The sequence below is a fragment of the Schistocerca piceifrons genome, chromosome 7 (genome assembly GCF_021461385.2).
Source record: "Schistocerca piceifrons isolate TAMUIC-IGC-003096 chromosome 7, iqSchPice1.1, whole genome shotgun sequence".
In the NCBI taxonomy this organism is placed as follows: Eukaryota; Metazoa; Arthropoda; class Insecta; order Orthoptera; family Acrididae; genus Schistocerca; species Schistocerca piceifrons.
In genome coordinates this window covers 102,092,986-102,165,074 of record NC_060144.1, presented here as the reverse complement: position 1 = coordinate 102,165,074, position 72,089 = coordinate 102,092,986, and the positions used below count along the sequence as shown (strand labels likewise).

Below are 72,089 nucleotides of genomic sequence, written 5' to 3'. Positions count from 1 at the left end.
TGCTTTGAGATAAACAACTTTGTTTGAAGGGACATATGGAAATATTTATCTCAAAATTGTGACCAGGGATTGAATAGGGTAAACAAGTTGAAATGAAATGGATGTAGGTTGTAGTAGCTATGCAGGAGATGAGGCCTGCATAGAAAAGACTGGTGTGAAAAACTGCATCAAACCAATTTTCAGGTTGAAGACTGTAACTAAAAGCAAATCATTTCTAAGCCAGTGACATTAAAACTTTGTGATATTTTATCATGACACCTTTACATTTTGCTCACAGAAGAAAATTATAACTATATTTCTTTCAAACTATAAAAGGGCGTGTTAAGCTAGTTGTTAAGACAGAATGGGTTAATGATCAAATCAGAAAGTCTACTTTATTGTCATGTCAGAGTTCCAGGCCATCACATTTCGTAGATCGTTTATTAAGAAGACGTTTTAGTTTGGAAAGTATTGTATAAAGCACAGTTCAGTCTTGAACATTGTCCATATATCAGTAACCTACCATGAAGATACCTTAAAGCCTTCAACTGCTACTTTATCATTCCCTTCAATAGGCCATTGTGCGCATTTTTTGCAAACTCTACCTATCCTAAGTACTCCCAGGAATCTTGATCCCTTTTTTCTGGTTCATCTTTGTTCTTCAAATTCGCCAGGTGTGAACAATGTATGGGTGATATAAATCATTTCAAATCTTGTAAGTTCTTCCATTTAGCATATGTAGTCAGTATTGGATATTTGTTACAATTGATTCAACTGAAGGGGAGGAAGACAGAGGTAGTTAACGCAAGTTGAAGATGAGTTAAAGCCATAACACTTCCTTGCATAAAATAACATTATTTAAGTATGTGGTTGCTGCAATTTTTTTTTTATTTTTTTTTTTATTTTTAGTCCACTATATGGAGTGCTTCCACTGCCATTAGGAATAAACTGAACTTATGAGATATGGTGAATTGAATCAGTGGTGTTTCTTATATCGAATGCTTGACACTCAAGTTCTGGCTAAAACAAGACAGTATGAGTAATGATTTCATGTACTTGGCATGCTCGCATTCCTCAGTTATATATTGACCTTCCTGTACTTCAAATTATGGATACCACAGTAGTAGGTCTATCATTACTGACAAAGATAACAAAATTTGCTTGTGGAAAGCTAAAACTCGTGCAGAGTCTCTTGTAGGTCGAAATGCACTGTCACATTACTTTGATTTGATGGCCACACACTGTCTGCCCTTTTGTTTTGTTTTGTCTTGTGAACTCTGCTCTTTAATGGTAAAGCAATGTTCCTATTTAGTTTCATCAGAGCTATGCAACAGATTGTTGTATTTGTGACACGTGTCACAACTGTGGTGATGAAAACTCTGATTGTGGTATGTCAAGTCCTGCCTACAGGCCCATCCCTTCATAAGAAACTAATTTTTTCATCACAGAGTTGTGAGAAGTTGGTACTAATGAGTGTTCAGGCTGCCGAGCAGGTCCTTCTTGAAACTTCCTGGCAGATTAAAACTGTGTGCCGGACCGAGACTCGAACTCACGCCCCGTCCTCACAGCTTCACTTCCGCCAGTACCTTGTCTCCTACCTTCCAAACTTTACAGAAGCTCTCCTGCGAACCTTGCAGGACTAGCACTCCTGAAAGAAAGGATATTGCGGAGACATGGCTTAGCCACAGCCTGGGCGATGTTTCCAGAATGAGATTTTCACTCTGCAGTGTAGTGTGTGCTGATATGAAACTTCCTGGCAGATTAAAACTGTGTGAGGTCCGGGCGTGAGTCGTGCTTGGGTAGCTCAGATGGTAAGAGCACTTACCTGTGAAAGGCAAAGGTCCCGAGTTCGAGTCTCGGTCCGGCACACAGTATTAATCTGCCAGGAAGTTTCGTATCAGTATACACACCGCTGCAGAGTGAAAATCTCATACAGGTACTTCTTATCTGAATTTTGAAGTTTGCTGTAATTTGAGGTATACATGGGAACTTCTTCCAAAAGTTCATTCATGTTCAGGGTTTTGTTATATTATTTTTGTATCTTAAACTAGTCTATAGGTGATGCTCCACTGCGAAGAGAAATTGCTTATTACCCTAGTGAAAAGGAATTTATAGACATCTTATAGTTTCAGCATGAAAATCTTTGCGGATTCTAATGCTGTTTAGTTTTATTATCTTGTTGTGTTTTCTTGGTGTTGTAATTCCTTTTCTACATCACAAGTTGCCAGAGAACTGTCTACTGCCATTGTGCTTCAGAAACATTTGTCATTACACTTATATCTAGAGCTGTGAATGAGTCTTAAAACAGCTAGAGGGCTTTCCTTTCACTTTTGAGTTTTCATGAAAAACTGAAACATCATTAGTTGACTTATCGCTACACTTACATGAGGAAGATTTTGCCAGTGCAGAGTAAACATCAAAAACTGGAGAGCCAGTGTTCAGGTAATTATTTACCATCATTCTAGCCAGTGTCAATCTGAAATGAAGTCAAGGAAACAGTAACTAATGCTTTTCTGCTACCCTGTCCTTTTATTAGATTTTTTCTTTCCCTATCCAAAGTTCCCTGGAGGTAACTATGTACATAAGTGTGAAATTAGAGTTTGCATTCTGATGTAAGTTCATATATATGCTGTTCGCTAGCTTGTAGCCACAGCCTGATAAAATAAAAGCTGCGGTCCTGAATAGTGACAATCACAACCTTGATTTAGTGAAGGACCATTTAATAACTTCAAATACACCACTCTGTCGCTTTATAACTGTATATCCATCTGGAATCTAACTATTATTTACTGTTTTTATGCATATCCAGCTGCTTAGCTTTATCAGCCTTGACAACAAAATTAACAATCCTCAGGAAGAGGTTTACACATCATCAACAATTAACTTCTGTTAGTTTAGATCTCTGTACAAACTACAGATATCAAGTAGAGCAAGAGTTCAGTCAGCAGAAAGCAGTATCAGCAGGCAGAGCTGCATCTGTATTACTTTTTTGTGTGCAGAGTTGAAATGGACAGCATATTTGTGTATTTATCTCAATTTTTTCAAAAAGTCATTCGTATCTCTTTCTTTTCAGCCTCTCATGTGTCCACTATTGGTTTCTCACTTGATTTTATACAAGGAAACAGAAATTAACAGACTGTCTGTTTAATTTAAGGTGAAGTTGTCTTCTGATAACTATAAATCCCATTTAAAATATCACAGATCTTTTGTTGAACTTTAACATCACAAGTTACTCATCAAATTTCATCCACTAGGATTGTTTTTCATAACTTTGTGGTTGATTATTGTGTTCATTTATTTAAGCTTCTCCCTTGTGATATGTTGCCACAGTTTCACTCAAAAGTTGTATATCAGTAGAATTATGAGTGTCTACAGTGTGATGGATAATTGGATTGTAGTTGAAAAGTTCTGATTTATGGTTCCTGTCAAGTGTGATTGGAAGTTCAGGGTAATGAAATGATTTTTTACTCTTCTATATTTCATTTATAGGTATTATTGTGTTATGTTCCTGAATTTTTTGTTTATATATTATGTAACAGCCACAATGTAATATAACTTAAAGAAGGTGTGAAGTAAAATGGTAAATGTTGTTCTGACTGCTTGGCCATCAAAGCAGGTGATAAAGTAAACCAGTTGTTTTGATGTTTTAGGTGGTAGGGTAGTCTAGCCGTATGAATGGGAGGATTCAAGTTTGTCATTGCTGTGATACATATTTCTGATTAATATCAATTAATGTGTTTCAATATTTGAATGAATCATTGTATAAGCATTTAATTTAGATCATCACTTTCATTCCTATAACCTCGTCTGTAAATTTTCAAGTGAAATAATTATTTTGTGCTGGTGGGTGAAACAACTCATTCAGATAATGAACGCATTTTGGTCAGCATTTGTACAGAATTCTTTCCCTACTTACAATAGAGCATAGGTCTTGTTATTACACTCTATTCGCACACAGCTATTTGTGATATCATTACCTTTAGTATGGTGACAGGATTTTTATGTAAGACATGGGCAAAGAAAAACAAAGTTTTTAGGTTGTAATATATGAAATACGATGGTTTCTTATTTATATTCCTTGACTAGAGAAGAATGTTATGGTTGAACTGAAATTGTTTAGTATGTTAAGAAATTTATGGGTTGTCTAGACATTAGAAATGGTATTTAAGAAATGCTGTTTAGAAGTATTGCGGAGATGAGAACTATTTTTGATTCATAAATTATTAAATGTGCTAAATGTGTCATTTCAGCATAATACTCATTTATTTGAAAAATCTTCAGAACAAATTGCATCCCAATTAGGTTGTGACATACTTGGGTGAAGTGACTGGTATAGCATAGATAAAAGGCAACAGCAAGGAATTTTGATAACAATTTGTAATTCGTAACTGCTATTTGTATTTACATGTGTGTAATATATATGTGGGTACTGTATTTGTTAAGGCAGGATGATCATTTCTAAATGGCACATTGTGACAACAATGCTTTCATTAATCTGTTTTTGTTTAAAGGAATTTTTTTTCGCTTAGCACATTTTGGTTGCCAAGTGTTCAGTTTAGACACATTACTGAATTTGTGGAATGAAAGAGTAAAAATTAATGTAACATCTGTAGACTGAGAAATATGCCAGAAATGTAATATGTTGAACAAATTGTTCATCTATTACAAAGTGAAAAGTTGTGTATTTGGTTTATCATTATCAAAGGAAGGTAGGTCAGTATCAGAATAGTTCTTATCATAACAATGAATAATTGCACAACAATACAGCATGGTTCCCAAGAATATTTCAGTTATGTATTTTCACAATTATTTGATTAGAAGGTATAAACAAATATGCAAGCGCACAAATGTATGTTAGCTTACTGAACATTTTCAGATATTTTTTTTATAAATACAAACACCTTTTTTCCTGCTGCAGTATAATATTTAATTATAAGGCATGTTTTGCCTTCTATTTCAAAGACTACTCTAGTAGATTATTTTCTGTACTAATACAGTTTTGTTTCTACAAACATTGGCCTGTGATGGTGACTTTTTATATTAAATATTATATTGCATAAAGAAAAATGGTTTTAGTGTTTGTAAAACAAATACTGACTTAGTTAGGCACCCCAGCAAACTTGAACAATTTTCATACGTGTAGCCTCATTAAGTGGTTCAAACTGCCTGCACTTTTGGTAGACACATTGTAAAATGGTAACTACAGATTACCATATAGTTGACAGCACTATTGATTTTGATGTCACTGGTGCCTAGTCCACTGTCAGGTGTGATACTCTTTCTACTTTGTCATCTGTGCTAATCAAGTTGAGTTGGTCATATGTGACATGCACTGGAAACAGTATCACTTTTCTCTGTTGTGAGTAATTTCGTTGTGCTGCAATGATCTGTTATGTGCCATAAGCATATTTAAGCGATAGTAATGCTGCATTCTAAGGTGTCAGCGTTGAGCATTTGTCCGGATTGAACGTTGCTAAAAAGACATTGGCCTAAGGCCTTTCATAAGTTGCAAAAAGCTTTCAACCACACCTGCATGTATGGATTTAACTCATTTTCTTTACAATTGATTAAGTGGGTAGGACATTTGTGTTGTTTTTGGGAATGAATTTGGCATACTAATTAACTTTGCCCAGGAACTACTGTACCTCTTTGAGGTTCTTAGGAGCTAGTAAGATACTGACTACATCTACATCGTCCTCTGTGGACAGGAGTCTTTACTTATGTTCTGTGAGTACAGTTGGCACAAAAACATTGTATTGCGTCAACTATGCATACCATAAGCTTGGATCCACTAAAACATCATCTTTAGCTTTTTGCAATTACTGCTCACTTGAGCAAGTCGTCTGAATAATTAACTCGTTCAGGGATACTGTGGTCGAGTCAGTTATAAAGATATGAGCTGAATGGTGTGTTGATCACTAAAAACTGTTTTGTGTAGTGATCTACAGATAAATGAAATTGGTGTCAGTGATACCTATATTGCAAAAATCATGGTCCCAGCTAATTTTACCAGCAGTTTCTCAGGCCTATGAATTGTATACAGATCCACATTAGCTGAAGTGCTGATTGTAGACTTTAACTGCTGCAAGTTCTTGGCTTCTTTACTATTGTGAGAATATTATGAAAATGATAGATTGCTATTCATTATATAGAAAATAGATTGAGGCACAGACAAGCAAAACGAAAAGATTGCTATACATTAAGCTTTCAGCCAAAAGTCATTCTTCTGAAGCAGAAAAAACATTCACACAAGCCCAACTCTCATACATGCATGACTTTGTCTGTGGCCACTAAGACCAGTGTTTCCTACCCCAGCACTCAAAAAACTGGAAAGCTTAATGTATAGCAGTCTTTCTGTTGTGCTTGTCTGCAACTCAGTGCCTCCACTTTGTGAGAAGTAGGAGTCTAGTATCATTTTCATAATACTGTCGTTATTCCACCATGGATTACCTATAGTTCACTCGTACCGTGGGTGTTCCCCACTGGTTAAATAATACTGGTGATATTTCTCCTGTACTACGTAATATATCTAGTTCCACTTTAAATTGATGACACATAATGAAAGGCACTGGATATACTCTACAAAACTTAAGCACTGATGATTGCTTTAAGGATATGTGGGCTTGAAACCTTGTTGCACAACATAATGTAGGTGAAACAGTTGTTCGTATTGTGGACGCAATGTATCAAGTTCTTTGAATGGAATCCTGGTTGAAACCAGGTTCATTTGGTCTAGTTGGACTATGGTCAAACCCCACAATGGGACTGGCTGCCCATTGTACTTCACCATTCTGCACCGAGGATACTGCAGCTGTGGGGATCCAATGTGCTGGTATATGTTGACATTAATCAGAGACATGGCTGTGCCAGTGCCAAACCGTAATTGTGCCATTACTCCATTAATTTTCAGCTGTAGCACATGCTCTTGCGTCCCATCCGCTGGTGCTGTTGGCACCACAGGATACTGAGCAGCACACTGGCAGCTGTTTTTGTCACTTCCTGTCTAAGGCAGACACTTGTGAGATGCCCTGGTTTGCACCATACAAAACAGGTGACTTCACGGAATGGCCAGTGATGCCATTTGAGGACGATATGGAGGAAACTTTTTTATCAGCTTCCACTTGCTTTGGGATGCTAGAAGCATTATGAAACATAGCATGCATCAATGCTGTTACTTTGTGAGCTTTGGAAATGTTTTGCTTCTTGCTCAGAATGGGATCAAACGATTATAAAGCCTTCACGCTAACTTCTCTGTCAGGAGACAGACATACAGTAGCATCACAGTTTAATGATTCAACATATGATGTTCCACAGTGTTTATGGGGAAAATCACACTGACATGCAAAGCCTAAAAAGTCATCAGCCCATGGTGTGTGGCTTTGATGACTGCAGTATTCATCAAACCACAAATCTCAGAAAAGCTCAAACTTTGAGAGTCCAAAAGTAGGTTGCTTTTGCTTTGCTTCATACAGTTTATTACTAAAAGACAGGAGGAGTGCACTCTGACATTCAAGGTCAGTTATTTGACTTGCCTTGCAGTGAATAACAAACTGACTTAAATCGACCTCCCACTCTCATCTGTGTCATTGCAGCAAGTGAATGATTGAGGCAGAGGCATGATGTTGCTGACTGTTGTTGGTTTTGAAATAATTGTTACAGCAATTCCTGTTCTTGCTGTTGCAGCTATCAAAACTTCATAAACAGAAGATCAGTGTTTCGCATCACTGTGATGCATAGTAAGAAAGTCTTCATTGCCGCTTTTCTGTACTGTTCAGTGTAGTCCGCATCTCGTGGTCGTGCGGTAGCGTTCTCACTTCCCACGCCCGGGTTCGATTCCCGGCGGGGTCAGGGATTTTCTCTGCCTCGTGATGACTGGGTGTTGTGTGATGTCCTTAGGTTAGTTAGGTTTAAGTAGTTCTAAGTTCTAGGGGACTGATGACCATAGATGTTAAGTCCCATAGTGCTCAGAGCCATTTGTTCAGTGTAGGTAGAACACAATGTATGATAACTTACGAGGGTGAGTCAAATGAAAACCTTAAATATTTTTTAAATATTATTTATTGTGCAGAAGTGGTACAAAGCTGTATCAATGCAAGTCCTCCAGCACTTAACAAAGTGCACAAATTCCTTTAAGAAAAAATTCTTATGGTAGTCTGAGCAACCACTCATGTGCCGCGTGGTGTACCTCTTCATCAGAATTTCCTCCCATTGCGTCTTTGAGTGGTCCAAACAACCGGAAATCACTTAGGGTAAGGTCTGGTGAGTATGGTGGATGAGGAAGACACTCAAACTGCAGGTCTGTGATTGTTGCAGCTGTTGTACAGGCAGTGTGGGGCCTTGCATTCTCATGTTGCAAAAGGACACCTGCTGACAGCAATCCACGTCGCTTTGATTTGATTGCAGGCCGCAGATGATTTTTTAGGAGTTCTGTGTATGATCCACTGGTGACAGTGGTCCCTCTAGGCATGTAATGCTCCAAAATGATGCCTTTTTCATCCCAAAAGAGAGTCAGCATAACCTTCCCTGCTGATGGTTCTGTTCGAAACTTCTTTGGTTTTGGTGATGAGGAATGGCGTCATTCCTTGCTCGCTCTCTTCGTTTCCGGTTGGTGGAAGTGAACCTAGGTTTCGCTCCCAGTAACTATTCTTGCAAGGAAGCCATCACCTTCTCGTTCAAATTGCCGATGAAGTTCTTCACAAGCATCAACACGTCGTTCTCTCATTTCAGGAGTCAGCTGCCGTGGCACCCATCTTGCAGACACTTTGTGAAACTGGAGCGCATCATGCACAATGTGATGTGCTGACCCATGACTAATCTGTAAACATGCTACAATGTCATTCAGTGTCACTGTGCGGTTTCCCTTCACTATGGCTTCAACTGCTGCAATGTTCTGTGAAGTCACAACTCATTGTGCCTGACCCGGACGTGGAGCATCTTCCACTGAAGTCACACCATTTGCGAACTTCCTACTCCATTCGTAGACTTGCTGCTGTGACAAATATGCATCACCGTACTTAATCTTCATTCGTCGATGAATTTCAATAGGTTTCTCACCTTCACTATGCAAAAACCGAATAACAGAACACTGTTCTTCCCTGGTGCAAGTCGCCAATGGGGCAGCCAACTTTATACTGATACTGCGACAGTGTGTGTGCACCTGCACTATGCTGCCACCTACATGCCATTCTGCACGCTGTTTGGAGCACGCTTATGAACTTACGGGAAAAAGGTGCTAAATTACGATTTGTTATTACAAATTTAAGATTTTCATTTGACTCGCCCTTGTACAATTGCAGAAACCAAATGAACAAGTGTGTTTCCTGTGGCTGATGACAGTGGAGTTCATGAAGTGAATGGCTAGCCAGAAGCAACGTCCAGTGTGTAGCAAAAGCTGTAATAAACAGTCACATATATTTAGAGTGATCCAAAATGAAAAATCTACTTATGCGAGGTCAGTCACTTTACTATCAATTGCACATGTCGAAGTGTTCAGAGAATGCCTAGAACTACTCGATAAGTTTGTGGCCACAGTATTTAATGGCACTCATGTCGGTAGACAGTCTGCGGCGGCACCCTCTGCAGAAGCAGCATGTACAGTATGTAGTATGAAGCCCGGGTAGCTCTCGACTTTTCTTCAGTATCAATACTTGGGATGAGCAGGGAATCTGAATTGCTGTCAAATACTAAACTTGTAACAAAGGACTATGCACAAGTGACCCCATGACCAGTAGCATCACTGTAGCAGCTCAGTGGTATCTACCTGTGACAAGTACTAAAGGGCGTTGAACAACTTAAAGCGGCTGGAAGCCATAGAAATTTGTATCAAGTGTGTTAGTGCTATTATCGATAAGTATAAAAACAGAGCAAAAACTATATGTTACATGTTATACCATTGTTAGTAATTAAAATTTGTACGTATAGTGCTCAAAATATCACTTTCCTATTTAGTGAAAACACAGTCATAGAATGGCGAGGCTTTGCCATGGCCAGCGGTGTGGTCCTATAGTAGTCAGATTAAAGCTGCTGCTTCTTCTTCTTCTCTCCGTCCCTCCCCCTCTACCTTCCTCTCTCTCTCTCTCTCTCTCTCTCTCTCTCTCTCTCCCGTCCCTTCTCACCCCCTTTCCTCTCCCCTCTCGCCCCCACCCTCCCTTGTAAACAATAGGTTAGATGGATAGAAAATGCGACCTTAAAGGAAACAAAGGTTTGTGTGAGGGTTGTAATGCCTGATATTGTGATGATGTGTTCATGTCAGCAAATGAAATGCAGTCAGTAGTGTGCAGGTAGTATATCGTCATTCACGCCCCCCCCCCCCTTTTTTTATGTAACTTCTCGAGTGTTAGAAGAATCTGCAGAATGTTTGTATTGGTTGTCATTTTAGGTTATTGTGGAGCAGAACAATATGGCAATCACCACCACATTCAGTAGCAATTTACACGAGTCCCCAGCTGCCTGCAGATAACTTTTAATAGCTAGTCTTGTGAATTCAAGAAGTTACTAAATGGATAAGTGAAAGCCCCCTTTTTTCATTTATTGTACCCAAGGGAGAAGTAGTTACAGCCAAAAATTAAATAGTTTGCTAGTTGTCTGCATTTGCATTAATTTCATATGTTTTCTTTCTTAAGTGTTTGGGATATTTTTGGATTTTTGACTGATGTATGCTATAGCAAAACTTGGGAATATGGGCCATAGTGCTAGTTTCTTGTTTTTTTCTGAATTTTAAAAGGATTTTGTGTGATGTTTTTCCTAGTTTCTCTTAAAAGAATTCATAATGTCCAGTGGAATAGTGTTTGTTTTAATAATTTGTGTGTGTTCGGGAGGGGTGTTTATATTCAAAATAGGCACCTGTTGTAGAGGGGGAATATTTGTTCATTATGAAGTTTTCGTATTCTCAAAATTATATTACAGTTACCGTTTAATGTTGGACATAGTTTCTTCATATCCTTTGTAAATGTATGTAAAAATATTGTAGTGCAAGCCTTGGGCAAAAGAGTATACATTAAGTAAAAAAAGACTTTTTTTTTTCCTTTGACACTGCAGGCAAAGTGGGAAATTCACAAAGTAGACAAGCTGCAGCTAGGGACAGCAGAGGATATGGCTAGAAATGTGATAACAAGGGTGGCTCTCAGAAGGGTCAGGAAGGGAGTAGCGCACACTCACACAGCAAAACAGGAGGAGTAGGGTGTCGGGTAAGAATGCTAGTATATAGTAATAATGCTGATCTATTGTGAAAGGATGACAGTAATCCTGGAAAGGAAGAGAACCAAGAGAAATTGTTCAAAAAGAGAAAACCACAAGGCAAGGAGAAGTATAAAATTTGAAGTAGAATGCAAATAGAGATAGGAATGTAAGGATGGCAAGGAACTAAGGGCAGATAAGTGGGCAACAGGAACTAGCAGAGATTGCAACTGAAAGAGTTTAACCTCCACTTTGTGTGTGTTTTCCACTGCAATATCATATCTCTGTACAGTTAGTGGATAGACCTTCCACAAACCATGTTGTTATTGTTGCGATCTTCAATTCAAAGATTACATTGACTATTCCTTGATGCCTCAGGATGTGACCTATCAACCAATCCCTTCTTTTGGTCAAATTGGGCTATAAATTTCTTTCCTCCCCAATTCAGTTCAGTGCCACTTCATTAGTTATTCACTCTTATTTTCAGCATTCTTCTGTAGCACCACGTCCCAAAGTTTCTGTTATCATATTGTCTGAACTGGTTATCATCCATGTTTTGCTTCTGTACAAGGCTACATTCCAGACAAATACCTTCAGAAAAGACTACTTAATATTTGAATTTATGTTGACAATTTATCTGGTAATAAATATGCAGCCAGTCACAACTGGTCGCATATTAATTACCAGATAAATCGACAGTTTAAATAACAGTCACAGTTCGTCATCCGTAATGGATATGCTGAAATTTGAATTTATTTTCAGTGTTAACAAGTTACTCTTTTCCAGTAACGCAGTCAGCAGTTATTTTGCTGCCTAAATAGCAAAACTCATCTTTCAATATGTCAGTTCCTAATCTAATGCTCTCAGCATCACCTGATGTGACAACATTCCATTATCCTTGTTTTGCCTTTGTTAACGTTCATCTTATATTCTTTCAAGACACTGTCCATTGCATTTAATTGCACTTCCAAGTCTTTTGCTGTCTGTGACAATTGCAATGTCACCAGCTAAGTACACCTTTATTTCTTCTCCCTGAACTTTAATTTCCTTTTCAAATTTCTTCTTGATTTCATTCGCAGGTTGTTCATTGCAGAGATTGATCATTGGGGATAAGCAATAATGCTGTTTCCTTTCTCAGCTTCTGCTTCTCTTTTATGTCCTTCTACTCTTACAGCTGCAGTCAGTTTTCTGTACAAGTTGTAAATAACATTTTGCTCCCCGAAGTACACACATTCACATAACGCAATCACAAAGACACCCAAATGCTCACATCCATGGTGAGACTGATGATGGATTATCATTTATTGAGAATAGTTGACTGGGCTGATAGAGGTGGGAAGGGGTTAGGGAAGGATCCATGTGGCAAGGAAAGGGTAGTGGAGTAATGCAAGGCAGGTCTTTTGACAGATTACTTAGCAGTTGCACAGTGAGAAGTTGGCTGTTGGGAGAAAGGAGATACTGTACCCTCTGAATTCATTTTGTCTTTGGCACAGCCATTCAGTCATTTGCTGTAAGACCTGCCTCTCACTAACTTGCTATCCCCTTCTTGTATATCTTCCATCCCCACCAGATAACTGCTCCCAATAATCCATTCCATCACAGCTGTGGGAGTGTGCATTTGAATGTCTATATGTGTGAATGTGTGCACTTTGCTAGAAAAAGGGCAAGAGTTCAAAAGGTAGTAAAAAAACTGTTTTTTGTTAAGTGTATTTATGCACCACACATCAGTCTACCATAGGAGAGTGGTTGCTATTCCGTTATGTTACATATTGTTCCTTCCTAGAATTTCAAATACTGTTATTATGTGCTTCTACAGCAAGTGTCCCACAATTTAGCTTACCTGAGCCACATTGGAAGAAGATATTATATTTGGGGAAAAACATGCCGGACCAATGAGATACTAACAACATGTGGCGGGAGTTTCATATTAAAAATATTCTCTCTCTCTCTCTCTCTCTCTCTCTCTCTCTCTCTCTCTCTCACACACACACACACACACACACACACACACACACACACACACACACACACACACTTGCTCTGGGCGCCACTGTTGACAGCCTTGCATTTGTCATCAAGCTACTCCTGCTTGACCATTTTACTTTTCCTGTTAAATTCGTTTTTTAGACATCTGTATTCCCTTTCTTCCACGTGGTTAATTTGTTGCATTTTTAATTATATTTCCTCCTTTCGTCAAATTCGGTGTGTTCTATGTTATCCAAGGATTTCTACCGTGTGTTCTATGTTATCCAAGGAATTCTACCGTGTGTTCTATGTTATCCAAGGAATTCTACCGTGTGTTCTATGTTATCCAAGGATTTCTACCGTGTGTTCTCTCTTTGTCTATTTGATTCTCTGTTGCCTCCACTATTTTATTTTTCAAGGCTATCCATTCATCTTCTGTTGTTTTCCTTACCCTTGTTTCAGTCAATCATTGCCTAATGCCACCTTTAAAACTCTAAACAACCCCTAGGTCCTTCGGTGCATCAAAAAGCCATCTCCTTGAGCTCTGACTTCTTTGCAATTTCTTCAGTTTCAATCCACAGTTCACCATCAATAAATCGCAGCCGAAGTCTCATATGTCCCTGGAAATGTCTTACAGTTCAAAATTTGATTTTGAAATCTCTGTCTTAACCATTATGTAATCAATCTGTTACCTTCCAGTGTTCCTAGATTTCTTTCATGTATAGAACCTTCTTTCTGTGCAAAATTCTACTTGGCAGCTCCATCCTTTTTCCTTCTTCCCAGGCCATGTTCTTTTCTATTTTTCGGTCTTCACCATTCCAGTCACCCATCACAATAAAATCTTTGCCTTGCTTGACTGTCTGAATGATTTCCTTTATTTCATCATACACTCTTTCAGTCTCTTCATCTGCAAATAGTTGTTGTATAAACTTGTACTACTGTGGTGGGTGTTAGCTTAATGTCTGTTCATAGTAGCATGTGCACACTCCTATTTTCGTATATGTTATTAGGCCTAATTCTGCATTACTCCTACTTGGTTTTGTGTTGATAATCCTGTATTTAAATGACCAAAAGTCCTGTTCCTCTTCCCAGGCCATGTTCTTTTCTATTTTTCCTTCTTCACCATTCCAGTCACCCATCACAATAAAATCTTTGCCTTGCTTGACTGTCTGAATGATTTCCTTTATTTCATCATACACTCTTTCAGTCTTATATATATATATATATAGACACACACACACACACACACACACACACTCCTGGAAATTGAAATAAGAACACCGTGAATTCATTGTCCCAGGAAGGGGAAACTTTATTGACACATTCCTGGGGTCTGATACATCACATGATCACACTGACAGAACCACAGGCACATAGACACAGGCAACAGAGCATGCACAATGTCGGCACTAGTACAGTGTATATCCACCTTTCGCAGCAATGCAGGCTGCTATTCTCCCATGGAGACGATCGTAGAGATGCTGGATGTAGTCCTGTGGAACGGCTTGCCATGCCATTTCCACCTGGCACCTCAGTTGGACCAGCGTTCGTGCTGGACGTGCAGACCGCGTGAGACGACGCTTCATCCAGTCCCAAACATGCTCAATGGGGGACAGATCCGGAGATCTTGCTGGCCAGGGTAGTTGACTTACACCTTCTAGAGCACGTTGGGTGGCACAGGATATATGCGGACGTGCATTGTCATGTTGGAACAGCAAGTTCCCTTGCCGGTCTAGGAATGGTAGAACGATGGGTTCAATGACGGTTTGGATGTACCGTGCACTATTCAGTGTCCCCTTGACGATCACCAGTGGTGTACGGCCAGTCTAGGAGATCGCTCCCCACACCATGATGCCGGGTGTTGGCCCTGTGTGCCTCGGTCGTATGCAGTCCTGATTGTGGCGCTCACCTGCACGGCGCCAAACACACATACGACCATCATTGGCACCAAGGCAGAAGCGACTCTCATCGCTGAAGATGACACGTCTCCATTCGTCCCTCCATTCACGCCTGTCGCGACACCACTGGAGGCGGGCTGCACGATGTTGGTGCGTGAGCGGAAGACGGCCTAATGGTGTGCGGGCCCGTAGCCCAGCTTCATGGAGACGGTTGCGAATGGTCCTCGCCGATACCCCAGGAGCAACAGTGTCCCTAATTTGCTGGGAAGTGGCGGTGCGGTCCCCTACGGCACTGCGTAGGATCCTACGGTCTTGGCGTGCATCCGTGCGTCGCTGCGGTCCGGTCCCAGGTCGACGGGCACGTGCACCTTCCGCCAACCACTGGCGACAACATCGATGTACTGTGGAGACCTCACGCCCCACATGTTGAGCAATTCGGCGGTACGTCCACCCGGTCTCCCGCATGCCCACTATACGCCCTCGCTCAAAGTCCGTCAACTGCACATACGGTTCACGTCCACGCTGTCGCGGCATGCTACCAGTGTTAAAGACTGCGATGGAGCTCCGTATGCCACGGCAAACTGGCTGACACTGACGGCGGCGGTGCACAAATGCTGCGCAGCTAGCGCCATTCGACGGCCAACACCGCGGTTCCTGGTGTGTCCGCTGTGCCGTGTGTGTGATCATTGCTTGTACAGCCCTCTCGCAGTGTCCGGAGCAAGTATGGTGGGTCTGACACACCGGTGTCAATGTGTTCTTTTTTCCATTTCCAGGAGTGTATATATAAAATCATCCTCCTGAATGACAGAAAACGGAGTGGGGGGAATAGTTTTTACTTGCTTTCAGCCATCAGCTTGTACCATATTTGTTCTAAATTTTGGTTTTCCATAGTTGCCACTTCATTAGAGGACCAGTGTACAATTCAGTCATTGGCAGCAAGGAGTAGTTTATCCCCTTTCTGCTGCTCTGGCATTAGATATACCCTGTGCTGTACTCACAGTTCATTCAAAATTATTGCAAGAGGCATTTTTGAGTGACTGGTACTGTAGTGTTTGAATACAGTTGTGTACTCACTTTATAGCAAACACCACACTAAGTCTGACATTATTAACAGCAGCTTAAAAAGCAAACTATCAGTGTCACTTTCAATAGTAAAATAAAAAAAAAATTGTAACGACAGTATTTTCCTGTATTTTCTAAACTTTGTTAAATATGACAAATATAAGAAATCAAATGAATCTAATAAATTCAATTATTAATACTCACATTGGCGTGTGCACAAATACTAGTATGGGAATTAATTACTTCCAGTTACAAGTATGAAATTCAGTGTTAACACTTTATGCATGATTTCTCTTTGATACTTACTGTTACTCTTGTAAATTACATTTCAGGCTTGCCAGAAAGCCTTGGGGAATCTAGAAAAAGATTCTGGATGCACTATTGGAGTTGTCTAAAACTTGTGCTTTACTTGACTACTTTGGTGTGCTAATTGTAACAACTTGGTTCAGAAATTGTGTGTGTGATAATAGGGACCTGTTGAAGCCATTAGTGGGTTGGAAGGATGTGATGCATTATGAAAAGAGAAGCAAATAAGCTTTGTTTCTTTCACATTATGCAGCTCCACAGCACCACTCAAGCATTATTCACGTATATACATTAGGAACAACCGGAGAGACAAAGCATGGGACTGAGGTCTCAAATGTTCCTGCAGGTCTCTTGTAATATCGTTCTGGGATGTAAATGCTTTAATAGCAGAATAGATTTTTGGTGTACTATGAGTGTGGAAGTTATTTATGGCATCATCGAACCTGTGCACCTGGTTATATTTCTCTCAGTACAACACATCAGATATTGTTATCTTGTTGTGAGCTCATACTGAACTTTTTTGTAGTAACTGTTGAATTAGAAAATTAATACTTTTTATGTAGGAAAGAACAAGCTGTACATGTATTCATTGTTAAACTGCTGAGAATAGAGAAGAATCAGTACAAGCATCTTCACAAGTAATGACAGCATAGGAGAGTTACTTCCTGCTCTTTGGATGTGGTGGTGCAGACCTTTCATCTCACTAGTATCTTAGACTGTTCCATTTATTTCTTTTGCAACCCATGTGGATGTCTACAGCTGTGCAAGATACAAAAGATCATCAGCTGGTACCACGATATCATTGTTAATATATACATTTTTTATGTGTTAGTTGTAAATTGTTTTAGTTTTATTCTAATTGATTTTCAGGACTACTTTCCAACTTGCTGTATTAAGTTCTTCCATTAGCTGTTGCTGAAGGGATCACCTGCCGTAGAGGGAAACTGTGTATCATCAGCAAGACGCAAGTGATTAAGGTATGTCCCATTGATGCATATTCGTTCTTCATTTGCTCACTTTATGGATTTGAAAAAATTGTCTGGGACCGTCTCTCTCCTCCTTCAATTCCCAATTTCCCATTATTCTGATGAATGGAAACTGCAGCATTGATATGTGCTTTTTAATTTACTGACATAGGTTAAATCAACACCTTTTTTCTCAAGGGCTGGGTGTTAATATTTTACTGAAACAGTCAACATATTTCTCAAAATCAGCAATCTCCAGAGACAGTGTCAGTTATACTTGCTACTGTGTCCTGTACTGTCATTCATAACATTCAAATGATCCATTTTGCTATGTTACTGTACTCATTTGATGCAGCCCGCCATTATCCTGTGCAGGCCTCGTCTCCTCTGTATAACTATAACAACTTATATCCATTTGAATCTGCTCCTTTTATTTGAGTTGGGGTCTCTTCTACAATTTTTATCCTACGCACCTCCAGTCCCACATTGATAATTCTGTCATGTCCCAGGATGCATCATTTAACCATACCTTTATTTAGTCAGTTGGTGCATTAAATTTATTTTTTCCCCAGTTTGCTTCAGTATCTCCTCATTAGTTAAACAATCCACCCCTGTAATCTTCTGTTCCCTTGTCTGTTATGTTTATCATTCACGTTTCGTTTCTGTACAAGGCTGCCCAATAGCAAAACTCATCTACCCTCTCGTAATCAAATTCCTTTTGGATAGCATGATTTATTTCATCTTTATTCCTTTACATTGTTTTACTTTTGTTGATGTTCATCTTATAACCTCTTTTCAAGAGACTATCCATTCTGTTCAACTGCTTTTCCCAGTTCTTTGTTGTATCTGACTCTATCAGTGTCATCTGCAGACCTCAAAGTTTTTATTCCTTCTCCAAAAACTTCGATTCCTTTTCCAGATTTTTCCTTGGTTGCCTTTACTGCCTGCTCAGTGTACAGATTGAGAATACCACTAAGGATAGGTTACATCTGTATCTCTCTGTTTTTTCAGCTGCTGTTTTCCTGCGGTCTGGTTTCTATAGGTTTCAAATAACCTTTAATTCCCTATGTTGTATTCCTGCTACCTTCAGAATTTCAAGGACTGTTATTCCAGTGAACACCGTAAAAACCTTCTGTAGATGAGTAAATGTTATAAAAGTGGGTTTCCCTTTCTTTTACCTATCTTCTAATGTTAAGTTGTATGGACTGTATTGCTTCTCATGTTTCTACACATCTCTAGAACAAAATCCGGCTTTCCCAGAGCTTGACTTCTACCAGTTTTTCAATTCTTCTGTTGCATTCTTCTTGAACTCTGAGAGTATTTTACATGTCTCATACACCTTGCACACCATGTCGAATAGTTTTTGTCATGGCTGAATCAAGAATATTAATAAGTCTGAAGGAATGGCTTCTATTCCAGATGCCTTGTTTTGGTTTTCGGTGTTTCAGTGCTCCATCAAATTATTCTTTTAGTATCATAGAATCCTTCTCATCTTCATGTACTTCCTCTTCCATGACTGTAATACAGTCATAAAGTTCATTTCACATGTGTAACTTGTATATAACGGGTGGCTATAATGAAACTGATGGTGCTCAGAGTGCTGCAGTGTGGGCTCTATACATCACTGGACACTGAAACAATGTAGATATGTTCATTAATTGGTGGTGCATTCAGGGAGTATGCTGGAAAAAAAAGAAATAAGAAATGTTCTATGTTCTGCCACCTGGTAAACAGCCGAAATGTTGTGTGGCTGCAAGAAAAGGGGTGGAATGATCAAACACATGATAACAGTAGTTCTGGCACGTTTATTAGAACAGGGGTAAAAGTTACACCATGTCTCTGTGCGAGGATCAGAGGAACATAACTCCATTTTAGCTACTTTACCAGAGAGATGAAGAAGAGTATTTTAAGCCCTAAATTTCATGTTTCAGTGGTGTAATAGAAACTTCATTGAAAATTTTCTACACTAAAGAATACACTTAAAAAGCTGTCTGATGGTAATATAGCCCTACTGGTTTGCCATTATTAATTGTTTAATATAGCGCTAAGGAGATACGTAATTATGATTCTAAGTGAATCAGTCTACATAGATGATTTATGTATTGGAGACACGCACTTACTTTGCCAAATGTAATATAAAAAGTTAGTTTACTCATTAAAAAGGGATCAGTTACAGCTTAAATAAAAGCATATTAGTGAATTTTTGTACCAACATCACTAATGAATGTTCACAACCTAGCTAACTTCATCACAGCCATTCCCACCACAGTCTGAAGCTCCAGCTTTCTCTTCTTGAAGACTCTTGTGAAAAGTGTGTTATTGTTCCTTGATAACACTGATGAGGCACAGATCCAGGAGATCTTTTACCTCCTCTTCCCAAAGTTTTAGTGTTCCATGGTATTTCCATCCCAACTGGAAGACTAGCGGAATTACGGGATTTTCCGGAAACTGGCAAACTTTTGAATTGTTGATGAGTGAAATGTTCGAAAAAGATGCGATTTTGAAGTGACATCACTTTAAGCCATTGTACTTAATTTACTTTGCTGTCAGTTTTAGTATTTTTCGACTTTTCCTTCTGCATTGCCCCAGAATCCAGGAAGTCCTTCTGCTTCATTTCAACAGCTTCATACAGTCTTTGTTTTTTAACAGTCTGAACAACATTATACAACCATAAATGATCACAGATATTAACAGTTTTTGCCGCCTTTTCTATACGGGCATGGGATGATTCACACTGCATGAAAGACTAGCCAGGCTCAAAGACGCATTGCTATATTCTTTTGTATGTTTTGTACAAATGTTTCTGATACATTAAAACAGCTAAGGAAAAACCATAGACACATTTGAACTTCATAACCATCTTTCAGTGGAAAGTACTTCTTTGTCACATTTCTTTGAGACTGCATACCTGCAGAATATGACCTTTCTTTAGATACCTCCATAATAAGTGAAGCTAAATACTCTACTGCTTCTCTGTATCTTTCATCATCCAGAATCCTTGGAACATCCCTCTTACTTCAGTCTCACTGATGTTCTCGCTACACTTTCTCGGGCATTTGAAACAATGCTAGTACTTCAATGTTCTGGCTGGCACTTCTTTATTAGCAGTTGATGTGTATGCCTTTCCTGACTGCCTATTCATTTTTCTCATGTTCCTTCTCCATGTAGGTTGCCCAGGTCTTTTATCATTAGACTCAACAGTCACTGGATTTACCTCCCCCTGTCACATGTTCATTAACAGCACAAAACCTTTGTGCAGACAAACTGAAGAATCAGGGATGAATAGCTGATTTGTCGTTGAATGGGGATTTACATAATTTATCCCATTTGTGACATTGCCTGGAAAGGAGAAAATTATATTATTGACATTGTCTTATGTTGTATATTACATTAATCATGTATGAATCGTATACAGTCGCATTGTATTACGAAACTTGTAGTGTGTGGTAATTATGACAGTATCTACCAGTTCACTCAAAGACAAAAAGTGTGGCCTTGGATGTACTGAAATGCACTCGTGTAATTATTTTAGTAACATCTCAGTTAGGAGAAGAAATAAATCAGAATCTAATCCAGAGCCAGTAAGGAAAGGTGTATACACAACCATATTAAAGTGGTAGTCTCAGTATATGTGTTTCGTTTGTTTTTCTTACATTCCTGCAACTACACATTCAAATATTTCATGACTGAGAAAATAGTATTTGAAATATTAAACAAGACCTACAGTGGAAACGGATTATCATTTTACTTACTTAGATTTTATAACATGGTTTCATTGACAGTTGAACTGCACCTCTCCTTTTCTTTGGCCTCAGAGATGGTGATGTTGATGATGAAGAATCTGTGTTGCTATTGGGAATGTAATTATGTGATGAACCGTAATCAAGCACTTTGAATTCATTACAATCTTCTTCACTTAACTCTGGCAGCCGTTCCCATAATGAAACTGTTTTGTATTACAGATGAGGTTTCACCATTCTTTTTTTCTGCTTCTGTAATTTTGAAATATGTAAACAATGACAAGGAAGCAAGCCTGTCAAGCTAATGAACTGTATCTCCACAGATGAATTATCTTGTAGGTAAAATCAGTAGTAATTCATGTTACCTTCATCAGGTGTTTAATTCCTTCCATTGCAGTAATTTTGCATCATTAGCTTAACTATTCTCCTTCCTTGTGAAGTCATTTTTATCTAACAAAGAGCACACACCAATACTAACCCCTTCACAGTGAATAGTTCACAAAGCTAAAGTGTGATGTGGCAATAAAAGCAATGTGACTGCATTGACAGTGCTTACAAAGGGCACTCATAGTTTATCTAGTGTTTCTCTACTTACTGATTCTTGCTGTTTGAAATGTCATACATAAAGTGTTTCAAGAATTCATGGAAAGATGAATGATTCAGCAATGAGATGTGATGCAATGTTTCCTCTTGGCACTGTAAGCTTTGTTATTAGCTGGTAGACAACATATACTTCTTGTTCAGCACATAGGAAAATAGTGCACAAATGCAGCAAAATTAGATTATGCAAAACAATCAGATAATGGTTTCTGCTGAGTTAAAACATATTTCCAATTTTACTTCATGAAGTAAGCAGTCAGAAGAGCAAAATGCCCATACATTTTGCTGATCCGAAAGTTGATATGCACTTACTTGAGACAGAAGAACATAATTGCCAATATGTCTGTTTTAAAATAAGTTAGTTACTTGGAGGTATGCACCACCTTATTCTCGCAGGAGGAAGGAATAGAGATATGCTGTTTTGACACAACAGGGAGCTGATTACCATGAGCACGCACATTAAAAAAACCAAAATCACATTTTAGGAGATTCGTTCCTCTGACTCCCACATGACAGTGTGTGTAATAGTCTCTGGGCTCTGCAACATGCTGCTGTCAAAAAAAGGTGTGGTCAACTGTTGCTTGCAGCATATCCGGTGTAATCAGAGTGACAGGTCAGCTTATGCTATTCTTCTGATCAGGAAGAGTACGGATAGATCTCTGATAGACACCATCTGTCAGATATATTCACAGCCAGTCACATGGATTTAGGTCAAGGGATCTGGAATGACACACATCTTGAAATTTCCTAGAGATGATGCGGTCATTACTGAAGGTTTCTCGAAGCAAATCTTTCACCTGGCAAGTGACGTATCGCTCCATCTTCCATGAAAATAGTGTTATGGACACAGTTGCATTCTTGAAAAGCTGGAATCACGTGTTGCACAAGGAGGTCCTTATAGTGTGTAGGCGTCACAGTACACTTAAACAGGCCAGCGTGGCGTCGTCATCTCACAGGAAAAGGGTCTGAGAATGAAGAGCCTTCTGGAACCACATCACAGAATCTCATAAGCTTAGTGCAATGGATGTCCCAGCACAACATGTGTGCAGTAGAACACCATATTTGACAGTTTCATGCATTCATTGCACCGTGCAGAGTGAAATGTGCCTCATTCATCCAAAGAATATTCCCTAGCCACATGTCGTCCATTTCCATGCACGCCAAAATACTAAACGTGAAGCACAGTGTTGTAACCTGTCTTGGGGATTCATTTTTTTCGCATTCTGAATCTTGTAGGAGCCCGAGTGTAAAAAGCGCTGTAAAATCTTTTGAATAGTTGACCAGGGGAGAGCGGCTCAAGCACTGGCTGGAGAATCAATATAGCTATAGCAGCTTCATCCTCGACTAACGAGGGAATGGACCACCTCCCCTATCTGCTGCACCACCTATTCCACTTGTGTCATCAAATTTCTTGATCATATTCTTTAGCAGATTTATTAATATGAGGCCTGTTCTCAGCTGTTTCTGTTGGCAATATTCTTGCATTGCACCCCTGTTATTGGTGCCATTCTGATCAATCAACTTTACCAACATTGTATGGTTTTTCTTCTCAATAGCAATTGCGTTTCATATGGAAAACGTCAACCTTCTTAACCACAAAATAAATCAACATGCTTCCCCAAGCAAGAAGCAGCATCATCATGTCAAAACAGGAAACATTTTTCATTTGACTGCTTACAGTGCCATATTTTCACCTGGTGACAGAAAGTAGAACTATTTTTTTCCTGTATACTCCATGAGTGCATCAGTTAACAAACATACTTAAAATGTTTCAGTGTCCTGCATTCAGAACATCATCAGTTAATTATAACCACACAGTATGTATTCATTCGACCTTTCAATTGTCCCTCCTTTGGTTGTTACTGGCTTGTCCCTATTTTCTTTTTCTGAAAGTTATCTTTAATTTTCAAATATGCTTATCTATCTTTCCCCTAATCTTGCACATTTCTACAGCCTTGTGTTTGTCCTCTTGCCATTCCTGCTTTGCCATTGTGTGCTTTCTGTCAGTCTCATTTTTTAGATGCCTGCATTTCCTTTCATTTGCTACGTTTGTATATTTTCTTATTTTGTCATTTATATTCAATATCTCCTGTATTATCCAGGGCTTTCAAATAGAGCTTGACTTTTATGTATGTGATCCTCTGCTCTGCCTTCCTCGTATCATCTATCACAACTACCAGCTTGTCATCTCTTGTATTCCTTTCACCCGTTTCAGTCAGTTGTTGCCTAATGATCCCTTCGAGACTCTCAACAACCTGTGGTTGTTTCAACATACCTAGGTCCCATCTCCTTAAATTTCTTACTCTCTGCAATTTCTTCATAATTTGTGAGTCACCAACAACAGATTAAAATTGGCCAAAGTCCACATCTGCTTCTGAAAGTATCGTGCAGTTTAAATTCTGATTTTGAAATCTATCTCTTACAAATGTATAATTTGTCTGAAACTGTCTGAAAAGATCTTCCAAGTATATAGCCTACTTACATGATTGTTAAAACAAGTATTTGGAATGCAAATTATACCAGATCACTATCCATTCCATTACTTTTCTCCAGTCCGCATTGTCCTACTAATTTTCTTTCTCTTTATTTGCCTACTACCACTTCCAGTCTGACCTTACTATTTGAGTAATTCCTTTTTGTTAGAGATAGTTGGCATATAAAGTTCTACTATGGTGAGTGTTGACTTTGTGTCTTACCTCAGCTATAATAAAGTGTTCAGTATACTGTTCATTGTGTGTCACCTGCATTCCCATATTCTTTTTATGCTTGCTTTCTATTTGATTTTGTGTTGATAACACTTTATTCACCTGACCAGATGCACTAATCTTCCTGCCAACAGTCTCCACCGATTCCCAGTATATGTAACTTCAACATGTCTATTTCCCTTTGTAAGTTCTCTGACCTATAGTACCTATCTGATTAAAGGATGTTAACATTCCACACTCAGCCCTGTGGAAGAACTGTTTTGTTCTTTTTAGTGTCGTCCTCCTGAACAGTCCCCACCTGGATAGCCAAATGGATGACTTATTCTACCTCCAGAATATCTTACCAAAGAGGATGCCATTGTCATTAAGCCGTACAGTAGAGCTACATGCCCTCAGGAAGAATAATGGCTGTAGTTTCCTCTTTCTTGCAGGTTTTTGCAGAACCAGCATAGGAAGTCCATGTTGGCTATTATTGCAAGGCTTGATTAATCAGACATCCAGATCCTTGCCACTGCAACTACTGAATAGGCTGGTGATCCTATTCTGGAGCCACAGGTTAGTTTGATCTCTCCTCACACACCCCTTCATTGTGGTTGCACCTAGGGTACTATTATTTGTATTGTTGAGGCAAGCAAGCCATTACATGTCAGCAAGGTCATGGGGGCCAGTTTACTACATCCAGTTATAAAGCCAGCTTGATTCTTCACATAGTAAAAATATAATTTTTTCCCCTCTACGGTTTTAGATAATGTTTGTGGAAATCTTGTACTACATTAACGAGACAAAAGTGATCTGCAGGGTATTGATATTATTATTATTATTATTATTATTATTGCTTGTTATAAGGTAGAATAATTTTAACTTTGTTTTGGTATTAGGGAAATCTATTCTTCTGCAGACGTTCCATAAGTAATTTTCTGTTTGACTTTGTATTGCTTGTTATCCAACATTAACCAATTCTGTTGAACATCTTCTCCAGTTGCCTTTTCTTTTCTTACACATTACCTTAATTACTTCCAGTATTAACTATTGATGTTTCTGATTCATACAAACGTTTAAATGGCTTGTAATATTTCTACAGTTTTTTTGTACTGGGCGAGGTGGCACAGTGGTTAGCACACTGGACTCGCATTCGGGAGGACGACAGTTCAATCCCGTCTCCAGCCATCCTGATTTAGGTTTTCCGTGATTTCCCTAAATCGTTGCAGGCAAATGCCGGGATGGTTCCTCTGAAAGGGCACGGCCGATTTCCTTCCCCATCTTTCCCTAACCCGAGCTTGTGCTCCATCTCTAATGACCTCGTTGTCGACGGGACATTAAAAAAAAACACACCAAACAAAAAAACACTACAGTTTTTTGTCTGTTGCTAATTACTTGTCATCTGCTTATTAACTAATCAGATGAGGCATCTACCCAAGGTAATTTTTTGTTTTGTTTTCTTCGTATTCTTATTGCTTTCAATTCCTTTTGAAGACTTATCTTAAGAACAACTTCTTTTCTATTTTACACTGATAAGTACAATTTTACTTTTAGTTCCATTTGAATCTTAACAAATATACACACATCAAAAAAAGTTTTGCATCACCCCAGTTCTTAGAACTCCTGAAGACAGATGTTGACTGTGGATATTGTATCACAGACACAGTCTCTTTGACTGTTCAGAGATGTCACTAAACCCACACAAAGATGTAAACAACCCTGCATGAGCAGCGCCTCTTAGAGAGAGGGGTTCCGACAGCCGATCAGTCCCAGTCATTCCACCAGGAAGGAGGTATACAACTCGTGTTGTCTGTAGTTAAAGCATACCTAGATGGTTAATGCTGCAGTTCGATCACTTCTGCATTGTTACTTTGTGCCAGGAAGGGCTCTCAACAAGGGAAGTGTCCGGGTGTCTCGGAGTGAACCAAAGCGATATTGTTCGGACATGGAGGTAAAAAGAGACACGAACTGTCGATGACATGCCTCACTCAGGCTGCCCAAGGGCTACTGCTGCAGTGGATGACCTCTACAGGACATCATGTTACAACTCAGACTGTGCGCAACAGGCTGCATGATGCTCAACTTCACTCCCAGTGTCCACGGCGAGGTCCAGCTTTGCAACCACGAGACGATTCAGCACGGTACAGATGGGCCCAACAACAAGCCGAGTGGACTGCTCAGGATTGGCATCACATTCTTTTCACCAATTAGTGTCGCATATACCTTCAACCAGAAAGAGATATATTTGGAGCAACCCGGTCAGGCTGAACGCCTTAGACACACAGTCCAGCAAGTGCAGCAAGGTGGAGGTTCCCTGTTGTTTTGGGGTGGCATTATGTGGGGCCAACATATGCTGCTGGCGGGCATGGAAGGCACCGTAATGGCTGTACGATGTGTGAATGCCATCCTCCAACCAATAGTGCAACCATATCGGCAGCATATTGGTGAGGCATTCGTCTTCATGGACAACAATTTGCGTGTCCATCATGCACGTCTTGTGAATGACTCCCTTCAGGATAACGACATCGCTCGACTAAAGTGGCCAGCATGTTCTCCAGACATGAACCCTATCGAACATGCCTGGGATAGAATGAAAAGGGCTGTTTATGGACAATGTGACCCACCAACCACTCTGAGGGATCTACGCCAAATTGCCGTTGAGGAGTGGGACAATCTAGACCAACAGTGCCTTGATGAACTTGTTAATAGTATGCCACGACAAATATGGGCATGCATCAATGCAAGAGGATGTGCTACCAGTGTGTACAGCAGTCTAGACTACCACCTCTGAAGATCTCGCTACATGGTGGTACAACATGCAATGTGTGGTTTTCATGAGTAGTAAAAAGGGCAGAAACAATGTTTATGTTGATCTCTGTTCCAATTTTCTGTACAGGTTCTGAAACTCTCGGAACCGAGGTGATGCAAAACTTTTTTTATGTGTGTATTTTCTATATTTACTTTTATAAAAGATTTTGGCAGATAAATATGTTATTCATCTTGCTAAATTCTGCTGTTGTATGAAATCTTTCGGTGCCATAGCAGTAGGTCACACAGAGAAATTAGTGTTTACTTTTGGTCTTGTTTTTGCATTAAAATCTCTGTTTATCATTTTTGTAGAGGCATTTGCTGTAATTTGTCACTTTATCTAACTGTTTTTAGCTGTCTCCTGAGTCTTCACGAGAATATGTGTGTGTGTGTGTGTGTGTGTGTGTGTGTGTGTGTGTGTGTGTGTGTGTGTACCGCAATGAAATATCATTATGAAATGAGTTTTGCTATTCCTATCTGTCCTCACAGCCTTACTTCAGCCAGTAACTCTTCTCCTAACCCCCAAACTTTCACAGAATATAGGAGACTAGATGCTGGCAGAAGTAAACCTGTAAGGATGGGTTGTGAGTTGTGCTTGGATAGCTGAGTTTATGTAGCACATTCCCGTGAAAGGCGATGATTCCTGATTTCCTGCAGTCTGGCAGGCGTTTAAATCTGCCACGAAATTTCAAGTCAGTGGACGTACAACTGCAGAGTGAAAATTCATTTTGTAGTTTTGATATTATCTGAGATTATTCTGTATCTGTTACATTGTTATTAATTTTCTTACTTCCAATAATGTGTACATCTGGATTCCCTCCCTGCTCTGTTCCTTTGTAATATAACACTTGTCCTGGTTTTTATTTTATTTGAGCTTTTTTTGTCAGATTCCGATACTTTTTCTAATATAACTCTTCTTCTATCTCTGTTAGCCTACTGTTAGATCCTTAAGTTCTATACTTTATTATTTCTAAATTAAAAGTGGTATAGCAGTGGCAGCATTTGTACAGTCTATTTGATTGTTAGTACAGCCAAATTTTATATTGGAAAGCGTAGGTGCAGAAGTTCGTGGGTTACCACATGGCCTAAATCCACAATCCATATTCCCTCAATCCACTGCTCCTTTTCTGTGATAAAATAGTGTGCTAGGACCCAAAGCATTTGGGAGATACACCTGAACAGTGCTAAACCATCCAATGACATGATAACAGCAGTTGCAGCCCATGCCCGAGTGATTGAGTATCTCTCTCCCTCTCTAAGTACACTCTTTATATACATAGTTTTGTGTTTCTTATTGAGCATATACTCTTATTGCTTGCTCCAAGGAGGAGTCTGAGGTAATATCTACAATGAAACAGGAACTGTGTCATCACTCATATTAATATGTGACATTCTTTTATTGTACGGATTGATAATGCACAAACACAAAAGGCTACCAGTCTTGAGTCTTCAGATTTATCCAGGAGTAACGAACCGAGGTGTCAAGATGAACTTTGCCAATTGTACTGAAGCAGATGCATTTAGCTACAAAATAGCAGGTCAGCAACTGGAAGCAGTTAATTCCACAAATTATCTGGGAGTATGCATTAGGAGTGATTTAAAATGGAATGATCATATAAAGTTGATCGTCGGTAAAGCAGATGCCAGACTGATATTCATTGGAAGAATCCTAAGGAAATGCAATCCAAAAACAAAGGAAGTAAATTACTGTACACTTGTACGCCCACTGCTTGAATACTGCTCAGCAGTGTGGGATCCGTACCAGAGAGGGTTGATAGAAGAGATAGAGAAGATCCAACGGAGAGCAGCGCGCTTCGTTACAGGATCATTTAGTAATCACGAAAGCGTTACGGAGATGATAGATAAACTCCAGTGGAAGACTCTGCAGGAGAGACACTCAGTAGCTCGGTACGGGCATTTGTTAAAGTTTCGAGAACATACCTTCACCGAAGAGTCAAGCAGTATATTGCTCCCTCCTACATATATCTCACGAAGAGACGATGAGGATAAAATCAGAGAGATTAGAGCCCACACAGAAGCATACCGACAATCCTTCTTTCCACGAACAATACGAGACTGGAATAGAAGGAAGAACCGATAGAGGTACTCAGGGTACCCTCCGCCACACACCGTCAGGTGGCTTGCGGAGTATGGATGTAGATGTAGATGTAGATTTCAGTATTAAAATTAATTTTCCTCTTGGCATACTGATATAGTACCCTGTCTTCCATGCTGCATGTTTTGCTGTTGAGTCATTCTCCACATTCTCAATTTAAAATTTTACGTCTCTTTAGATGGTTTTAATTCCTTTTCCTCTTCTAGTCATTGTTTGTTAGCAAATGTTCCTCCTCCAAACAATTTCATTTAATCTTGGCTGTCTGTGTCAGAATGATATGTATATGCTGTGACTTACCAAATGAGAAAGCGCTGATAGATAGTAATAACACACACACACACACACACACACACACACACACACACTTCAAGCTTTCGCAACCCAAGGTTGCTTCATCAGGGAAGAGGGAAGGAGAGGGAAAGACGAAAGGATGTGGGTTTTAAGGGAGAGGGTAAGGAGTCATTCCAATCCCGTGAGCGGAAAGACTTACCTTACGGGGAAAAAAGGACAGGTATACACTCGCACACACTCACATATCCATCCGCACATATACAAACACAGGCAGACATATGTAAAGGTAAAGAGGTTGGGCAGAGATATATATATTTCAGTAAGGTAATTTCTACTTGATTATCATTATCCAATTTCCCAAAAGCTTTATCTGTTGTTATGTTGTGGTTATGTTCTAATGACCTTCTGGTGCTACTTAAATGATAGTGTGTTCAAAATTAATGCTCAATAAAAACCATCTCAACTGTATTATTACAAATTTATTGTGTTATGACCGTTTTCATTAGTTGAACATCATCAGGTTGTAGTGGGTAATACGTGAGCCTGATGTGCAGAAGGTTGCAGGTTTGAATCTCGTCAGGTGCTTAAAAATATTTTATTTTTAAGCAGTTACCAAAATTTTTAATAAAGTAATTGATTTAAATGTAACTTTATAAAATTTCTAACCCTTTACATGTCATTTTAATTATTGAATAAATGTTTAGATTTACTCTTCCCCCACCCCCACCATTTGGAATCTTTGTGCACTTGATTTTAATTATTTTCTTGTATTTTGATTTAATTTCTTTAGTTTGATCAGCGTATATTTTTGTCATTGCTGTTGCCTTCATTATTTTTATTTCTCATTTTGCACATTTATGTATAATCCTTTCTTTTGTTTAAATCTTCATCTCTGTTTCAAATGTTTGTATGACAATTCCCATCCACAAAAATGCACATCTTGTACCTAACAGAAAATACATTTTTGACACCAATGCACAGCCAGTATAGATAAAAATAATGATCAAAGTCATTTCAATAACCATTTAAAAATAAATGTTTTGAAGCAGTTGATGAGATTTGAACCCATAACCTTCTGCCTGTCACGCTCATATCCTATCAACTATGTAACAGTGCCACTGTATGTACAAGTATCAATTTTAATGCTCTAGAACATTAGGCAAAATTAAAAAATTTTACTCGCAAATGAGGACCCACCAGGCTGAATGAATGTTCATTTGGTGAGTTGATACCTGGGATCTTGATCTACATCAAGATGTTTATAGTTTCAAAAAGTCTATCCCACTCCTGGGGACCTCTCTTACTCAGTTGTGGAATGGCCCGGTCTGGCCAGTTTACTATCCACAGCATGCCATGTTTGCTCGCTATACTTTTGCCAGACTGTCAGCAGAATGTTTATGGTCGGTGTTTCTGCATTTCGTCCGCCTGTATCTACCAGACATGACTTTAGCACAACTCGGCGAGGATTTAGTATAAGGTTGTTACCATTGTGAGTTACTTATTTTATTTGTGAAGATGCTGCAGCTTTAATCTAATTTCCTGTTTTGTTGAACTCCAGGCAGCCTAATGTAGTAAAACAGATGAAACAGGTCGCAACACAGTAAATGAGTAATAGTACAGCTGTGGCGCTCAACATGGTCAAGAGGTCAGAATTGGTCAACTGCGTAAAATAAACAAATAATGAAAAAAGCCTTGCATGAAAATTGTTTCATTAAGAAATTCTTCTTATGCGTGGACCTATACATAAAGAAAAAAATTCCTTGTGAATGAAAGTGTGTGCACACCTGTTAACTCAGTTTCCCACTCTAGTCCTCAAAATGTTGAAAGGGAGTGGTTTAAGCACTCATCTCTGTGGTATTCGTTTTTTCAAAGGGTTCCCTTAATCTATTAAGGCAAGTATTGGAATGGTTCCCTTGCTTTGGACACACATGGGAAGGAAATATATTGCATCCTTTTCAAACTTGTGTTGTCTCTCTAATGACATTATTGTTGGCAGGATGTTAACACCAATCATCCTGTTTTCATTTTGGTACTGTGGAAGTAACTGGTTACATGACATTTAAAGAATAGTGCCATTTGATGTGTTAAATTTTTCCTAAGTTTTCCATTATTTTTACTGGAGTAAACAGGAATTTATGAAATAATCCTGCTGTTGATGAGATGTGTGTGGCTAGGACAAAATGGCTTCCCAGTCCCCCCACCCACTCCATAAGCTGGACTTTGAATTCCTATCTTTCTTCTGCATTTCTTGAGTCCGGACGAGTGAGTGGAAAAATGTGTACCTAATGTTTGATGGCTGTCATTTTTTTTTTTTTTTTTTTACTTCTAAATGATGTCGAATGTTACTTTATTCTACTTACTCGTGCCCAGTCTCCACCCCCTCTTGATGCTTCTTTCTCGTTTTTGAAATTTGGAAAAAACTGTTTGTGATTATTACTTAATTTTCCTTCATCACTTAGTCGTCGTTGATCTGAAGCTTGACTTAGTTATAAGACGTTATAAACATTTATTGCATTAAGAACATTAGTGTGTTTTAAATGAATGGAGTGAGCTTCCCTTCGGTATGGTATTGATTACATTGCATTTATAAATGTTGTGCTCTTGTATTACACAGTTTCAGAGTTGCATATGTCAAGTTTAGACTTTATTGATTGCATATGCTGTGATTTCAGAAAGAAGGAAAAGTTAACAGCATGTATTTTCTAGGTCAACTGTCGGTGAGTTGTTACTGAATACAAAATTTTTGTGGTACAACTGGAAAAATTTCCAGATTTTGTTTACTCACTTCATGTAAGAAAGTACGTCATATTTGTAATCAACGGAAATCCAAATCCAAGTTTCTGAAAATGTAATGATTTTTATATTACGTCTAGTAATTCTATGCTGTGACACAATTTTTCACTCTCAATCTGTACTCCACATAGTTTCATGTATTGTTGGACTTCATGCTTTCTTCATTAATAACATGTTAATTTTCCATGGACTGAGTCTCTAATACAATAAACTGCTTATGTTTACAGGTTCTGAGGCAACGCAAGACCGTACTGGATTTGTGAGTAGGAACTTATTTCTTGTGAATCTATGCTGAAATCAAACATTGTTAACAACATAAGTAACGTCTGTAGAGAAATGCAGCATCTGCTGGAAAGTTACAGCTGAAATAAGTAAACAGTTGTACCTGAAAATTAGTTCATGGAGAAGCAGTGGCACCATTAAGGAAGAGTGACAGAAAACTTTAAGACAATTAGATGACTGCATTGGTTTTCTCCAAATTCCACTAATGCAGCAGATTTCATCATTCAGCACACTTTTACTAAAGCTAAGGACTTGGACATCTAAATTCCAAATTCTTGTGAGGATTGTACTCATAATTTAACTGAAATAATGTAAGGGCTCCACTTGATGTTCACAAAGGTTTATACACAGCAAGAGAATTCTTTGTTCTTTCTATATGCAAAGTCTTCAGCATTCCTTGGACTAGTATCTGTAACGGGACTATTCATGTCACTTTATTGTACAAAAGTGAGAAAATTGTAGGGAAATCTTAGCAGATGCAGATAAAATTATTGATAATTAAAATCAATGAGTAAAATAAGTGACCTGCTTGAAATCAAAAGATGTATTGCAAACATGCTGTTGAACATCTCATTAAACATCTTGTAGTTTCTTCCATCTCAGCAGTAGGACATCTTTGTTTTGCACCCCCCAAGTACAAACCTGGACTACATAATCTCCTCCAGTCCAAGAATAGGAACTCTGCTATTATGTCCAATTATTCAGGATTAAGATAAATAGCCACATTTTTAAGCTGTGTATTATGTTGCAGTCATGTACTTGGTCTTAACCAACACTCATTCTTAAGAGCACTTGCTGAAAGTGAACTTAAAATTAATGATTGAGGAAGAGGTCCAGTGAAATTTTCACACTGCTATTCACTTTAGTTTTGACAATTTTTCTTACCACACCAGACAGCTGTGCACCTATTATAAGTCAGTTCTTTGTTACTTCCTTAAATCCATAGATTAATTAATTTCATGTTTGTCTAGTAAACATTTCAATCATATTAAAAATGTTGACCGGTATTATTCTTATTTCATCAGTAGAAACTTTCCGAGTTTATTTTAATGTGTTTCAGAGTATTCAACTTTGTTGTATGTAATGCTGCCACCCTGTTTTATCAAAAACAAAACTGAAACCACTGTTTCTGTTCATTTTACCTAAGTATGACAATTAGAACACACAAAATAAAACAATATACCAATTTAATGATATGGATATAATAGAGGGAAACATTCCACGTGGGAAAAATATATCTAAAAACAAAGATGATGTGACTTACCGAACGAAAGTGCTGGCAGGTCGATAGACACACAAACATACACACAAAATTCAAGCTTTCGCAACCAACGGTTGCTTCATCAGGAAAGAGGGAAGGAGAGGGAAAGACGAAAGGTTATGGGTTTTAAGGGAGAGGGTAAGGAGTCATTCCAATCCTGGGAGCGGAAAGACTTACCTTAGGGGGGAAAAAAGGACAGGTATACACTCGCACACACACCCATATCCAACCGCACATACACAGACACCTGTGTCTGTGTATGTGCAGAAGGAATATATAATATTCCCTCGAAATTTCTAAAGTCATTGGAGGAGTTGACACCCAAGTAACTATTCAAGTTGGTGTGTAGAATCCGAGTCCAGAGACATACTATCAGACTTATAGAAAAATATAATTTACACAGTCTCAAAGATAGCAAGGGCAGATAAGTACAGGGTGGGACAAATAAAAACAGCCCAGGCATGTGGATATGATTGGATGTGAATGTATACATATAATCGCACCCCAACAGCATGATGAGCAACTGCCCCTACAGCTGGCCGAACCTTGGAACACATTTACACAGTTTTCATATCTGACAGAGTTGCAGTCCTAGCTTGCCATCCAGGTCACCTGATATGTCAGTGAGTGATTGCTTTGTGTGGTGAGTGCTGAAGTTTAAGGTGTACCAAAACATCCTCATAGTCTTCAAGAACTGCAGCAGAACTTTTTTGATGAGATTGCAGCAATTCTAGCAGTCCAGCCTCAATCTGCTTTCGTCACCTTGCTGACCAGGGCCCAAAAGTGCAAAGAGATGAATGGCTGTCACTTTCAACATCTGCTTTAGTCGGGTTAGTATTCTGTTTTCTTCCATGTACTATGTTTCTTTGTACCCTGGAACTCTGTTCTCCGGGCCGCTTTTATTTGACCAACTCTTCAAAAATTATTGCACAATGAGGTTAATGGCCCATGCTTTCAAGTTTCTGACAAGAATAATATACAGAAGAATGGAAAAGAAAATCGAGAATCTGTTAGGTGTCACTCAGTTTCCTTTTTGGAAAGGTAAGGGACCAGAGGAGCGTTTCTGACATTGCGAAGACTTGAGAAAAATGAAGACATGTTCATAGGATTTGTTGGCTGCGAAAAACATTTAACTATGTAAAAAGGTGCAAGATGTGTGAAATTTAGGGGGAAAATGGGGATAAGCTATAGAGGCAGACAGGTGTTATATGTACAAAATCAAGAGGGAATCGTGGATCATAGGACAACCAGTAAAGATGAGAGTCAAAGTGCTCAGATTAAAAAGTTTGTAAGACAGGGACATAATCATTTGCCTCTACTGTGAATTTGTGCATTGAAAAAGTGGTAATGGAGATAAAAGAATGATTCATGAGTAGAATCAAAATTCAAGATAAAAGGCTAACAATGATAATATTCACTGATGACATCACTATCCTCAGTGAAAGTGATGGAGGTTTACAGGATGTGTTGAATGGAATGAATATTCTAAAAAGCACAGAATATGAACTGAGATGAAGCCAAAGAAAGACAAAGGTAATGAAGAGTATTAGAAATGAGACTAACCATAAACTTAACATCAAAATTTGGACTATGAAGTAGATGAAGTTAAGGAATTTATGCTACCACGTAAACAAAATAACACATGATAGATAAAGCAAGGACATAAAAAGCAGATTAGCATGGGCAAAGAGGGCGTTGCTAACCAAGGAAGGTCTGATAATATCAAACAATTGCATTAATCTGAAGAAAAAATTTGAGAATGTACATTCGGAGAACAGGAACAGCATTGTACGGCAATGAATCGTGGATCATAGGACAACCAGAAAAGATGAGAATCAAAGTGTTGGAGATGTGGTGCTATAGAATGATGATGAAAATTAGGTACCCTGATGAAGATAAGAAAGGAAGGTGGTTCTTCACAGAATTGTTGAAAAGAGGTGAGAGAAAGATATAAAAAAGAAGAAGGGTCAGTATAATGTGATATGTGTTTTAGCTGTAGAGCGTAAAAACAATAAGAAACCACTTTTTTGGAAACTAAACTACTTTTAGAACTAATGGCATGTCTTTTTATGTCAGCGATGTGTGCAAATCATTTGCCTGTCAGCATGCCTTGAAGTCAAGAAATGAAAAGAAAGATTATGCAGTTTTAAAACTGGTCCTGGACTCATTAATGTGACAGAAGACTTAAGAACTTTAAGGACTCAACTAAGGAGTATCAGCTAGTGATAGTGGGAGGGGCTGGGAATAGTCTTGATAGGGAATGGGCTTGTGATGTAGGTGGTAACATGACAGAATTGCCACTCAAACTCGGACCACTAATGTATGTCTTGTACAATTGTTCCAGCGTTACCACCAACCCCATCTTGACTGTGCTGTGAGGCGTGTTAGTATGGGTGCAGATGACTGCTGACAAGAAACATATTTCAGTGGAGCCAGCTGAGGGTATCCATAGGTCAGGCTACACTAGACATTGCCAACATCTAAATAGGATTAGGACGGGATGGTTGATTAAGTTTATAAGTTACATAGTAGTTGAATCTGGGCTCTCACAAGGCCTAATTCGAGGAATAATTTTAAGACCCCTTTTTTGTGTTAGGTAGGAGGAATTCGTGCAGAATGAAGGTTCCTATAGTGATGAATCCCATGCCACACTGAGCACTGTTCGGTGGGGAGAAAACGTGACACAGCGTCGAACGTCTGGGGAAGCTGCACATCAAGAAGGCTGATTTACTGAGTTCACCAGCCTTCCTGCTGTGCTGCCATGACAAAGATGATTCCAAAATTTGCTAAGCTATTCAGTCCAAGAGGACTGTTCATTGTGCCAACTTTGCCTTACTAGAAAAAAGAATATACCACACTAAGAAGCTAATGGACACAAACGGTTTTGATCCTAAGGCCTTGCATATGCAATGATCAAGGACACCCCCAGTCTTTAAGAGTGGGATTGGGTCAACACTGGTATGGTATCGCAACAAATTTTATCACAGAATTAACTATGGAGAAGAAAGAAAGGGAAGTTCAGCTGGCTTTTGCAACGCCACCACAGTGTGAATCACAGATACTCCGAATGCATAGCCGTCAACTATGTAGCCAGAGACATAAGACATGGGTACCGTGTCAGGCACCTGCCATCCCTGTCTGCGAAATACTAAGTGGTGTCGAACAAGAACCTTGCAAAAGATCCATATAACACAGTGTGAAATGAGCCATATCCTCATGAAGCCAAAGCCACCTGCACCAAACACAGTCAGGGCTAAGTGGAATGACCTGTGCACACTACGCAATAATGAAAGCATTGGGGTTGTTCCTGCGAAGAAGGACAATACAGCCATAATTATGGAATACACTGACTACACTATGAAGATCTTTGCATTACTGGGGAAGACATTTATCAGAAGTTCCCTTGTGACCCAACATATAGAATAATAAAAGTGAAATCAGCTTCTTAAGCACTTCCTGCAGAAAGAGAGTGCTGTCAAGAATCTTCTCCTGCATGCATCGACCACCTACAGTTAATGTTCTACCTAAGGTCAACAAGGATGGGACACCCCTCTGCCTTATACTATCCACTGATAACTTGGCCAATCTCCTCACACCACATGGGGTCTCTGCACATATCTGGTAAGAATGCAGCCGCATAAATTCTGCTTCTTCTTCTAATATTTCGGCTGTATATCTTTCAGCCATCTTCAGAGAGAGCCGTACGACTGACGCTCCAGCGCTCGCTCCATCCTTTTAAACTCACGGACCGCGCCACTGCGCATGCGGCCACAGATGAACAAGGCGCCAGTGATGTTGATCGGCGGCAAAGACGTAACATATGCATGAGTTACGTCTGTGGCTGCGTATTCGATCCATGCTGGGAGATCGATGTATTACTGGGAGCTGAACTGTAGCGACGTCTTTGTAAGTTCAATATTGAAAGTGCCGGATTCCATGATTTATCTAATGTGAAACCGCTGTCTCTCTTAATTAAATTCTTCGCCAAGCGGATTTCAATGGCCTCTTTTACTACGGAGTCCCAGAAAGATGAAACAGAAGTCAGAATTTCGACATTTTCATATACCATAGGGTGACCAGAATCAATACAATGCTCTGCCACAGCCGATTTACTGGGTTGTAAGAGCGGAGTGTACCTGCGATGTTCCGTACACCTCTCTTGGACTGTACGATTCATTTGTCCGATATATGAAAGGCCACATTCACATGGTATCTTGTAAACTCCAGGTTTGCGGAGTAGTAAGTCATCTTTAACGGAACCCAGGAGTGCAGCCGTCTTCGCCGGTGGACGAAAAATCACTTTTACTTTATGTTTTGTGAGGATCCGTCCTATTTTGGATGAAAGGCTTCCCACATACGGCACGACAGCCATGGATTTAAATGTTTCCTCGTCATCTTCTGCATTCCTTACGGACACCTTAGGTTTTATTTGTAGTGCCTTACGTATCTGTTGTGGAGAATACCCGTTGTCCTCAAAAACTCTCTTCAAATGTAAAAGTTCGTCTTTTAAACTACTTTCATCAGATATGACGTGTGCTCGGTGTACCAAAGTTCTTAGAACACTACTCGTCTGCGAAGGATGGTGACAGCTATTTGCATGTAAATATAAGTCCGTATGGGTCGGTTTCCGATATACTGCATGACCCAGAGTGCCATCTTCTTTACGCCGAACCAAGACATCCAAAAATGGAAGACATCCCTCGTTTTCCACTTCCATTGTAAACTGAATTTGTCCATGGATGGAATTCAGATGGTTTAAGAAGTCCTGCAATTTGTCCTCGCCATGGGGCCACACTACAAAGGTGTCGTCAACGTACCTCCAAAAAACTGTAGGCTTCAAACTAGCAGACTCCAGGGCCTTCTCCTCGAAATCCTCCATAAATAAATTGGCCACCAAGGGTGACAAAGGACTACCCATGGCAACACTGTCAGTCTGTTCAAAAAAGTCGTTATTAAATAAAAAGTATGTGGAGGTCATAACATGGTGAAACAAAGCTAAAATCTCCTTATCAAAACTTTTTCCAATGAGATCTAAAGATTCAGAGAGAGGTACCTTAGTAAATAACGACACTACATCAAAGCTGACTAATAGATCAGAGGTGTTCAGTTTCAAAGATTTTAATTTGCCAATGAAATCTGCAGAGTTCCTTATATGATGATCACATTTTCCCACAAGCGGCCTCAATAGTGACGCCAGGTGCTTGGCACAATCATAGTTGGGAGAACCAATATTGCTCACGATAGGACGTAGAGGAACGTCTTTCTTATGGATCTTTGGGAGTCCATAAAGGCTTGGAGGCACTGCACCACTTGGTTTCAGTCTTCGTATGACTTCCGGTGGAAATGGGGAGGCATTCAAAAGCGACGCCGTCTTCCTTACCACCTTGTTGGTGGGATCCTTACTGATCTTCCGGTACATACTATCATTCAGTAAGCTGTATATCTTATCATGGTAGTCATCACGTGACATTAAAACAGTGGCATTACCTTTATCAGCAGGGAGAACCACCGTTTCAGTATCTTGGCGGAGCATACGTAGTGCCGTCCTCTCTGCCACAGATATATTGCTTCTTTGTGGGCGAGCCTTCATAACAGCTCGACAAGTTTCGCGTCTTATTTCATCTGCAGAATCCGTAGAGAGTGGTCGAACAGCTTCTTCAACGGCACTGATGAATTCAGGTATAGGCAAAACCTTTGGCGTGGGTGCAAAATTCAGTCCCTTGCTTAAGACCATCATCGTAGCATCGTCCAAATCTCTATCCGTCATATTAATGACGGAGCGTCGAATGATACTTTCTTGCTGTGGAGATGGCTCAAGTCGGCTGAACTTTGCAGTCTGTCTTGATGTCGCTACCTCACGAACCCAGTCTGATTTGGCCCATGTTGTACCCTCTATCCAGTTCCAAGAGTTGCTGGGTAACTCCACAGACATCTTCAGGTGGAGACGATAAAGTTCTTGAGAAACAAGATCCAGCTTCCTTCGTGTAAATCGGATCCTTTCCTTAACGATAGCAGAACCAGCTTTAAATAAAATCTTATTCATGGAAGTCGATTTTATAAAATGTACTAACCTGGCAAACTTCGGAATTATGCCATGGTCACGGCACCTCAGTAAAAAACTTAGAGCTCAATAATCTCGCTCTCAAATGTCGTAGCTTGTCCAGTCGTCGAACACATAAAACCATCTCCTCCCCGAAGAGGTACTTGATGTGAATCTTCAGGTTTTCGAGGCGCAAAGACTGCTCCATTAAATTTCGGGAATGCAGCCGCATAAATTCTGCTTCTTCTTCTAATATTTCGGCTGTATATCTTTCAGCCATCTTCAGAGAGAGCCGTATGACTGACGCTCCAGCGCTTGCTCCATCCTTTTAAACTCACGGACCGCGCCACTGCGCATGCGGCCACAGATGAACAAGGCGCCAGTGATGTTGATCGGCGGCAAAGACGTAACATATGCATGAGTTACGTCTGTGGATCGAATGCGCAGCCGAAATATTAGAAGAAGAAGCAGAATTTATGCGGCTGCATTCCCGAAATTTAATGGAGCAGTCTTTGCGCCTAGAGAGAGAGAATTTTTACTGTATGTAACAATACTGAAACCACAATTTTTTTGTCAAAGTAAATACTTAGAGATATTTTATATTTACCTTAGAGTCAATTTTTTCCATCACTTTTCACTACATTACCACCTCTAAGTCTTTTGTAAATCAAGTAATTCAAAAATCATTGTTCGAGTACGTGCAAAAAAAACCATGTGGCTATGTCATAGAAATTTCAGACTTCTAGGTTAAATAGTAGCTGAGATAATCTTCCCAGAAGCAGTAAAAAATAAACTTGCAGGAAACAGAGAAAGATTAAAACATTCCTGATCCATAGTTAATTCCTCCATCACAGTTGTCGTAAACATCATCATCTTTTAGCAGCCCTTTGCACCTGCCGTGCTTTTTTTACTAATTTCTTGACTATATCGTCTGCATGCCTTTGGCTGTGCCAGTCTAAAGTGAACATCACACATATTGTGTGGGAACCAGCGTGCAAATCCAACTTTTCAAGGACCTGGCATTTAGTAATATTTCTAAAATTGACAGTTGCCACATCATCATACACTCCAGAATCCAGTGTATTAATTCCAACAAGCACTGTTTTTGGGAGGTTATGCCATATCACACTATTCAAACGCCCATTGGGGTTCTGCATTCTTCCATGAAGATGTTTCATCAAAAGACTTCCGTCAGCCAGACCTCTGAAGATGAGCTGCTGGTAGCCTGTGGTGATGAATGTGTTTCTCCCCAGTTATTATCCCCTATTGTATTTAGTATTTACACCAACTCTTTTCACCTTTGGGGAACGTACCGTGTTGCGGATGTTCATCTGTGCCTGGAAATACAAAGCCAATATAGCTTTCCTCGTTTCTCCAAGATTGCCTATATTTTGCCTGGTTGCTAGGCAATAACAGTTCTGAATGTGGTCTATCATGAATCAGTAAACCTTCATCCAGGGTTTTCCCATCATCTAGGTCTTTTCCTTTTGTAATTGATTTCATTCCTTCTCAGCCCAGCACCCATTCTCTTCTGCATATGTTCTAAACATGCAAGTTTACTTATACTTACACTGTTCCCATATGGTTTGCTTTCCAAATACTGGACATAGTGACCATTATGCCATTCAAAAAGGCAATGATTTTTTTTTTCACCCCATGAACCTCCATGCCACCACTATTATCATAATAATTAGCAACACAATTATCACCAATGTTCTTGTTTCAGCCTATCTAAGTATTCGGATATTATAGCAATATCAATAACCTTACCAGTTTCAACAGTAGTTGCTGTATCATCAGTGTTGGAGATGTGATCCCTTATTTGCCATATGCCATCAAAAGCTACTGGTGTCATGGTTATCATCATTTTCTTTCATTGTTTCTTCTACAGCTTCCTGCATTGACTTCTGTGCTACATCTTTGACTGCAGATCCTAATATGTAGTTGTAAGCACCAAAGTTTGAAGGTACACTGGGAAGATGTAGAACACCTCATAGCATGTCACCTACTACGTTGCCCTTACCAATTGCTTGCAACCCATAGACTAACCTAATATCCACAGTATTAAGTTCAGTTTGCTTGTATCCATTATTTACAGTTTACTGAAACAGAGCTTGGAAACTTAGAGCTGTATTTACAAACACTGCATATTAAATTAAACTGGGCAGCCAGGCCAACATGGGATTCTACTTTCAGAGAAACGTTTCTTTCATCTGTTTTCAGCACACATTGTTTTCAAGAGTTTTGTCCAATATACCTATGTGGGTGAGTTCAAAAACTTCCTGTCCTTTATCAAATAAGTTATATTTCTCTTCCAGATCTCTAATTTTTTTATGACAAGCACTGTTTTCATTTGGAGTGAGTTCGTTCTGCAAATTGGAAGTAAGTGGGCTCACATTTGCTAATGACTAATTGTTTCTTTCCTTTTGCCTGTTCACATGCTTTTTAAACACTTTTGCCCTAGCTCTAGGCGTTTTCACTGTGGAAAATGAAATACTAAATACGAAAAAAGGAGGACGCAACTTTCATATAGCACATTGTTTACAAGCAATCCAAAGTCGAAAAATCAAAGTATATCTTCATTAAAACAGAGACAAGCAATTTCAGGCAAATAGTGAATAAAGAGTCTCTGGAAAGCGGGATATTTCAATTCATGTCACATGAATATAATAAGTCAATAAAACGAAAATCAATTTTTTCACCCAAAATACGATTCTGTATCCCTTTAAGTCTTACTTAGTTAGGGTGACATTAATGGTCAGTTTTGATGTGGTGACACTGATTATGAATTTTCGTATTAGACTCTTTGACCCTAGTATCCCACTTCTTTGAAAGTGACATGGTTGAATTATTAAGACATCCTCCATGTAATTATTTTTTGTGCTATGGCCAATATTCTAATAAGTTTGATGGCATTCTGATGGAAAGCCCCATTGGCTTCAGCAGTCACCTACCACTGTGGGGGGAAGTTTGAGGAAATTGCCGTAGACAAGACCCCATTGAAGCCTAACTATTTCTTTCATCATGGTGATGACATGTTCATAATTTAGTGCCATGGACATGAAAAACTTGACAATTTCCTCAAACATTTCAACAGCATTGTTGATAATGTCCAGTTCACTGTGAAAATAGAAGAAGAGAATGCTTTACCCTTTTTTAATATCCTCATCTTCCACAAACAGAAAGTATGTCTTGGCCACAGCATCCACAGAAAACCTATGCATACAAATCTATACTTGCACGTCCTCAGGCATTATCACCTGACAAACAGAAGGGCACTGTGATGGGAATGTTGGTATGTCATGCAAGAACAATATCAAATGCCAACACCCTGCCCCATTAGCTGAGCGACGTATGCAAGATCTTCAGGAATGTTGGCTATGACTGTCACCAAATATGTGAAGTTACTTGGGGTAAGAATAGCAATAACACCACCAACAAGGAGCAAGAAAAGAAAGTTTGTATTTTTGCCCCTCATTCACTCAGTGTTGAGTAAGATAAGTCTATCTCCCCCTCCCTCTCTCTCCCCTACCTATCCCTCTATCGACCCCTCCCTCTCTCTGCCCCTCCCACCCTCTGCCCCACCCACCCTCTCTCTCCCCCCTCCCTCTCTCTCCCCCCTCCCTCTCTCTCCCCCCTCCCTCTCTCTCCCCCCTCCCTCTCTCTCCCCCCTCCCTCTCTCTCCCCCCTCCCTCTCTCTCCCCCCTCCCTCTCTCTCCCCCCTCCCTCTCTCTCCCCCCTCCCTCTCTCTCCCCCCTCCCTCTCTCTCCCCCTCCCTCTCTCTCCCCCCTCCCTCTCTCTCCCCCCTCCCTCTCTCTCCCACCTCCCTCTCTCTCCCACCTCCCTCTCTCCCCCTACCTCTCTCCCCCTACCTCTCCCCCTCTACCTCTCTCCCCCCTCCCTCCCACTGCCCTCCCTACCTCTCCCCCCTCCCTCCCACTGCCCTCCCTACCTCTCCCCCTCTACCTCTCTCCCCCCTCCCTCCCACTGCCCTCCCTACCTCTCCCCCCTCCCTCCCACTGCCCTCCCTACCTCTCCCCCCTCCCTCCCACTGCCCTCCCTACCTCTCCCCCCTCCCTCCCTCTGCACCTTACCTCTCTCTGTCATCCTCCCTCCATCTGTCCCCCCTACCACTCTCTCGCCCCCTCTCCCTCTCTCAGCCCCTCCCCCTCGCCCCCTCTCACTCCCCTCGCCACCTCTCACTCCCCTCGCCCCCTCTCTCCCTCTCTCTCCCACTCCCTCTTTCTCCCCCTCTCTCCCACGCCCTCACCCTCCCCTTCCCACCACCCTTTCCCCCTCCCACCACCATCACCCCCTCCCACCCTCCCTCTCCACATCCTCTCTCCCACCTACTCTATCCCCCTCCCACACTCTCCCCCCCACTCCCAACCACTCTCCCCTCCCACCCTCTCCCTCCCTCTCCCCCTCCCACCCTCTCCCTCCCTCTCCCCCTCCCACCCTCTCCCTCCCTCTCCCCCTCCCACCCACTCCCTCCCCCTCCCACCCTCTCCCTCCCTCTCCCCCTCCCACCCTCTCCCTCCGCCTCCCTCACCCCCTCCCACCCTCCCACGCCCTCTCCCACTACCTCTCCTCCCACTCACTCTCCCTCCTGCACTCCCACGTGCTCTCTCACCCTCCCACGCGCTCTGTCACCCTCCCACGCGCTCTGTCACCCTCCCACGCGCTCTGTCACCCTCCCACGCGCTCTGTCACCCTCCCACGCGCTCTGTCACCCTCCCACGCGCTCTGTCACCCTCCCACGCGCTCTGTCACCCTCCCACGCGCTCTGTCACCCTCCCACGCGCTCTGTCACCCTCCCACGCGCTCTGTCACCCTCCCACGCGCTCTGTCACCCTCCCACGCGCTCCGTCACCCTCCCACGCGCTCCGTCACCCTACCACGCGCTCCGTCACCCTCCCACGCGCTCCGTCACCCTCCCACGCGCTCTGTCACCCTCCCACGCGCTCTGTCACCCTCCCACGCGCTCTGTCACCCTCCCACACGCTCTGTCACCCTCCCACGCGCTCTGTCACCCTCCCACGCGCTCTGTCACCCTCCCACGCGCTCTGTCACCCTCCCACGCGCTCTGTCACCCTCCCACGCGCTCTGTCACCCTCCCACGCGCTCTGTCACCCTCCCACGCGCTCTGTCACCCTCCCACGCGCTCTGTCACCCTCCCACGCGCTCTGTCACCCTCCCACGCGCTCTGTCACCCTCCCACGCGCTCTGTCACCCTCCCACGCGCTCTGTCACCCTCCCACGCGCTCTGTCACCCTCCCACGCGCTCTGTCACCCTCCCACGCGCTCTGTCACCCTCCCACGCGCTCTGTCACCCTCCCACGCGCTCTGTCACCCTCCCACGCGCTCTGTCACCCTCCCACGCGCTCTGTCACCCTCCCACGCGCTCTGTCACCCTCCCACGCGCTCTGTCACCCTCCCACGCGCTCTGTCACCCTCCCACGCGCTCTGTCACCCTCCCACGCGCTCTGTCACCCTCCCACGCGCTCTGTCACCCTCCCACGCGCCCTCTGTCACCCTCCCACGCGCCCTCTGTCACCCTCCCACGCGCCCTCTGTCACCCTCCCACGCGCCCTCTGTCACCCTCCCACGCGCCCTCTGTCACCCTCCCACGCGCCCTCTCTCACCCTCCCACGCGCCCTCTCTCACCCTCCCACGCGCCCTCTCTCACCCTCCCACGCGCCCTCTCTCACCCTCCCACGCGCCCTCTCTCACCCTCCCACGCGCCCTCTCTCACCCTCCCACGCGCCCTCTCTCACCCTCCCACGCGCCCTCTCTCACCCTCCCACGCGCCCTCTCTCACCCTCCCACGCGCCCTCTCTCACCCTCCCACGCGCCCTCTCTCACCCTCCCACGCGCCCTCTCTCACCCTCCCACGCGCCCTCTCTCACCCTCCCACGCGCCCTCTCTCACCCTCCCACGCGCCCTCTCTCACCCTCCCACGCGCCCTCTCTCACCCTCCCACGCGCCCTCTCTCACCCTCCCACGCGCCCTCTCTCACCCTCCCACGCGCCCTCTCTCACCCTCCCACGCGCCCTCTCTCACCCTCCCACGCGCCCTCTCTCACCCTCCCACGCGCCCTCTCTCACCCTCCCACGCGCCCTCTCTCACCCTCCCACGCGCCCTCTCTCACCCTCCCACGCGCCCTCTCTCACCCTCCCACGCGCCCTCTCTCACCCTCCCACGCGCCCTCTCTCACCCTCCCACGCGCCCTCTCTCACCCTCCCACGCGCCCTCTCTCACCCTCCCACGCGCCCTCTCTCACCCTCCCACGCGCCCTCTCTCACCCTCCCACGCGCCCTCTCTCACCCTCCCACGCGCCCTCTCTCACCCTCCCACGCGCCCTCTCTCACCCTCCCACGCGCCCTCTCTCACCCTCCCACGCGCCCTCTCTCACCCTCCCACGCGCCCTCTCTCACCCTCCCACGCGCCCTCTCTCACCCTCCCACGCGCCCTCTCTCACCCTCCCACGCGCCCTCTCTCACCCTCCCACGCGCCCTCTCTCACCCTCCCACGCGCCCTCTCTCACCCTCCCACGCGCCCTCTCTCACCCTCCCACGCGCTCTCTCTCACCCTCCCACGCGCTCTCTCTCACCCTCCCACGCGCTGTTTCTCACCCTCCCACGCGCTCTCTCTCTCCCTCCCACGCGCTCTCTCTCTCCCTCCCACGCGCTCTCTCTCTCCCTCCCACGCGCTCTCTCTCTCCCTCCCACGCGCTCTCTCTCTCCCTCCCACGCGCTCTCTCTCTCCCTCCCACGCGCTCTCTCTCTCTCTCCCTCCCACGCGCTCTCTCTCTCCCTCCCACGCGCTCTCTCCCACCCTCCCACGCGCTCTCTCCCACCCTCCCACGCGGTCTCTCCCCCCCTCCCACGCGGTCTCTCCCCCCCTCCCACGCGGTCTCTCCCCCCCTCCCACGCGGTCTCTCCCCCCCTCCCACGCGATCTCTCCCCCCCTCCCACGCGATCTCTCGCTCTCCCACGCGATCTCGCTCTCCCACGCGATCTCGCTCTCCCACGCGATCTCGCTCTCCCACGCGATCTCGCTCTCCCACGCGATCTCGCTCTCCCACGCGATCTCGCTCTCCCCCCCCCCTCCCACGCGATCTCGCTCTCCCCCCCCCCCCTCCCACGCGATCTCGCTCTCCCCCCCCCTCCCACGCGATCTCGCTCCCCCCCCCCTCCCACGCGATCTCGCTCTCCCCCCCCCCTCCCACGCGATCTCGCTCTCCCCCCCCCTCCCACGCGATCTCGCTCTCCCCCCCCCTCCCACGCGATCTCGCTCTCCCCCCCCCTCCCACGCGATCTCGCTCTCCCCCCCCCCCCTCCCACTCGATCTCGCTCTCCCCCCCCTCCCACTCGCTCTCGCTCTCCCCCCCCTCCCACTCGCTCTCGCTCACGCTCTCTCCCCCCTCCCACTCGCTCTCGCTCTCGCTCTCTCCCCCCTCCCACTCGCTCTCGCTCTCGCTCTCTCCCCCCTCCCCCCTCCCACTCGCACTCGCTCTCGCTCTCTCCCCCGTCCCACTCGCACTCGCTCTCGCTCTCGCCCCCCTCGCACTCGCTCTCGCCCTCTCCCCCCCATCCCACTCGCTCTCGCTCTCTCCCCCCCTTCCACTCGCTCTCCCCCCCCTCCCAATCGCTCTCTCTCTCTCTCTCTCTCTCTCTCTCTCTCTCTCTCTCTCTCTCTCTCTCTCTCTCTCTCTTTCTTCCCCCTCCCACTCGCTCTCTCCCCCCCCCTCCCCCTCCCACTCGCTCACGCTGTCTCCCAGGTATTTGTATGAGTTGGCTGATTGATATTATAGTCATAGGAGACCACGCTTTTTTTCGTGTTTTGAGTCATGAACGCCTGATTTTACAGTTAATATACTCTGTAAGGTCATTAATATACAACATGAACAGCAAAGGTCCCAACACACTTCCCTGGGGCACACCCAAAGGTACTTCTACATTTGACAATGGCTCTCCATCAAAGATAACATGCTGCGTTCTTCCTACCAAAAAGTTGTCAATCCAGTCACAAATTTCTCTTGATACCCCATACTTTTGACAGTAAGCATAGGTTCAATACTGCATCAATGCTTTTCGGAAACCAAGAAATACTGCGTCCACGTGGTTGCCTTTGACTGAAACTTTCAGTATGTCCTGTGAGATAAGTGCAAGTTGGGTTTCACATGATCGATGTTTCTGAAATCCATGCTGTTTGTCATTGAGGAGGTCAGTCTGTTCAAGATACCTCATTATGTTTGAGCTCAGAATATGTTCTAAGATTCTACAAAAAATCGCTCTCAAGGATATTGGACGGTAGTTTTGTGGATCACTTCTACGACCCTTCTTGCAGACTAGTTTGACCTGTACGTTTTTTCAAGAACTGAGCGTGGTCTTTCATTTGAGTGATCTGTGGTAGATGATTGATAGAAGAAGGGCTAACTCGGCTGCAAATTCAGTATAGAATCTGGCAGGGATTCCTTTGGCGCATGGAGTTTTATTCAATTTTAATGATTTCAGCTGTTTCTCAGCACCACTAACACTAATATTTGTTTCATTCATCTATTCAGTGGTACAAGGATTAAATTGGGTCAGTTCTCTGGGTTTTGCTTTATAAAGGAACATTGAAAACATATTTAAGCATTCCAGCTTTAGCTTTGCTACCCTTAATTTCAGTTCCTTTCTCATGCTTGGGACTGGGTGCTACTGACAGTGTTTAGATATGACCAGAATTTCTTTCGGTTCTGTGAAAGATCACTTGACAATATTCGGCTGCGATAGTCATTAAAAACATCACATATTGCTGTCTTGGCGGGCAAATGCATTTCATTGAGCATCATTGTGTCTACAGCCCCATACTTTGTTTTACACTTATTATGCAGCAATCTCTGTTTCTTTAGAAGTTTCTTTACAGTGTCTGTATACTATGGAGGTTCCCTGCTGATTGTCAGACTAGATGATACACTCCTGGAAATTGAAATAAGAACACCGTGAATTCATTGTCCCAGGAAGGGGAAACTTTATTGACACATTCCAGGGGTCAGATACATCACATGATCACACTGACAGAACCACAGGCACATAGACACAGGCAACAGAGCATGCACAATGTCGGCACTAGTACAGTGTATATCCACCTTTCGCAGCAATGCAGGCTGCTATTCTCCCATGGAGACGATCGTAGAGATGCTGGATGTAGTCCCGTGGAATGGCTTGCCATGCCATTTCCACCTGGCGCCTCAGTTGGACCAGCGTTCGTGCTGGACGTGCAGACCGTGTGAGACGACGCTTCGTCCAGTCCCAAACATGCTCAATTGGGGACAGATCCGGAGATCTTGCTGGCCAGGGTAGTTGACTTACACTTTCTAGAGCATGTTGGGTGGCACGGGATACATGCGGACGTGCATTGTCCTGTTGGAACAGCAAGTTCCCTTGCCGGTCTAGGAATGATAGAACGGTGGGTTCGATGACGGTTTGGATGTACCGTGCACTATTCAGTGTCCCCTCGACGATCACCAGTGGTGTACGGCCAGTGTAGGAGATCGCTCCCCACACCATGATGCCGGGTGTTGGCCCTGTGTGACTCGGTCGTATGCAGTCCTGATTGTGGCGCTCACCTGCACGGCGCCAAACACGCATACGACCATCATTGGCACCAAGGCAGAAGCGACTCTCATCGCTGAAGACGACACGTCTCCATTCGTCCCTCCATTCACGCCTGTCGCGAAACCACTGGAGGCGGGCTGCACGATGTTGGGGCGTGAGCGGAAGACGGCCTAACGGTGTGTGGGACCGTAGCCCAGCTTCATGGAGACGGTTGTGAATGGTCCTCGCCGATATCCCAGGAGCAACAGTGTCCCTAATTTGCTGGGAAGTGGCGGTGCGGTCCCCTACGGCACTGCGTAGGATCCTATGGTCTTGGCGTGCATCCGTGCGTCGCTGCGGTCCGGTCCCTGGTTGATGGGCACGTGCACCTTCCGCCGACCACTGGCGACAACATCGATGTACTGTGGAGACCTCACGCCCCACGTGTTGAGCAATTCGGCGGTACGTCCACCCGGCCTCCCGCATGCCCACTATACGCCCTCGCTCAAAGTCCGTCAACTGCACATACGGTTCACGTCCACGCTGTCGCGGCATGCTACCAGTGTTAAAGACTGCGATGGAGCTCCGTATGCCACGGCAAACTGGCTGACACTGACGGCGGCGGTGCACAAATGCTGCACAGCTAGCGCCATTCGACGGCCAACACCGCGGTTCCTGGTGTGTCCGCTGTGCCGTGCGTGTGATCATTGCTTGTACAGCCCTCTCGCAGTGTCCGGAGCAAGTATGGTGGGTCTGACACACCGGTGTCAATGTGTTCTTTTTTCCATTTCCAGGAGTGTATATTATTACTCAGACAAATGTAAGTGGATATTTGACGTGCCAAATTTTGATAAGAGAATCAATACATTGTGACAATTGGAATTTTTTTATTCAGCAATGTTACTAGTAAGTATAGTCTCTTCACAGTGTAATGGACCTGTAGCTGTAGGAGTGAAATCACTTTTTTATGATAACTGACTTTCTTGGGAACTCTGCAAAAACAGACATCATGTCAGATAGGGTAGCCGCAATCAGTGATTTTACAATGTTACTTGTAATCCGTCTTCATTGCAAAATGTTTACTCATATGACATGCTGATGTGACGCAGCATGTGAAAGTTACTCTATTTGGACGGGTTACTCCTGTAACCGAAATATCAGATCTGAAGAGGGTTCCAGACGAACCGAAACCGGTCATATGAATAAACATTTTGCAATAAGTAACATTTCTTGGGAACCTTTTGGCTGCAAATGAGGTTTCCTGTCTCCCGGCACATGTAATTGACATCCTATGGTTGATTTGGTTGATTTTATGTGGTATACGAGGCGTGTTTTTCAAGTAACTACCGTTTTGCCACATTGTGGCTGCAGCGCTGCAGTCGGCGTTCTGCGCATGCGCACTGGGTACCTACTTCTGTTGTCTACGCACTGATGCCATTACGGTCTGATTCTTCCTTGTTTACATTGTGTACTGAGTGTTTAAGATGCCTCCGATAATCGTGAGTCCCGCCGACTATGAAGTACGGGTTATTATAAGATTTCTTAGTTATCACTCACACACAGTTTGTGTGTGTGAGTGTATACCTGTCCCTTTTTCCCCCTAAGGTAAGTCTTTTTCGTCTTTCCCTCTCCTTCCCTCTTTCCTGATGAAGCAACCCATGGATTGCGAAAGCTTGAATTTTGTGTGTGTGTGTGTGTGTGTGTGTTTTTTTGTGTGTCTATCAACATACAAACGCTTTCATTCGGTAAGTTACGTCATCTTTGTGTCTCTATCAACATACCAACGCTTTCGTTTGGTAAGTTACGTCATCTTTGTTTTTAGATATATTTTTCCCACATGGAATGTTTCCCTCTGCTTATATTCATATCATTAACTTGAACCCAAAAATTATGCAGAAAAGTAGATTAAGGTACAGGATTTCATGTAAAAGTAAAGTTATTGAGATATCTTAGCACGTCTTTCTTTAATTTCAAAACACGCCTCGTAACTGGAAACTGAATTTTTAGGATGTTCTGATAACTGGAAAATAAATGTTTTCTATCTTACTTTTCAGCCTCTGGTATTTTCAACAGCGCCTTGAGAGTTGACAGGTTCTAGAGTATAAAATATTCTGGCGGAACATTTGTCAAATACTACTGCAATGGATATGTAAGTAGATTAGAGTTCTGAAGTATTACCAATATGGAGGTAATTATAGGTGTAACTCTGTTCAAGCTGGACAGGGATATAGAAAGGTTGGCCCTTTCCTTGTTGAAGGAACCATCACGACCCTTTCAAAATAATTGGTCATTCTGGATCTCATTCTTGCCAAATTATCATCAAGTGTCACTGTGTGATGAATGTCATTTTGTGAGACAATTTGTATTTGATTATTGTGCATTATTTTGTACTCTGGACTGTAATTTGTGATGTTATGGTTTATGTCGCATGTAGGATACACTAGAAATAGTTTTGCATAAAAATTTAGTCCATGGCAAGTCGAATTGAATCACTTGTGCTGATCATACACGTTACTGCATGATGTGACTTATGATATTGCAGTTTTGTTATTTTGCCTATCTGTCCTTTGGTTTCTGTATTGTGCTGTACAGGGGCTTGTATATACATTGTGTGTCACCATTCATAGGTAATGTATGGCAGGTTTAGTTCCAGGTGTGGCACAAATAAATATCTTTATCGAGTGCTGTAAAGATCACAGGAAGAGTCTTTTACAACACTCCACTTTGGAATCATACAGATTAGAAATTCTGTAATAAACACTGTACGTAGCATTTACACTACGTCAGATTGTTGTAAATTTTATGTTACTGTAAATATGTCCATTTACTATCTTCCTGTATAAGTTAGAGGTAAAAAATGTGGGGCTTTGTGATAATGTGGACATTAACCCAGAGATTGTATTTGAATACCCTACTAGTTGATGCACATTCATCATTATTGTCACTTTCATCACTACTTCAGAACTAAATTGAAATACTGTTTGCAGATTCTTCAGAATCTGAATCACTGAAATTCAAAACACTTGCGTCATTACCACTGTGAACTTGTCATATGATTTAAATGCCTTAGCAACTTCATGTGACTACATATCATCATTTGATGCAATTGGGCTAACAGTGGCATGTGACACAGTGGTACAGCTACAAATTATAATGGAAAATAGTGACACAGTAATGTGATAAGAAGGTGTACTGAAAAGTCTGACTGACTGTCCCACACAAGAATATGATGATATGACAGTGATACAGTATGCACGAAGTCTATCCATACTGTTGATTTGGCTATCCATTTTGGCATGTTGCAGCCTCTCCCACTGCTTAATATTAACCTCTGGAAGTTTAACAGTGGCAGTTTTAAAGTATCCCATTTATGCTGAGTCAGATTTAAATCCAGGAAGCAATCTAGCTACTGTCAGATATGTAATACCTTCATATTGTAGATACTTGCTCTCTGTACCAGCCCCTTGTGGGGCAGGCATCATTTGCATTAGAGGGAACTTGGGCCTAATACACCCAACAGTATGCACAAATACCATTACAGCATTTCATCATCACAGCCTGTATTGTCATAGTACCTCTAGGACAATCCTGCAGCATCACATGAAGAGCTTATACGGCATAGCAACAGATAAGCACACTGGCACCACATATCGACCATTTCCCCATACTTCTGGGGTTGTAACTTGTCCCAGGGGTGTGCCATGTACATAGACTGTTTTGAAGGTCGCCTTTAATGAACAGACTGTAACATTCACTCCCCATGCTAAACAGCAATATGTTTGTGTGCAGGACAGTACTCCACTATTATTTTAATTTCATTTGATGGGCAGGGGAACATATTTGCCATGTTATACAATGTCTTTGTGTGAAATGAAGCAACCTAACAAATCACTAGCTGTTCACAGCAAGCTCGCATTGCCAGCAACACACACACGTATCAGAAATATGTTACCCAGAACTAGCCACGTGCACAAAGATCCTCTTGAAATTGATGATACATGGTCTCACAAGAGATGTGATCCAGAGGTTACAGTGGGTTATCATGTCAGAGTAGCTGCTTCGTTTGTTGCCCACCTTGAGGCACTTTAGGCAAAATGATGACCCTGGCACTGGATTGTATCATGTGGAGCCCTTCAATATTTATTCACTTCTGGAATCTTGACAGCAGTGAAATGCTCCTATGGATGCCATTAAACTCCTAACTCATTTTCCAATGACGGAAGCTGACCTTTAAGTTGCCAGTGATTAGATCCTGTGCAGTTTTGTCAAGATGTGTTCATTTTACCATTCTCCTTACCTAATAACCTAATATGTATACACACTGTACAACATAAGAAATGCAATATCCAAAATCTCAGTCCAACCAGACGGTTGCAAATACATTAAGTTACTATGTACACATGTATCATGGTACTTTATCACAGGCTTCACAGTATTGTCATGGTAAAAGTGCTGCCCCTACCCATCCCTTTCCCTGATCCCTCAACTTGCAGATAAGAATTTGATCATAGTGTGTACCATGTAAGATATATAAAAATAAAACAATGGAAGGGATGAAATAACAATAATACAGAAAGGGTAAATTGTTACCACATGGAGGAGCCATTTAGTTACATGCAAACAGGCTCAACAAAAAAGAATATTGAAAAATTTTTAAGCTTTTGGGCAGAGTCCTTCCTCAGAAGTAGGACTCTTACCCAACTGCATCTGGTCCTTAGTGCCTGCGACTCTATGCCTCCTGTATTTGATGAGCAGTAATTTACCCTTTCCATGTCATTGACGTACAAAAATAAAATGCATAAGAGTCAATCAGCTCTTTTGCAGGTGAGATTAAATACAGTAAACTTTATTGATGAGAGTTTGTGTTTTCCACAGATATGTAGCAAACATAATGTACTGTGACGCACATGGATCTTGGGCACACATCGTGCCTTTCTCAGACTGCTTACGAATTAATCATGTGCAAAAAGATAGGTGAGTTAACTTTCATAGTTAATCATAAAAAAATATGTCTTATTATGTACAATAATCTATTACACTGTCTTGAATTTGTATCAAATAAAGAAATTTGTATTTAACCTTTTGTTTTGTTATTGATTAATGTGCACCCCATCTTTTACCATTAAACTTTGTTTGCCCTGTGACGTTCGCAAACTAAATCACTGAATTTCCTAAAATGTTTGATTGTAGCTTTGCTGAACATTTCTGCAAACAGAACAGGGCTTTCATTTAATGATTTTTAGCTAGGGGAGGGAGGTCATGGGATGACACATTTTGTGTGAGAAAAGGTGAATGACGTACATGTGCGTGTCGCCCATTATGAATAGTTCAGTAACTTACTCTTATGCAAATAATCACTACATATAACCTGCTACAAATCAAAATCATACTTAAATATCAGGTGGAGTTTAAGATAGATAGCTTTCTGTAGTAATAACACAAACTGAAAATGAAACTTAAGGATACTATGCCTGAAATTGAATGGAGCTCTGCAGTTCATTGATATTCTGAAATAGACGCCGTTTCATTGAAATGAAAGATTATATAGCTGAACATCCATTTATGTTGTTGTCTAGAAACATTTGTGCTTGCTTTACATGAAGAAAGAAAGAAGTGAAGTTGTGGGATACACTTGAAACTGTCATGCAGTAACTTACCAAGACAGTATATTAGAACATAAAACTTCATTCTGCTGCTGCTTTCCAATAGTGTACAAATTGAGGACATATTTGATGATCTTACTAAAAGTGCCAAAATGGCTAGTTTTGGCCCTGTTTCACAAGAACAAGACTTCTGCAAACTCTTTTAAACTGTTTTCATTAAAAAGACTTTGTTCTTAACAACCTAAAAAACTATTTATTTTTGCAATGTAAGTGTATAAGTCCCTAAAGAAGAATGACAAAGTGGAGGTGTATTAAAAATGGGCCCTATTTCATTGGGACTCATATCCAACATCTTTTTTGTGATCTACATTTGTTTGGTACTCTCTGTTAAGAGTAATGTCAAAAGTCCTGCTGACTAGGAAATGACCTTAAGTTAGAAAAAACTTCAAGTAAGTAGATTTTTTAAGCCATCTCAACAGCATTCAGTTCTACATAATTCTTCTTATAAAAAAATGAACTGTCATAAAGAATTCAATAAAAAGAATAGTTTTCTCTCTTTTGTTGCCCTAATAATTTGGGTAATCTCGTTTGAAAAGTGTAATTTTTTGGGTTCTGTATTATTGAAATTTCATCCCAAGCAATCCCATCATTGCTTTCATTAAGCTGGCAGTATAGTTTTCCTCTTGCAATCCTACACAAATTAATGAAACTTGTGAAAAATTCAAGCAGCCCGAGGTAAAGATAAGCACAAGATGCTGAAAGAGACCTACTCTAACTTCGACACTGCATCATCAGTCTTGGGATCTTGTATAAACCAACCCATATCAGGTTTGGGAACTGTTGTAAGGAAACTGACTTTTGGTTGCTGTTGCACAGCTATCAGGCATGGCCCCTATGGTGATAGACATACTGGTTTTCTCACTTTAAAAGCAACTGACAGTGGTTAAGCCACCATGGACCATACCAGCACATTTATAAACACTAAATGTTCCACATTAATTGCAAACTATGCTAGCACAAAGTATGTTACACCTGAAACCAGAATTAAACTAGCACATCAGTACCACTACACCATAAAGAGACATATAAAACCTAAAGTTCTATTTATACAGTGTGTGCTGCAGCTGTTACACAGCAATTTTTCTAAAATAATCTCCTGTGCTGTGGTAGTGCATGGTTAAATTGTGAAGTGCATAACCAGTTTGAGTTTGGTTTAGCAGAAAAATAGCCTGAGTCATCACAAAAGACACCCCTTTTTTAAAATTTTTTGAGTTATTCGGACTTTATCGTACTTCTTAGCTCTCATGTCTTAAGATACTGCCTTCCCCCGGAGAGTGCAAAACAGTTATAGAACATAATAAAATATGCCATGTTTAATTTGAATAGCAGCAGAACACTGGCCCATTTTCAATACATCTTCAACTTGTCATTGTTTGTTAGGGCTTTACATGCTTGCATTGCAAAACCAAATATAGTTTTTAGTCAGTTTAGAACATAGCCTTTCTAATTAAAATGGTTTAAAAAAGTTTGCAGAAGGCCTTTTGTGTAAAAGTGGGCAAAAAATAGCCATTTCTGGCATTTTTAGAAAAATCTTTAGTGTTGCCCCCAATCTGTAAACTATTAAAAAGAAGTATGAGAATGAAATTTCGTATTCTAAGGCCTTGTATTGGTAAGTTATTATGTGCAAGGTTTCCGGTGTATCGCCCATTTACTTCCTGAGATATAAAACGCTAAATTTAACATTTTCTTTGAATGTATATATTTCAGCTGACTTTGCTTCAAATTATGTACATGATAACCACTCAGAAAATGTTTCTGTTATTATTTCACTTAAGAGAGTGCAAAAATTTGTGCAAGGTGGCCTAGTTTTGTTTCCTTCAAAAGTATTGAATTAATGAAATGAAAATTGACCACTGTTCATTGGGAACATGTGCGATCATTCATAAAAAATTTCATCAAAATTGGTGATGGTCATGTGGAATCTTGAAGGTTTCAGGTTGGCTTGGGCTGTGTGGTGGTTTGCTATACTTCACCTCATGCACCAAACACTTGAATAGGTTGACACCTGAATACTATTTTTAAATGCAATGAATGTTGCATACTGAATATTTGGTCACTGATAAGTATTATTAATCAGCATCCAACTAATCTGTGCCCTGAATCCGTGTGCCTTCTTCCTTCAACTTGGCTCAGACTTCATCTCAGTACAAGCTGCAGATAAAGCTGCTGCAAATTGATTTCTCATTGTCATTCACTCCACCACATAAATGATAAGTGAGATACAATTCACCTTCTTGTATTATATTCAAAATTACTACTAATACATGATAAATGAGGACAGCTACCATCTCGTATACTGCCTCTCTGTACTACGTACATAACAGATCTGATATTCAACTTGACAGTTAACAATTACAGTACATTTACTATCTTTGACATTTCACATTATTAGATTTCATGAATCTCTTTCTTCTGTACCGTCTGCTCACTTCTGTGCAGTCACTGGATCGTTAGCTGTGATATCAACGCCTATGATTTAAAACACCTTCTGACAGTGGGGTGCTCACAATTTATCAACTACTCTATCATGAACATCTTTTCTCTGGCACATGTGTTTAATGATACCTCTCAGTCAAGAAATGGGATGTGTCACTACAACCTCTAGATGATCTGACATGGAATGACCCACATACTTCAATAATTAATTAAGCCATTAATTAATATTTTACATAATTTACTTTAATTTTAAATGTGGCAATTATGCATGTAAACAGGCTAATCTCAACATGAATGCATAAAACAGTTTCACTAACTTTTCTAATTTGTTAGCACACAACATATTCCGTAAACGAAACTGCTGTTAATACTTACAGTTCATCCTGAGTAGCAAAATATAACCAAACCATTTTTCAAATCATTATATACCTTACAAGATCAAAACGTCCACATACCAGTCTTTTATAAGATGGATGTCCCCCAAAATTTTCAGTCAGGGTCCAGATAAAACTCGCACAACAGACATGAGATCTTGAGAAACCACAGATAGTCTGGGTTGTATTAAAGGTGATTCTAGAGTTTGTGGCTACTGTACAGAAAAGTTGAGGCTCTCTGTTACCCATGTGTTCATGAAGTTCATATTTAACATTTCTACGAAAATCTTTGAGAGTGTGTATATATGATTGCCCTGCATGCATGGATTATCTGGTGTACTTTTTGAAATGTCAGTGGACGCTCCAGGAAAAGGAGACAACTATGGGAATGGAGTAGGCTATTTATCACAAATCATGGTTTACTTTACAAGGGTCCATCAAGCTTTTATTGCACAGATACGAAAAACATTGATGATTAATTAGTTAATTTAAATGAATAAAATGCACCAATTTAGGAAGACCTAACAAGCAAGAAATAAAATCAGTATAACTCAAACATGTGCTTAGTGCCGGGCAAACAATGACAGCAGTGATGCTAAAGATTACGATTTCAACATTTGGCTGCCCAAAAAGGGTGCTTGACATTAATGAATATAGCTTACAAGAAGTTCAGTAACATTAATTTATACAAATCTGACAAGCTGTGGCCTGTTAAGTACTATTATTTTATGCAATAAGCATGAGAACAATTTTCAGCACAAATAGTAAACATTTGATCAATCAGAGAGAGAAGCCCCTTGGACATAATCAAGATACTGATGTTAAACATTTAACAAATTGAGCATTACACCAATATTAAAACTATCACATTAAAACCAAAATACAAAAAGGAAGGGGTAGGTATGGCAATCAACATCCAGTTGCTATGAGATAGAAACTGAACTTATGATGGATGGCTTAGCAAACCAGTAGGCCGCAGTCTACGCCAATGAACAGGTGGGTAAAAGATAACACTCAGGGGCAGCGCCTCCAAATGCTATAAACAGCTTGGAAAGCTGAGAGCAAACAAGCAAACATAATTCATGCATAATAATCATAGAATGTGAAAATGCTCAGACCAAGACAACCTCCATGTGAGAGTGGCCCAAGCCCCAACCAAACCCTACATACTGCAACAAGAATATTCCAAGAAGAATTACTTAAAGTATTAACTGGTTAATCTTACAATAAAATACAACAAGAAGTTAATGTAATAACCAGGCAATCACCAATTATTCGCCCACACCAACTTGACTGACTTCAAAGGTAACAGATAAATCTTGATACTAACACTCAAACAACTAGAATAGTTGTTATATTTAAAACAATAAATATTAAATTTTCTTGAAAGGGGCAAAATCTCACGAGAGTTGTAGAACTGAATTACCCAAATGAGCCAAGATTCACTCGGCCGCTAGCGTTCGCTTACCATGGCCATAATTTATACTCCCTACATCAGTCAGGGAAGCAACAACTTGCAATACAAATAAGAATCAATCTCTACTTCAGTGGATACTAATACACATACTGGCCTAAAACATATGACAGTTTCAGGCTCAAGTGATAAGTAGACATTGAACAAGTCACAATTAAAGGCAATTTTGAAACACGTAAATATGGCACTCAGATAATTCCAAACAGAGGCACCACAAGGAAAATTTAACACTTGAGACGGAGTGATGGAGAACTACAGGCAATCCAGCATAGTGGGAGCAACTTCAACATAGGATCAAATGTGTCAATCAAGTAAAGTGTATCTTACCCTCAAATGGCAGAACAGACAGCAATAGAAAATGAACTGCACTCCAACACTCACATCAACAACGAAGCCTCCTTAATCCAGGGTAAACCAGCTGCTTCGACATTAGGCCCAAGTATTGCCGACCAACATAACTACTGACCACCAGGCACTTAGACAATCACACACCTGTCAGCTCCGTGAACAGGCCACCTTACATCACATGCTTCTTATCTGCAACCGACTGCCTGTCCATGTGGTCAATAAGCCACTCCAAGGAACTGTCACCAAAGACTTAGCTAACAGGTGAGTAAAGCACTATCTGGTGATTAGACAGAGATGGATCATGCCAGTAGGCAATGTAAAACACAGAACGAGCTGAGATGGCTCACATTTCTCAAGCAGTGACTGTGAATTCATTTGAACTGGTTGATGTTTTTGAAGTTGGACTGTTATAGTGTTTTATGCACCTGATGTTTAATCATTTCGGTGACTACCTCAAAGAGTCAAGTGTGTGTGCTGTTTAGATAATCTACAGCCACTGTGTTATGAGAAAATTGTGTATAAAATGACTATCTCTTTATGTACTGACAATGTTTGTTAATGTCACATCTGTGTATAGTGAAGCAGAGAGACAGAGATCAGATTTATAAAGCTTGAAGAAAAGCATTTTAGTCCCAGTGAAACAGATTTAAGCAACTGTGCAGAAGTAGGTATGTTTGACAGTGATACCACTTTTGCACAAAAATTTGTAATACAGCATAGAAGTTAACATTGAGGAGATAGAAAAGTTTATGTCTGAAGAAGAAAAGAAAATTGTTGATAAGGTAGACCTCAAAATCAAAAATGCAGTACAACAAATTCGTTCAAAATTGAACTCTGATTGGACCAGTTCGAACAAATCAAACAAAGTTAACACGAACCACACCAGACAGTATGCTAAGTAGACGAGAGGATAACTCTCCACCCTTGCAGCTTTGTGACATTAATGACAAGACTTCCAGCTTATATAATCAGTTGTCACCGTTAATGACGAATCAAAGTTCCTACACACCACCACATTTTTGTCAATGTTACATACACCAGGAGCAGATTTATCATTTGTCGATATTAGCTGATGGAAACCTCTTGAAACAGTAACAGTTTCAGCTGTGTAATACTGAATCAAAAAAAGTACATCCAGTCATAATCATAAGAGCATTTTGTAACATTCTGTCAAGTTATTGGTCTGAACAACAAAAAAATGCTATGTGATAGAGTTTACTCAAGGTTATGCCTTGACTTGAGCTGCAGATATAACAGAAAGATGAAAAATATATGACCAATTTGAGCAGGTCTTTTTGGACAAATTTTGGTCAACAGCCCATCAAGAACAATTACTACAGGAAATGTTTGACCCACAACAGTTCAACTGAATAAAATTTGAGCAAATTCATATCCCATGTCGATGTATTGAAAATTTTGAAAGGATGATTGCCACCTCATATCGAGAAAAGATAGTCACTATGCTGGACACTGACTTGGAGTACTTTCTTTCCCTATAGGATTCTGCTGATTTGATGTACGAGAATAGTCAAGAACAAATAAATGATCAGGTGAGCCAACAGATTTCCAAAGTAACAAAAACGTACAATCCCACAATAACGATGGTCATGGCTGGCGTCCATAATGTGCTGCCACAAGACAGTAGGTGCAGGAAAAATAAGCATCAAGGCAACAAAAGTCGATATGACCAGTGCCAAGGTAATATCAGGGCATATACACCTGGGGGAAAATCATGGAATTTTTTAGGATTCTGGGAATTTTTCATTATTTTAGTTTCCAGTTAAATTTCTGTAAAAGAATTTGTCTTTAGCACACTACTACAAACTAATACTGCAGCAATAAAACACAAATGAGAGAATAACACCAAAGTAAAACTTAAGTTGCAAAGAAAATGCACTATTTGCAATGAAAAAACATAGTACAAGCATCTGTCAACAGCAAAATGTGTCAAAAGCTTTCAGATGAAGATTATGCAATACTTTGCAACAGCAAAGTGCTTCCAATGAGCAGGACATCACAACTGTTTACTTTTCTAACAGGTTGCGGCAAAAGATTGCGAATGGTGGTTTAAGATTAGCAAATTTCCTTTTACACAAGAAGAATTATGCTACATGCGAGAATGTATAATGGATTCCTTAAATGGTGTATCGTTTGACTCTCAAAATTTAACACTTTGAGGACCAGCCATTCAGAAAAATTTTAGACCCAGAGGACCAGCCATTTATGCCATCGTTTAAAATTTTACTGTCACATTCATGTTTGAAATATCGTAGAAGGTAAACATATGCTGGAGAAGATCAATTGTTATTGTTAATTTTTCATATTTGTTTAGTTGTTTCATAAATTACAAATTATGCAATGACGATGGAAAAGAGTATAATTATGTTTTTTTTTTTTATTTAAGTGCAGGGTGAGTTGAGCAATTTCATACTTGATCAGCTTTTTTACGGAAAAGTCGAAGTGCTGTATGGAACGTGTATTCAGCCAGGTAACCCCTGAAATGCTCGGTGCACAGCAGTGAAATTAACAATCATGCTTAGAAATATTCAGCTGCTGCAATTTAAGCTCTGCTCGTAGGATTCTGCCTAACCACACACTAGAGAAAAAAATTTTTGGTGACCAGTATTAAATGTGAATTTTTAACCTTTCTGGATGAAAAATGTCATCTAGTAGCCGTACTTCAGAAAGCAGGAATATATATTGCCACATTTTCCTGAATTCTAATTTCACTGCCAGGCCACTCAGAGCGCTACTACTGTATCTTTTTGGGTTCTGTGTTGGGAAACTACCATGTTTTATTTGGGGAATTTGTATTTATACTTTTGTAATACCAAAATATGCAGTGTACATGTTGCCACACATTAAAGATCTCGCCAAAATGTGTTGTTTTTTGCCGGGAGTGCCAGAAAGTTCTATGCTGGTGTATAAAATCTTTACCATTCTAAGGATTGATACGTTTTACAGCTCCTGGGAAAAAATGTATTTTCACTTGGGGAAAAAGTGCATTTTCGTATAGAAGAAAGTGTGTTTTCAACCAGGAAATCTGAGGATTATTTTTTTTTTTTTTTCCAGTCTGCATATGCATCCTGAATATAGATAGTAGACAAAGAAATAATGAGACACACAATGAGTACAGACCAGTGACCACACACACACACACACACACACACACACTCTCTCTCTCTCTCTCTCTCTCTCTCTCTCTCTCTCTGCGCGCGTGCGTTAGTTGAAAAGCTGCTAATAGCTGCAGTTTGGGAATGAATTCCTTATGACAGCATGAAATGAAAGTACACTTAGGTAAAGACAATGTCTTTTTCAAGTGGAAGATCATGCAGCCTCTCTTGATGTAGTATAGACAAGGACAAGTCAAGATAGCAGTCAACATGAAATAGATTTACAAATCATTAATCAATCGTCAGACACACCTACCAATGTGCAAATGATACAGGGTAAGGTGTGCTGTCTTATCTATCCGTAACTCAAAGAAATGAATTAGGTGAACTTATCTTACAAGACATACAGAGTTTTTGAAAAAGTCCTGGTAGAATTAAGGGTTATGTACATAAGATGATGTATCCTAACCAAACCTTTTGTTACTACTTAAATACAATACTGTGGGCAAAAATGGAAGCTATACATTGAGAATTAGAGAGAATCGTAAACTGAGAAATAACTGTAGCACTCTTCTGGCAAATTGCAAAACTAAATAGCAGTATCTGGCTACTTTTAGATGCCAGAAAGGTCAACAAGATCATTATCCCAGTTAGGAAGAAGCCAGAAAATTTAGATGAGCAATTCTCGAATTTCACAATGTAAAGTACTTAACTAGCACAGATTTGCATGACTCATACTGGCAAATTGCATTGCATCCTGATAGAAAGCATAGTGCATTCATTTGTACTGGTAGAAGTTAACAATTCTGTGTACTTCCCTTCAGATTAAAGATCAGTTTGAGAATATTCATAACAGTTAGGGATACAGTGTTGGGTCCAGAGTTGCTAAGTAGACTGACTGACTGTACGTGGATGACTTATTGGTTGCCACCACAACATTGCTGGAATTGCGGAGTATTCAAAGAGTACATGTCACAGTAAACACACAAAAGTCCAAGTTTGGATGTTACAAAATAAAATTTTTAGGTCATCCCAAACAGAAAGCATTCTTAGGCTTCGTGCCAAATACATTGCTGAGAAGTGATGTTCTGTTAAACCTGTTGAGAAAAAACAATATGTGGTTGTGGACAGTGCAATGCCAGAAAGATTTTGGCTCAATTAAAGAGGCTCTAGTCAATTCTAATCTGTTGCATCATCCAGATATGAGCCAAGACTTTTGTCTGAGCATGGACCCATCATTACAGAGAGTGGAGCACGCCTACTTCAGATCAGAAAAATTGACGTAAGATCTACTGTATGGATGATTAGTTGTGCAAGAATAACCCTGACAGAATGTGAGAGATCTTATTTGGTAGTGAACTGAAAGCCTTAGCAGTCATTTGGGCTTTGAGGAAATTTCAGTACTATTTATCAGGTGAGCACATAAAAGTGTTTTGTGATCATCAAGTCCTGTCATTCCTAATAATGTGCAGTTTGTTAGACAGGGATATTGCCTGCATAAAAGGAGAGTAGTGTATTACAGCAGATGCACTTTCATGCTTTCACAAAATTTACACAAGTTCAACGAGTTGACAGAACAAATTTCCGATTTTCGCAGTTTCTTATGTATGATGGCACCTACTGACCATACTACACTCCTGGAAATTGAAATAAGAACACCGTGAATTCATTGTCCCAGGAAGGGGACACTTTATTGACACATTCCTGGGGTCAGATACATCACATGATCACACTGACAGAACCACAGGCACATAGACACAGGCAACAAAGCATGCACAATGTCGGCACTAGTACAGTGTATATCCACCTTTCGCAGCAATGCAGGCTGCTATTCTCCCATGGAGACGATCGTAGAGATGCTGGATGTAGTCCCGTGGAACGGCTTGCCATGCCATTTCCACCTGGCGCCTCAGTTGGACCAGCGTTCGTGCTGGACGTGCAGACCGCGTGAGACGACGCTTCATCCAGTCCCAAACATGCTCAATGGGGGACAGATCCGGAGATCTTGCTGGCCAGGGTAGTTGACTTACACCTTCTAGAGCACGTTGGGTGGCACGGGATACATGCGGACGTGCATTGTCCTGTTGGAACAGCAAGTTCCCTTGCCGGTCTAGGAATGGTAGAACGATGGGTTCGATAACGGTTTGGATGTACCGTGCACTATTCAGTGTCCCCTCGACGATCACCAGTGGTGTACGGCCAGTGTAGGAGATCGCTCCCCACACCATGATGCCGGGTGTTGGCCCTGTGTGCCTCGGTCGTATGCAGTCCTGATTGTGGCGCTCACCTGCACGGCGCCAAACACGCATATGACCATCATTGGCACCAAGGCAGAAGCGACTCTCATCGCTGAAGACGACACGTCTCCATTCGTCCCTCCATTCACACCTGTCGCGACACCACTGGAGGCGGGCTGCACGATGTTGGGGCGTGAGCGGAAGACGGCCTAACGGTGTGCGGGACCGTAGCCCAGCTTCATGGAGACGGTTGTGAATGGTCCTCGCCGATACCCCAGGAGCAACAGTGTCCCTAATTTGCTGGGAAGTGGCGGTGCGGACCCCTACGGCACTGCGTAGGATCCTACGGTCTTGGCGTGCATCCGTGCGTCGCTGCGGTCCGGTCCCAGGTCGACGGGCACGTGCACCTTCCGCCGACCACTGGCAACAACATCGATGTACTGTGGAGACCTCACGCCCCACGTGTTGAGCAATTCGGCGGTACGTCCACCCGGCCTCCCGCATGCCCACTATACGCCCTCGCTCAAAGTCCGTCAACTGCACATACGGTTCATGTCCACGCTGTCGCGGCATGCTACCAGTGTTAAAGACTGCGATGGAGCTCCGTATGCCACGGCAAACTGGCTGACACTGACGGCGGCGGTGCACAAATGCTGCGCAGCTAGCGCCATTCGACGGCCAACACCGCGGTTCCTGGTGTGTCCGCTGTGCCGTGCGTGTGATCATTGCTTGTACAGCCCTCTCGCAGTGTCCGGAGCAAGTATGGTGGGTCTGACACACCGGTGTCAATGTGTTCTTTTTTCCATTTCCAAGAGTGTACTTGCGAATGTGTCGGAATGTAAAGTGGAGACTAAGAGAAGTAATGGTGAAGAGCTGGTTATGTTGTATACGCTACACCGTGGACTACTGTTTCACCATTGCGCACCAGAGTTGTCCAAGTGTTGGGTATGTTTACCTGATACACACATCAGCAACATCAAATACAGCTACCTTGCTTAGGGACACCTATGGGTTACCAAAGTACACCACGAGTTGGTAAGCCAGTAGCAATATTAACTGATAATGCTTCCAACATTACAAGCAGTAAGCGGAGAAACTTTTTGGAAAAACAACAGATAAAAAATATTTGAATTCCACATTTTCTCACAGAAGGAAATATGTAGAAATGGTATTCAAAGAGTTTAACAGGCTCATTAAGTAATATGCTCCTCCCAAACAAAATGGGTAGAATATTTGGCACCATTTCTGCAAATAGTAAATAATCTTCCACACACATTGACAGAATTCACACTGAATGAGTTGATGTTTGGAAAGACTGAAACTGGTGAGTGGGATAAACCGCTACTGTGAATGCCCCAAAATGAAATACTGTTAGGAGAAAAGATCAAGCAAGCATTAACAACCCTTACTGTGAGAGCAGAAAAGAGAAAACAAATATATAAAAAAGGATTAAGGTGTACATCCATGTCACAGAGGAGGTACTCCTACACACACAACATATATCCACCAAACTAAAGAAACTAACAAGTGACAGCTACTACATATAGGGCCATAGACAGTAGTCAACATCGTGCACCCTGGGTCTTACCTTTTGGGTCAACCCATTCCAGGCAAAATATGGGGTTTATACATACTCAGAGACATAAAGAAGTTCACGCAAGGAAGCCAACTGGGGCAGGGCCAAATAAACTGTTACCAGGTTCAGATAATAATTTGAAATTAAAAACCATGTTCATATATAAATATTAATTTTTAAACTTATATTAAGGAAGAACAACAAATGTGGACAAAGGAGGAACTACACTACATCACTAGCTACCTAAAGTTATAGTATTCACAATATTTACACTAACCACCTCAATGAGTAATTGCAATTAATGAAAGATAATAATCAGTATCATATTTAGGGTATGCGATGACTATGTGCAGTAATTTATTTTATGCTCCCCATTCCTAAACTTCAGTATTGCTATTCATTTCTGAACTACCAATAATAAAACTGCATAATCATTAACTTCAGTTATAAACATTATTGAAGTATTTAAATAACATATAACACAAAGCCGATGTGCATATTCGAAACTAATAAAATAACTACTACAGCTCGATAGTCCCTTTTACTGAAAAATTACCACAGAATCATCAAACTTGGAAACAATGTATGGTAAAATTACCATTACAGTTTAATTCACTATACAGAATTACTTCACTTAAATATGAAATTTAGTCAGCCCCAAATATACGATACAATACCATTTAACTGATGCTTTCCAAAATACAGCGAACTCACAGAAATGACCTCCTCACTTTTATATTTGTGAATTCATTTATTGTTTCCTGAAAATCGAGATTGACTGTCATGACTGATTCTGTGGCTAGTTCTCGAAGACTGGCCAGTTGTTCTTGATTTCCTGTTGCATGCAGACAGTTCCTAATTAATATTGAAACAGAAAAGCTTTTTGCTGTTCTGCCGTTGTAAATATTGAGTGTTGTGTAGACATTCGGATAGATATCACCAATTTAAAAAAAATCTACAGAGAAATGTGAGAGAGGACAACTTGTCACCATCTTCTTCCTTCATATACAATAGATAGCTTTTAAAAAGTAAGATCAGAGTTATAGATAGCTCTAAGTTTCTGTGCAGCATCATAAATTTGAACAGCTTCTAGTTCAGTGGTATTTGAGTGAAATGAGAATCTCAGGTTATATTTTCTATAGACATTAACTCTCTTCTGTAACTCACCCTGAGGAGTTTGTATAATCTTAGAATATGACATTTTTATTCTTCTCCAGACAGCAACATAAGCTGTTTCTTCTTCAGGACATGTGTGTTCATCTTCCGAGTCAGAGGGTGTACCAAAGAATCTCTTGCATTTAATTTGACATTCCTTTTTTTTAGTCTCAGCAGCTGAAGGATGTTGAACTATTTCTGAATTCGTGATCTCTGTAAGTTTTTCACCTGAGTTCTTGTAAACTGAAAAAGATGTTGGAAGCTCACCTAAAAACATTGGAAGAGAGACCTGCAATTTGACATAAGTAGAAATGTGTACATTCTCAGTTTTTTTCTTTGGTTTACAAAACTGTTGCAGAATGCAATGCCACACTGATATCATAATGCTATCTGAGTACTACTTAACTTTTTAAGAAGAGCTTCAGCTTCACATCAGACACTGCCACTCTCATTTACTGAAATTGTTCTTAATGCAGAAAAAACAGCTTTGCAATCTGCATTCAAACTCTTAACAACCATCCTTGTATGCACTCTGTATTGTTGAAAACAGCAACTTCAGAGTCAAAAAATGTTTCCAAAATGTCCCATTTACCTGTAGAGTCTTCAAAAAGCTGTATAAACCTTGAATTAACTGAAAAAAAAAATTGCAGCTGTGTGGCTTGTGAGCCAATGATTCAGCGAGTGATCCAAGCATGGAATGAAGAAGATTAGAGTTTTTTGGTACTTGAGTCTATGCACCAGACATGTTGGCTGCATTATTACATGACTGACCTCTAGAGTCATTGTAGTTCTAAAGAATTCAAAAGTTCTTTAAAAAGCTTCTGTCCTGTGTGACATGCAGTTTTTATAAAACACAGGAACCTTTCAACTAAGATCCCATCTTCATTTACATATCTAATTATTACACTTAATTGGCCATTGTGGTATATATCTGGTGTTGACTCTACAATGACCAAAAATTATTTAGAAGAAATAACTTTGTAACATATTTTTTGGGTCACTGAGCTTTCCATAAGATGCATTGAATCTTAATAAGTTGCTGGTGACAAGTATGAAGTGTATCCTTTTCCAGAGTTATGAAACCCTGCTATACGGACAATCAAAAAAGAATCATACTCTGCGATTAATTCCAGACACATCATGAAATTTCCATTTTTCACAGAGCCAAACACCACTTAGTTTCCACGAAATACTAGCTTCTTAGCTACAGAAACAACTCTTTAGCACATTTCTCTAATATGTAACTTCATTTTCTTGCTGGCTGAGCTACAACTTATCAACTCTACTCATCTCGTTTCCTCTTCTTTTCAATTTTAACGAGCAGGCTCTGTGAGAAGTAGAGTTTCATGTTCAGCTATTCGTATTCCAGCATAGCTCCATTCACCAAAACCATGAGATGCACCACCATACAATTTACAACATGCACAGAATTACCCCATTATGAAAACCCTGTGAAACAATTTTTTGCTGTAGAATTGCTGAGATCCATCAGTGTTTCGCTGTGAGGACATAGAAAAAAAAACATTTGTAACCAAATAAACCACTATCTGGTAATTGTTGTAATGGTTATCATTGGGAACAGGAAAATCCTCTGCTTTAGAGCGTTGGGTTCTTGACATCCTTCAGGAACTTCAAAAACTAGAATGTCTGCATTCTGTTTACTATTTAGAACTCTAATTTTGTCTGCACTTACAGAGCTACACTGTTCATTGTTACTCTTTCAAACTGCAACTTCACCTGAATGTTCAGTCCCACACAAAAGTCACTTTCACTTTTGCCACTAAAACCTATGTCCAGTCGCAGTATTTTCTGTAAAAGTTTACCATCACTCTGTATTTTTTTTCTTGAGCTTTCTTTCAAAATGCAGCACCACTTAACCATGATGGTCCATCCATACCATTACTTTGAACTTGGAGGGGGAGGGGGGGAGGGGGGGAATCAGAGATGCAGAATGCTGGAAACTGAATGTATTGTGGACTCCTGACTATCTTGCCTAATGTGGCAGAAGGTCAAGCTGGACAACAAAAAAACCAGATAGGGTGGAGGTTACAAATTCTCTCTTTTGGACTTAGCAGTGCCATTAAAAACATTTTTTTAATATTAAAACCTCATTTTATCATAATTTTCTGACTTCCATAGTCACTACAAGGTTTTTCATTTATCGACCTTTTAAAACTAATTAAAATATAAAGGACCGCACAAAATAACCATTAATAACACACACTTTGGTCATCCGATATTCAACAAAGAAATGAGAACACAGGGATGTCAAGAGAGCTGCTCTTTAGGTGTGTCCATTGTTGTTTGTGAGTGCTTCTAAGTACCGTTTTTTGAAGAGTGGTTCCTGTACTATATTGATATTATAATTGTGACTCCAGATGTTTTAGAAGCACAAGAGATGTGTAAAACATTTTGAAAGACCACGCAGAATTGCAAGTGGTGCATGCTTGCTAAAGCTTTGGAAAAGTACATTATGTACAATAAATTATGGTCATTTTATTACAGAGAAGTATTTTATGATAGTAATTAAGTATGTCAGATAGTCTGGTGCCCAGTTACTCACGAGGTGGGTAATTGGGAGTACACTGTACTTTGATTATTTCAAATACAACAGAATTAACTTCACTATGACCAGTTAGTATTCAAATTACATACCTTAATTTTAAGTTGAGAATCGTAAAAGAGCGTAAAGTCAAGCAAATTTTATGATTTTTTAAATTGATTTTGAGGTTATCTTACAAAATCTAATGATGAAAAATTTAGTATTTTATTATAGCATTCTTCCTTCATCAGATGCCTTAAAAAGAAACAGAATTGCTGTTTTCACAGTGTGTCATTTTCTTTCTTTCTTAAGTAGGGTAAAGTCCATCCCTGATTAAATTTATGGGAGGTCTGCTTTCGAGTATTATAAGAATGTAGTCTATCAGTAAAAATAATAATTATATTAGCTATCTACAAGTTTCATTATTTATACTTTATTATTTAATTAAAATCATATCCAAAAAGAATATTTGAATGTTTATTTTGATACAGAGGACACTGTTACAACTGTTATTCATACAATTGATGTGAAGTTCCCTTGTGTTCTGATTAATAAAATAACACTTTACACAATATACAAACAAAGAATCACTGTTAATGGAAATGAAATGATCACAAAGAAAGTTTTTCTTATTCAGCATCTTTTAAATTATTCATAGAAATGAGTCCAAATCTTCCCTTTCTTATGACCCGAGTTGCCACTCTTGTCACTATATCATTTGGTTTGACAATTTCATCTCCTGTCATTGCAATTATTTTGATGATGTAAGATTTATTTTGGTCTCTTTTTTTACGTTTTGAATGTGACTAAAACCAAATTGCCAACCTCATACATATTTTTGTTATGCTGTTCTTGATTTCCTTTCGCATCAGTGAAATCTAAACGTTTGCTTCCTTCATTTGTTGCTTCTGAACACTCAAGATTTTCACCAGATTCCAAGCATAGAAGACTATCAATTCTTCCATCTTCCTGTTTTTGACATCAAAAGCTAAGACACCTTTTCCTAGAAATACTTTTAAACCTCCCCCCCCCCCCCCCCCCTGCCTCCCTGTATGTGTGTGTGTGTGTGTGTGTGTGTGTGTGTGTGTGTGTGTGTGTGTGAGAGAGAGAGAGAGAAAGAACATGTTTTCTTTTCGGAACCTCTTGAAATGCTCGGTAAAGACTCCTAACCAAGAAGAATCTGCAAAGCTGCTCTTTTCCTTGTCATCAGGAATTTTGGATCCCTCCTTCATACCAACCATGGCATAAGTGTTTGAGCTCCTCCCCCTCTATATACACTTTATAAAGCCAATCAGCAGATGTAACCATCATTACATTAGTGCTAGTCCTTTAGGTATCTGTCATCCTTTCCATATGTTTTATACCAGGGGTCTCCAACCTTTTTAGTCCGCGGGCCACACTGACTCCTCCACGAAGTCATAAGGGCCAAGATCTACCTAGAGGGATTAGATCACCCTAGCACTCCATGATCACCGTAATGTAAGCCTAAGGGAGAGATGAAATCGCAAAAATCTAAGGCTGTGGGAATAGCTAGCACTGAAAAGAACTATGATTATTTAATTACATAATTTTGATTGGTTTCAGATTTGATTGATTTCGGATATCGAAGCAAATTCAAACGA

At 41.0% G+C, this 72,089-nt stretch overlaps 1 long non-coding RNA gene across 1 annotated transcript; it reads left to right on the top strand.

Annotated features, from left to right (window-relative positions):
* Positions 1–17,281: 17,281 nt before the first annotated feature.
* Positions 17,282–54,627, top strand: LOC124804876. The gene is made up of 4 exons (XR_007017379.1): positions 17,282–17,362; positions 24,827–24,950; positions 32,610–32,641; positions 51,604–54,627. It is a non-coding gene; the product is annotated as an uncharacterized LOC124804876 (long non-coding RNA).
* Positions 54,628–72,089: the final 17,462 nt, after the last annotated feature.